The 67932-nt window shown below is 48.6% G+C and overlaps 19 protein-coding genes across 19 annotated transcripts in view; 12 read left to right on the top strand and 7 right to left on the bottom strand.

Moving 5' to 3' along the window:
* The window catches only part of FTJAE_7707 (CMGC CK2 kinase), a gene marked incomplete at both ends in the record, with an annotated part of 1681 nt that extends 998 nt beyond the window's left edge, over positions 1–683 (top strand). The window contains 3 exons of the mRNA XM_037354451.1: positions 1–48; positions 102–521; positions 570–683. The exon at positions 1–48 is cut by the window's left edge and continues 147 nt beyond it. Of these exons, the coding sequence (XP_037205206.1) occupies positions 1–48; positions 102–521; positions 570–683 (582 nt within the window). The remainder of the gene's footprint in view (positions 49–101; positions 522–569) is intronic.
* Positions 684–1313: 630 nt separating this feature from the next.
* Positions 1314–4274, bottom strand: FTJAE_7706 (uncharacterized protein; the record flags this gene model as incomplete). Its single annotated transcript, XM_037354450.1, has 1 exon — positions 1314–4274. One exon carries the CDS (start codon positions 4272–4274, stop codon positions 1314–1316), a length of 2961 nt encoding a protein of 986 aa, XP_037205205.1.
* A 682-nt stretch (positions 4275–4956) lies between these two features.
* Positions 4957–8073, top strand: FTJAE_7705 (beclin 1; the record flags this gene model as incomplete). The annotated part of the gene is made up of 6 exons (XM_037354449.1): positions 4957–5041; positions 5092–6256; positions 6299–6405; positions 6951–7280; positions 7334–7483; positions 7541–8073. 6 exons carry the CDS (start codon positions 4957–4959, stop codon positions 8071–8073), a joined length of 2370 nt encoding a protein of 789 aa, XP_037205204.1.
* Positions 8074–9164: 1091 nt separating this feature from the next.
* FTJAE_7704 (TOB3 (member of AAA-ATPase family)) lies at positions 9165–11684 on the top strand (the record flags this gene model as incomplete). Its single annotated transcript, XM_037354448.1, has 2 exons — positions 9165–9396; positions 9451–11684. The coding sequence occupies 2 exons, from the start codon at positions 9165–9167 to the stop codon at positions 11682–11684; spliced, it is 2466 nt and encodes an 821-aa protein (XP_037205203.1).
* A 381-nt stretch (positions 11685–12065) lies between these two features.
* On the bottom strand, positions 12066–14282 carry FTJAE_7703 (uncharacterized protein; the record flags this gene model as incomplete). The annotated part of the gene is made up of 4 exons (XM_037354447.1): positions 12066–12513; positions 12568–12888; positions 12941–13326; positions 13374–14282. 4 exons carry the CDS (start codon positions 14280–14282, stop codon positions 12066–12068), a joined length of 2064 nt encoding a protein of 687 aa, XP_037205202.1.
* Positions 14283–16961: 2679 nt separating this feature from the next.
* On the top strand, positions 16962–21814 carry FTJAE_7702 (ATP-dependent bile acid permease; the record flags this gene model as incomplete). Its single annotated transcript, XM_037354446.1, has 5 exons — positions 16962–17273; positions 17330–17986; positions 18034–19918; positions 19968–21205; positions 21257–21814. The coding sequence occupies 5 exons, from the start codon at positions 16962–16964 to the stop codon at positions 21812–21814; spliced, it is 4650 nt and encodes a 1549-aa protein (XP_037205201.1).
* A 401-nt stretch (positions 21815–22215) lies between these two features.
* FTJAE_7701 (Arylsulfatase) lies at positions 22216–23940 on the bottom strand (the record flags this gene model as incomplete). The annotated part of the gene is made up of 2 exons (XM_037354445.1): positions 22216–23521; positions 23576–23940. The coding sequence occupies 2 exons, from the start codon at positions 23938–23940 to the stop codon at positions 22216–22218; spliced, it is 1671 nt and encodes a 556-aa protein (XP_037205200.1).
* Positions 23941–24751: 811 nt separating this feature from the next.
* Positions 24752–26532, top strand: FTJAE_7700 (RGT2-Sensor of high external glucose concentration; the record flags this gene model as incomplete). Its single annotated transcript, XM_037354444.1, has 6 exons — positions 24752–25249; positions 25306–25440; positions 25485–25656; positions 25712–25913; positions 25969–26471; positions 26510–26532. The coding sequence occupies 6 exons, from the start codon at positions 24752–24754 to the stop codon at positions 26530–26532; spliced, it is 1533 nt and encodes a 510-aa protein (XP_037205199.1).
* Positions 26533–29071: 2539 nt separating this feature from the next.
* FTJAE_7699 (chromatin assembly factor 1 subunit B) lies at positions 29072–31375 on the top strand (the record flags this gene model as incomplete). The annotated part of the gene is made up of 4 exons (XM_037354441.1): positions 29072–29294; positions 29338–29583; positions 29640–30729; positions 30787–31375. The coding sequence occupies 4 exons, from the start codon at positions 29072–29074 to the stop codon at positions 31373–31375; spliced, it is 2148 nt and encodes a 715-aa protein (XP_037205198.1).
* Positions 31376–31748: 373 nt separating this feature from the next.
* Positions 31749–33021, bottom strand: FTJAE_7698 (abc1 containing protein; the record flags this gene model as incomplete). The annotated part of the gene is made up of 2 exons (XM_037354440.1): positions 31749–32537; positions 32587–33021. The coding sequence occupies 2 exons, from the start codon at positions 33019–33021 to the stop codon at positions 31749–31751; spliced, it is 1224 nt and encodes a 407-aa protein (XP_037205197.1).
* Positions 33022–34515: 1494 nt separating this feature from the next.
* Positions 34516–35928, top strand: FTJAE_7697 (peroxisomal membrane pex13; the record flags this gene model as incomplete). Its single annotated transcript, XM_037354439.1, has 3 exons — positions 34516–34567; positions 34681–35157; positions 35213–35928. The coding sequence occupies 3 exons, from the start codon at positions 34516–34518 to the stop codon at positions 35926–35928; spliced, it is 1245 nt and encodes a 414-aa protein (XP_037205196.1).
* Positions 35929–36740: 812 nt separating this feature from the next.
* Positions 36741–39167, bottom strand: FTJAE_7696 (tRNA-dihydrouridine synthase 3; the record flags this gene model as incomplete). The annotated part of the gene is made up of 3 exons (XM_037354438.1): positions 36741–36822; positions 36905–38806; positions 38857–39167. The coding sequence occupies 3 exons, from the start codon at positions 39165–39167 to the stop codon at positions 36741–36743; spliced, it is 2295 nt and encodes a 764-aa protein (XP_037205195.1).
* A 1043-nt stretch (positions 39168–40210) lies between these two features.
* Positions 40211–41728, top strand: FTJAE_7695 (KEL2-involved in cell fusion and morphogenesis; the record flags this gene model as incomplete). The annotated part of the gene is made up of 1 exon (XM_037354437.1): positions 40211–41728. The coding sequence occupies one exon, from the start codon at positions 40211–40213 to the stop codon at positions 41726–41728; it is 1518 nt and encodes a 505-aa protein (XP_037205194.1).
* Positions 41729–42310: 582 nt separating this feature from the next.
* On the bottom strand, positions 42311–43061 carry FTJAE_7694 (mitochondrial hypoxia responsive domain protein; the record flags this gene model as incomplete). Its single annotated transcript, XM_037354436.1, has 2 exons — positions 42311–42372; positions 42428–43061. The coding sequence occupies 2 exons, from the start codon at positions 43059–43061 to the stop codon at positions 42311–42313; spliced, it is 696 nt and encodes a 231-aa protein (XP_037205193.1).
* A 9416-nt stretch (positions 43062–52477) lies between these two features.
* On the top strand, positions 52478–55101 carry FTJAE_7693 (zinc finger SFP1; the record flags this gene model as incomplete). Its single annotated transcript, XM_037354435.1, has 5 exons — positions 52478–53262; positions 53619–54617; positions 54684–54864; positions 54926–54983; positions 55028–55101. The coding sequence occupies 5 exons, from the start codon at positions 52478–52480 to the stop codon at positions 55099–55101; spliced, it is 2097 nt and encodes a 698-aa protein (XP_037205192.1).
* Positions 55102–56612: 1511 nt separating this feature from the next.
* Positions 56613–58987, bottom strand: FTJAE_7692 (ral2; the record flags this gene model as incomplete). The annotated part of the gene is made up of 3 exons (XM_037354434.1): positions 56613–57534; positions 57588–58518; positions 58567–58987. The coding sequence occupies 3 exons, from the start codon at positions 58985–58987 to the stop codon at positions 56613–56615; spliced, it is 2274 nt and encodes a 757-aa protein (XP_037205191.1).
* Positions 58988–59849: 862 nt separating this feature from the next.
* On the top strand, positions 59850–61710 carry FTJAE_7691 (cell division cycle 20 cofactor-APC complex; the record flags this gene model as incomplete). The annotated part of the gene is made up of 2 exons (XM_037354433.1): positions 59850–61536; positions 61589–61710. The coding sequence occupies 2 exons, from the start codon at positions 59850–59852 to the stop codon at positions 61708–61710; spliced, it is 1809 nt and encodes a 602-aa protein (XP_037205190.1).
* A 2747-nt stretch (positions 61711–64457) lies between these two features.
* On the top strand, positions 64458–66284 carry FTJAE_7690 (class I alpha-mannosidase; the record flags this gene model as incomplete). The annotated part of the gene is made up of 1 exon (XM_037354432.1): positions 64458–66284. The coding sequence occupies one exon, from the start codon at positions 64458–64460 to the stop codon at positions 66282–66284; it is 1827 nt and encodes a 608-aa protein (XP_037205189.1).
* Positions 66285–67508: 1224 nt separating this feature from the next.
* FTJAE_7689 (transcription factor TFIIA-L) lies at positions 67509–67932 on the top strand (the record flags this gene model as incomplete). The annotated part of the gene is made up of 2 exons (XM_037354430.1): positions 67509–67628; positions 67778–67932. Coding segments are annotated over 2 exons (275 nt in total), but the record flags the coding sequence as incomplete, so codon positions are not given.

The raw sequence follows: 67932 nt of genomic DNA, 5'->3' as shown, positions 1-67932 counted from the left end.
CGAGATGTTAAGCCTCATAACGTTATGATCGATCATGAGAACCGGAAGGTTGGTCAATCTGGCATGACACGTCTGACGTAGAGCCCACTGACAGTTCATAGTTGCGTCTCATCGATTGGGGCCTGGCCGAATTTTATCACCCCGGTACCGAATACAACGTTCGTGTGGCCTCTCGCTATTTTAAGGGCCCAGAACTGCTGGTCGATTTCCAGGAGTACGATTACAGTCTCGATATGTGGAGCCTAGGAGCCATGTTTGCTTCTATGATCTTCCGAAAGGAGCCGTTCTTCCATGGGAACAGTAACTCGGACCAGCTTGTGAAAATTGCAAAGGTTCTTGGTACTGATGATCTTTTTGACTACATCGACAAGTACGAAATTGAACTGGATGCGCAATATGACGACATTCTTGGACGATTCCAGAAGAAGCCATGGCATAGCTTCGTCACCTCGGAAAATCAGCGATTTGTTTCTAATGAGGCCATCGATTTCCTTGACAAGCTACTGCGATACGACCACCAGGTTTGTTTATAGCTTCAACATCTCCTGTCTGATCTAACATTTGCGTAGGAGCGTTTGACCGCCAAGGAGGCGCAAGCGCACCCCTACTTCAACCCCGTCCGTGATCCCGAGGTTTTCAAGCAACACCTTGCAGCTGCTAATGGCGCTGCCAACAAGTCTTGAGAGTGCTTGGAGTCGTAGCTCTCCAACACTCATCACCTCTGGCGATCCATCTCGTGGCAACCCTTAACCCATGATACCCTGACTGGCGGTTACTGCTTTCCTTTGTCGGTTTTCCGTCCCTGATAGGATACACCCATACTGGGAAGAGAATATCTCAGCCGGATCCGCCTTGATCCTTTCCGCCGTGAAAGCGCGCCGACTCAATGGCTCTGTGAGATGGACTCAATGAGAATGGAGCTGTATGAGAATATTCAACAGCCTTGGCATGACGTATGATTAAAACGGTTCGGTGTAGTGAGGAGAAGCTTGCGTGACATGCCGCGACATCTCGGACGTCGTTACAGGGGCGATGTGGAATGAGGCAATATGGTTTCGGCGTTCCAGGTTCTGGGGGTTATAGCACGTTGAGATCGAGGGCTAATCTAACCACCAACACTCCTAACCCTTTTTTATGTTTTTTATTAACTTTGTAGTTGGAGGTTTTCATGCTTTTGGGTCAGCTTTTTCTCGAGTAGCGTAAGCCTCAAATAAAACCACAGCGCTATGTTTGCTTGTTGTATATTGATCTCACAAGGGTTTATTATCTAGTCTTCTCTACCAAAAGTAATTTGTTAAAATCAGGACGACCATTCATATACAAGAGAAGCAAAAGTCTCGGCCACACTGATAACCATCTAGACCACAGGTTCGTAACGTGCCCCTAGGTGTCTTAATAGTGCTGATGGGACTGGACATCTCATTGAAACGCTTTCTACTGGGTGTCCTTTGGGCTTCTCTGGTTAGGGCACTTGCCCGCAAAATCCTCTTTGTTGAAGGACGGACGCTTGCTGTCTTTGATGTTGATTTGACTCTGCGCGCTAACTCATCCTGAGACTCACCGGTGTCTGATTCCGAATCCGACACAAATGAGAGGAGGGATCGGCGTGATGAGGGTGCACGAGTAGTACGAATGGAAGCATGTCGAGGGGTGTGTGGTTTGTGAGAGCTTGAAGGGGGTTCTGTAAGGGGAGCCCTTGTATCCGTCGGCTTCCGCGGTGTCGATGCCCCTTGAACCATGGTATCTTGAAGCAATTCGGGCAGAGATTTGTCATAATGTGCAGCTTCGTCTTGAGGAGGTGCATAATCAGAGGAATTGTCGTCAAGACGAGACCCACTATCCTCAGAGTGATCGCTGTAGTTAGGAGCTTCTTCACCATGAACGCGCGAGGAAGGACAAGCGGTAGATGACTGCTCGTTTCCGACGGTTATAACGGTTTCCAGTGTTTCCATAAGCCCGTCCGGAATTGTGTTTGGTTCCTGCAACAGCCCGGATGGCGTCAAGCGTACTAGCTGTTCCTCCTGGTCATCTGAAACATCCTCCTTGAGTTCTGTTGACTCGTTTGTGCTGTTGTCGGAATTTCGGAGCTTTTCCCATGTCCGCCGAAGCTTGATGGCATCATCTGAAGTTCTAGCTTGTGGTTTATAAGACACTGGGCTCTTGGGTTTTGTCTTGAGAAGCCACCTGAGTTCGCTCGTTAGATGATGTTGACGTGCTACTGGACGTTCTTCAGTCGCCTCATCGTCATGATCTGATTCTTGTGAGGCTTCTCCATCGCGATCCGGACAATCATGGCCCCTCGTAGCATATGTCGAGTGATCTTTGGACCCAGCTTCAATACCAAGATTCGCAGGATTCGATTTCTTTAGCGCTCCAGCATCATGCGGTATGGCGCCCCTTGTTGTGACTTTTGTACTGGATACAGTATCCTTTTGAACCTTGCGTGTTGAGCCTTTGGGTCTTCCCCGCTTGCGCTTAATAGGCTCTATTGTCTGGCCCTGCATACCGCCAGCTGTAGGCTCAACTATGGGCGCTGCTCGTTGGTTGGGTTTTGGTGAACTACTCGCAACATAGACAATGGGCTCAGCGCTTCGAATTCGATCATCTGTTGACATGACTGGCATTACAGGTTTTCGGATTTCTACCTGGCGTTTTGGTGCTCGGACCCTTGAAAGAACAAGAGGAGCTTCGTCGTCTGAAAGCTCCATGCCAGAAACGGTATGTACATCAGAAGCATAGAGTCTGTCGTTCCCCACCTTGCGCTCCGGTGGCTCAGGAGCACTGCTGTTGAAGGGAGTCGCGGTATCCTTTGAATCTGGTACAACCTGCCTTTGGGAGGTCCTCCCCCTTTCGGGTGCTATGGTTCCCAGCGCATTGCCTTGAAGCTCCTCCGAGGACGAGGCACACTCATCGCCGACATGATCGACACTCTTGAAGTCTTTGCGAACGACTGGATCAGCCTTGTATAGCTCCACCCTCAACCTCTGGCCTGATTTCTGCCATTCTTTGGCATCGTCCCATGAGACCTTGCCCATATACTCAGTTCGCTTCCTCGCTCGGCCAGACCGTCTCCGACCAGAATCGTCTTCCTCGTCGTTCTGTTGGGCCAGTCTCACTGCATTTCCATTGGTTTCTTCCAGTGCCCCTTGTGAATGTCGATGAACCTCGCCTTTCGCAGGTGATTCTTTGGTTGGAAGGACAAGACTTGCCTCAGGGGTCGACGCTACCTCAGTAGTCTGAGAAAACATCAAATCATCATCTTCGTCGGTATCATTTATAGTTCTGTCAGGGGCCGGACCTTCCTGATTTTCGCGTGACTGTTCCTCAGACATGCATTTATGATGGCCATCTGTAACTGCCTCCTCTTCCGTACGAGAGCTGCTAGGGTGTCTGCTCATTGCCTGCTTGGAGGATGCTCTCATAGAGCCAGCCCGCTTCGTCTTCTTGGCCCTGTTACGACTCCAAATCGACGTCTGTCCGTTATGGGTAGGGAAGTCGTATCTTCCTCCGGTGAACCAAGGCCCTGGCATACTCGGCGGCATGTTAAAATATGGAGGAATATCTTCCCGACCCCAGGCTTGCATGGGAAAACCGTGCATTCCTCCCCAGTGCCCTCCTCCCCAGGACCCAAATCCTGGAGTTGGCCCGAACTCAACTGACGAGCCTAGTCCATAGGATGGAGGACCAAAGTGAGGTTCACTGGCATGGAATATGGCGTTATTAATTTGGGAGTGATCCATGGTCGTACCCATATCAGCTTGTAGTGCTTCTCGGGACACTTCGCTGTGAGCCCATTGACTCGTTGGCGCGCCTTGTCCTGCAAATGTTGGCTCCTGGTTGTTCTGATCGTCGCTCTGAGAATGTTGCACTCCTGTGACTGGTTCTTCGCCATCGAAATATCCATCCGTAAGATCCTCGAGCAGAACTCCTTCATCTTCGTCGATATTACTATCGCCCTCCATCCACAGTCCCTCAACATCTCCCTCATCACGCATATTACGCAAATGACCGTTATTAACCACAATTTCTCCAGTGTTCATGTCGATTTCGTCGCCAATACCCTCAAAGTCCCGGCTGTATTTTTCGATAATATGAGCCATTGTGGCTTGCAGTTTATGGTCAGCATTCGCCCGCTTGAGAGCAAGCTGAATATCAGGATCTCGGCGCATCCTGATCTCTTGAGGATGTGAGGCAAGTTCGTCATCGTCACTTTCATCTTGAACCTCTTTTTGAGCTGAGGAGCCCCGTCGCCTTTTCTTTGTTGGTGTTTCCATTGTCCCTATGGTCGTAACAAGCCCTGAGGAATCTCTGTCAAAATTAAATCATGCATGATTTTGTGACATATTCTTTATGAGGATGCATGGTAGCCTTCCATTTGATGGCTCCTGCATTCTTTGATGACGATTCGTTGGAGGAGCAACTGAAGGGTCTAGACGCGTTGTGACGCGCCATCAGGAGCCGTGCATCGCGTAAAGTACTTGGACCCATGTGGATCTTATCGATCAACTTAGCGGGGTTCACTACTAACCTAGGACAGACGGTACCTACAGCTTAATGCAAACCATCCATCTACTATCATGTGGATGCTATCGACCTTTGATAGCTTCATGTAACCTTATGAAAGAACCTGAGAGTCAGGCTTAATTGTGATAGCTCTTTCTACTTCCTTTTGTTTACTCTGTACTTGTTGTGTAAGCAATTATATACTCCGTAGCTTAACTATCGTAAGTTTCACCTGTCATTTAGTACCCTGTGATCAACTGCACATTGGCTCGTGGCTCCCAATGCTAAACATAACCCGACGTCACCGCTAAGACATCCACCACACCTTACTCTGGCCATTTCTTTATTTTCCCTACCTTTCCCACCAACGGCTCGACACTCTTTCTTAAAAGCTCTGTGCAGCGCATTCGTTCAGCAACCGGTCTTGAACAATGTCTGCTCGTTAACCCAAGTATGAACTGCCAGAAATGCCGCCAGCCTCTTAGGCTGGACGGATCCCTCGAGGACCTCAACCCAGCCGCCTACGATGTGCTTGTTTGTATGTGGCCTGATCCTTTTTCTGCGCATGTATCTGACCTTGCTCGCCAGCATCGACATCTCCCCAGACCCTTAAGAAATCATCTGTGACGAGCCCACCAATTACGCAACCACAAGAGCAAGCACGCAAGTCTCTATACGAAACGGTCTCAAGAAATACCGGGCCACCGACGTTCAAGCGCAACCACGGAGGGCATCCCCGCGATTCCTCTATGTCTTTTGTTTTATTGTCAGAGTCCCAGATGACTCACCCGAGTCAGCCTACAGAGTCTCCCGCTATGCCAATACCATTGCGCCGTGCCAGCTCTGCCAGAAGTAATGGCGATAATGTCGACGCGCCCGTTGGAAACGAGATGGAAAGGGTCAACCGACTTTTCGAAATTCTATCTGCGCGATCTGATATCGACCACCCTATCTGCGTTGAATGTACGGAAATGCTTGTTGAGGGCCTGCAGAAGAAGCTAGAGGTTGCTTCACGCGAAAGAGACGCCTATGTTAAACATCTGAAGGAGGCCAAAGCAAACAAACCAAGCGAAGAAGACATAAAAGCTCAAGGGGAAGCGCTGAGAAAAGCTGAGCAGGACAGAGCAACAGCTATGGAAGAGCTGAAGAAGCTGGAGGCGGAAAAGACTTCCTTGGACGGGGAGCTTGTAGCTCTTGAGGAGGAGTCGCGACAACTTGACAAAGAGGAGGAGAAGTTCTGGAGGGAACGAAACGAGTTTGCCACCAAGATGGGTGAATTCCAGGCGGAAAAGGACAGCATCAACGCCAAGTACAGCAACGATTCCCAGCTCCTAGAAAAGCTGCAGCGATCTAACGTATATAATGACACCTTTTGTATCAGCCACGATGGGAGCTTCGCGACAATCAACGGTCTTCGGCTTGGACGTCTCTCTAACAAACCGGTAGATTGGCCAGAAATCAACGCCGCATGGGGACACGCACTGCTACTCTTGGTTACCGTTGCGGACAAACTTTCCTACAGATTCGATGGATATGACCCGCAGCCTATGGGAAGTACGTCAAGAATCATCCGATACGAAGTACCGAGCCCTTCTTCCAGCCGAATAGGTAGTCGAGCTGTCAACGCACCCCCAAAGAAGCATGTACTCGAGTTGTACAGCTCTGGCGATATGCCTCTAGGATTAACCTTCATGCACCGACGCTTTGATAACGCCATGGTTGGGTTCCTGGAGCTTGTGCGACAGCTGGGCGCGTATGTACATAGGCAAACAGATGCAACTGGTACACCTCTTAGCTTGCCATATAAGATTGACGGCGACAAGATTGGTGATGTCAGCATCAAACTCGGCATTGCCCAAGACGATGGATGGACGAAAGCGTGCAAGCTGACATTGACGTGTTGTAAGTTTCTGCTCGCGCACGCCAGCAACGTCACCTCCAACGCAAGAAATGGCGGGAACTGAATAAGTCCGCTGCTGGTGAATCAAGGAACTTGGGTTCTCTGAGCTGGGCTCCTTGTGTCTCCCTGATGTACTCAAAGTAGTGGAATTTTGGACAAGCTGGACGGCGTTATAGGATGGAAATTGAGCATAGAGGCTACGCCTATTCGGTCGCATAGAATCATTTGGCATTATGAATAGCAATAAGCTGAAAATGGGGTTCCTGCCTCATTTCTATGAAGAAAAAAACGCAAAAATTCAAATTGTTTGTTTCGACCCGTATCAAACGAGAGTGGTTGGTGCTTCCTTGGTAAGGTAGTCACCCGTTGTGAGCACGTCTACCTACTAACCTACTTACTTTCTACATAGAGGTTCAATTTTCACTCTATGCATAAGTAAGTTAGGTACTTATCAAGGCCTACCTATGGCTTCCCATTGTGCTTGTTCAATACATACTTGGGAAGAGGCCAAGCTAAATCAGGAGCTCGGGCAGTTACTTATTCTTAGTGATTCACGCTCTCGCTACTCTTCTCCTTTTAAACCCTTACATTCACAACAATTCCCAACTTCTTCAACCTGAAGCATCCTCTATAAAGTACTCAAAATGGGCAGTTGCGCTCATTGTGGCAAGGCTTCAACCGTGTGGTGCTCTCATTGCGTCGGAGCTCCAGAATACCACGACGGAGATGCTGTCACTACCTTCTGGTGCAGCCCCGAATGCCAGGCAGCTCACAAGCCAACTCATCAAGAGTATTGCTACAACCTACAACGACGCAAAACTCTTTTACGCACGACCAAGCTACTCAAAGCAGCACTTTTGGCGTACAAGGAGGTTGTGTACGACATTCATGTGACAAGGATCGAACATGACGAAGACAACGGAACTCTAGTCCTCACACACACCCCGAATCGAATTGAGCGCCATCCTTTCCCGAGCCACCTTACGGGTATTGAAGAGCACAAACAAGCTGCTCTTCTAGTAAACCAGTGTACTATGTCGATTTCTCTCCTTGGTCCGATGGCCAGGGGTCTCTTGGCCGGTAGGTTAAGCCGTTTATTGCGATCCAGGGGTCATCCTGCTAATAGTTATCGATTAGGAATTGTCTCCCGAATGGATGTCGCCGTTGTTGAGATTCAGAATCCTCCCCTCACTATCAAATTTCACCCCCCTGATGGCATCATGACAGACCGGAAGTTCCACACCATTATTGAAGCGACATTGGACTCATCAGGAGAACAATGGCTGATCGATGTCACAGGCTGTCAGTATGGCTTCCGGGAGATTCTGCTTCCACTTGAGAAGTACATTGCACAGAACAACTGCTCCTCATATGAGCTGTTGCAGCCTTATGGTCACACTGAAACCACCGACCAAGACGAACTTCCCCACTCACCTTTGATCATACTCACAAGAGGGCCCAATGAACAACAGTTGGCAGACATTGAAATTGAGAAAGGTTATCGTCGACACTTCGGCGCCCTAGTTCGCGCAATAATCAATCAAGGTTTGACTCAGGGGTCTGACGCTCAATTTGCAGTCACTCTCGATGGATTGGTCCACCGAGTGATCACATACATGTCAAGTTATCGACCTTCGATGGGGGCATACCAGGAGAGCATTATGCACTGAGAGCTCTCTGCTGGCTTGCTTGGGTCCAGATGGGTCTGCGGGACCACATAGATAGTTCCGATGGTTGGCTGCATATAGTAAGGTAGCCCAAGGCTCACTTTGGGGCATTTTGGAAGGCGGTGCAACCTGGTGGATGGTAGCCTACTTCTGCACGTAACCAAGAATTGAAAGTTGACTCCTTACTCAATCAAGCGAAATGATTTATTTATTTCAATAAAAGTTTTTCAGTATGAGACGAGACAGTAACCTCAAGCCAAAGTGAAAAATGCCTAATATCGTCGATAAAGTCCACTGGCCCCTGGCGTGAATGACCTGTTTGGTGTAGTAATGATCTGGGAGCTTATGTACACTCACCTCACTAGGTATCCGTACCTCACAATAGGTTCACACTATAAAACCCCACACATCAAACGGCAGATCCACTTTTGACATCCAGCACTGCCGCGTAGGGCTGTGTTGCAGCTGGGATTCCCAAAATCTCCAAGTGCTACACCCAGGGAGTAAGAAAGCAGACAGCGATAGCGATGCTAGGGGAGGAAAGAAAACACAGGACCGTAATCCTAAGTAGCAAAAAGACTTAGGTAATATAGTCTAAGCTTAAGGTAGATTTTAATAAGTTTATTTTAGCGCCCTATACTAAGGTTTGCTGTTTTCTTGCCCCCCGAGGCGATGCTAAAATAACCTCTTCAAAGACCACACTAAGCTTAGGCAACTTGAAAGCTTGCCTAGACCTTTCTATCATCCGGTATTGAGGTCCTACGGTTTCCTGCCTCCCTATAGGCTATTCCAGAACTGTGTTACACTTGCTCAAGGCAAACAGCCCGGGGCTTGGAACTAGGCGTTGCTGCCTTGACTGGTACCATAGCTAATGACAGCGGAACTCCTTGATTGGATAGAATGTTTCTCAATTTCGTGGTAGGTCAGTCTCAGCTTACACAGCTTTGTCAATTGCTCTATAAAGCAGCAGGATGCTGACGGTTTCTTCCCTGGTCGACTCACTCTCTTATCTTCGGACTCTCTTGGCATAACTGCTTCTTGATTCCTGTGACTTTCGTATCTCTCTATAAGCTTGTTTGTTCTTCGGAATCGTCATGGATACTCCTGAGCCTCATGAACTCAACGTCGTTGAGGGCGATGACACCAGCTCCATCGTGAGCTTCGAGGACATCCACCCTAGGTCCAGGCCGAGATATAGACATAGTCCGCCCATGGTCTCTATGCCCAGGGTGTGCCCAAAAACAGAAATACTCAAGATCGATGGCAAAGTGCCAGACGTCCTTCATGTGGTCAAGTATCTTGGTTGGCAAAATAATGTCATAGAATGTCAGTTTTCAGCCATGTATTCTCAATGTTGATATTGAGCTAACCGTATGACAGGCCGTCAGAGCGACGCTGCTTTCAAGCATGTTCCCCCGTATGGATTCAATGGCGATATCAACCTCGTAGTTGATGACGAGGCAACTGGAGATGAGAAGCCCGTTATCGAGATCATCACGAAGGTCTTACCCCGGAGCCGTTCCCCCATCCCTATCCACCGTCGGTCTCGAGGGCCTCGAGACCAGGAAGACAGGCCGATTACTGAAGCATTCGAGAACATTGATTATCGCTACGACAATCTCTACCCCGATGAAGGTCAAGATCCCGAAGTTCCTGGTCCAGAAATTTCCCGTCCCTTCATGATCATTCATTCAGATCACCTTATCAATGCCCTCAAGGCCGTAGTAGCCTACTATCCTTACGTCAGCTTTGACGGCAAGCCTGTCAAGATCAATGCCCCTTACCGGGTCCTCTACCATCATAGACAGGAGCTCGCCCGTTACAAGGATAACCAACCATTGGCCCACGACACTGACTACGCCGCGACTACATCAAAGCATATCGACGTTCTCCTCAAGTTCCTTGACGATAACCTCGGCGATGAGATCCGTCGTGAGGAGCGTCGTCATCAACTTGCTACCCCAAGGGCTACCTTTGATCTTTTTTGGCTTCTGCTCAAGCCAGGTGAAGTCTTCTACGCAAAACGCTATGATATCTGGGCCCCATATGTTATCAGTAGCGTCACCATTGGACAGGGAAACAACTCCTGTGATGTGTATAACATTAATTGCTGGATGCTAGAGTCAAACGGCACAAAAGTCAATCGCTTCATGTTCAGCTACAACCTCTCTCCCTGGCTTGGTGAGCAAGCCATCGGGAGCCTTTCCATCATCCCTGCAGCTTTTTGGCCGGAAGACCTCGAAGCCCAAGGTGGAATGGCAATGAAGGAAAAGAACATTGCTCTAGGCAAGCTCTATTGGGAGCTCTTGAAGCGGCCAACTTATATGGATTACGAGGGACTTCTTGTGAATTCTGGGCCCAGCAACAGACAATGCCGTGGGCCAACCGGCTTCATGTGCGGCCGTGTCATATGTGATGCCCCCGGGTTTGATACATTTTATAATCAAGGACCCGATAACATGCGTGGAGGTCGCTACCATCGCATCCCGGTTTACAATGAAACCGCGCCTCCCTCCAAGGACCATCTTCCCAAGGATCTCCCGCGATGTGGCTGCGATGCCTGTATGGCAAACCGCCCAAGCTATAGTACCGAAAGCCCGTATCATGGATTCGAAGACCTTGATCCTACCCAAGACTCTCCCCCAGATAGTGACCTCTTCTATCTTGTGTGCAGCAAGACTATGCCAGGATTCCTCCTTGGCGACCGACGATGGGGTCACTTGAACATCGCCAACCTGAAGCAGCTGAAGACGGACAAGGAAGCTTTCAAGTATCTTGTTCTTGATGATGAGGTCAAGATGACTGTTAAGGCCTTGATTGGAAAGTTTGCTGCTGACTTGGGAGACGGGAAGCTATCCCCCTGGGGCAATGACTTTGTGAAGAACAAAGGAGAAGGCCGAATCTTCTTGCTCCATGGTGCACCTGGCGTTGGAAAGACGTGCACCGCTGAATGCGTCGCCGAGCTCACCAATCGGCCTCTTATTTCACTTACCAGTGGCGATCTCAGCGTCGACTCGTTCAATGTTGAGGCCAACTTGAGCTACTTCCTTGAGCTTGGTCAACGCTATGGTGCTCTTGTCCTACTTGACGAAGCGGATATATACCTCGAGCGCCGCCGCTCTAAGGATATTACCCGGAACGGCCTTGTATCTGTGTTTCTTCGGGCCCTCGAGTACTACCGCGGAGTTCTCTTCCTGACGACCAATCGTGTTCAGTCATTCGATACTGCATTCCTCAGCCGTATTCATGTCGCATTGCATTACAAGAGTCTCACTTACGAGGACTGTGAGCGCATCTGGACACATAACTTTGATCGCTTGAGTCGGGATTCAAACGGTTTGATCCATGTTTCTGGTGCGGCTCGCGACTTTGTGTGGAACAGTCATGATGTTCGTAGTCTGAAGTGGAATGGGCGAGAGATCCGCAATGCCATGCAAACAGCCCTCGCTCTGGCCGAGAATGAAGCTCAAGAGGAGAATTTGGAGCGGGTTACAATCAGTGAGAAGCATCTCAGGGCAGTTGTGAAGATGAGTCGTGGATTCCGCGACTACATCAAAACTGCAGTCCCCCTTGAGGGATTCGAGAACACTCTCAACGATTCTGACGAGGAGTGAGACGAGGAGACTCAAACTCTCTCTTTAATGTGTGCGGTTGTGATTTTATTGCTTTCGTTGGACGATACATGCAGTCAGGCAATATGTTTCGCAGGATCAGCGTCCATTCAGAAATCTCTTTATTAGTACTTTAGTCAGTAACGATTTATGACCCCAGATTGAATAAACGAACTTCATGATTAAAAGAAAGCTTTACGACGATAGAAAGATGTAACAGGAGAAATAAAAATAAGTGCGATTAGCCCTACAGGGTCTTCCGTCACCTCTACCAGAGTCTACTAAACCTAGTGATTTATTAAACAAAAACTGAAGTTTACAACAAGCTATGATCATTAGTAGAGTTTTCAATTGTTAGTTATGCAATAAGCTATGTATTATTGTTCATACTTGTTGATACATGTGTCTCAAAATCTCAGCCATCTGTTCAACGTCAACAGCATCCACTGCCCAACGCTCCAGTGTGTGTATTGCAAGTTCAATAAGCATCTGCCACTGATCAGGAGGATGAATTCGGTGCGGATTAGAGGCAGCAGCAAGAACAATACATGCGCTTAGGAAGATCTTACGAGATATCAGCCATGTACCGCCATGACGCCCTTGGAAAGAGAGACGATGGATCATTTTGGCGCAGATATCGAGTTCTTTGAGCGCAAGGGTGTGTACTTGAGGAAAGACAGGATCATCCTGAGAACAGTGCAGCAGGTAATAAAATATAGGGCGAAGCGTATACTCTTGCCAGAGGGATGCCCTGCCTTGAAGAGCAGATGCAAATTCCTCTTCTGGAAGTTTGTCTTTTTCAAACTGAACTGCAGCAGGAAGATGGTAATGCCTAAAGCTCGGTGCGTCAGCTTTGTATGTCACGCCAAGTCAAGTAGAAACTTACCATTGCGATATCTGTTGCTCAGATTCATGATACTGACGAATCAAGTATGCTGGGTGCTTCATCCAATACTCTTCCCCATTTCTGTACAAAAGGTTCAAGGTCTCGTCGACCGTACGCCGGATAGATATTTCGGACAGGTAGTAGTACCACCCTCGCTCGTCGACAGAGCGTTGCGCTTCATACTGATCGATATGCGAGCCTTCGCTTCTTGGAGTCTGCACAGTTCCAGCTAATAGGCCTTGCGGGGGTGTCGGAAGCGGCTCTGGGTATGAGAAACTCTCGAGGGCACTTGGTCGCAATCCTAGTTCAAAGACAAGCTCACTGCGAACTAATCAACACTCAACTATCGAATCTATTGGTGGTAATTACTGACCTTTCTGCTCGAAAACAGGTCCAGAAGAGTCTCTGCTCTAGATGATAGTCTGCTGGGTTGTTTTGCCGAAAAGGTACCCGGGGTCTTTCACCACGCTGGCGCAGATGAATCTCCAGACGGGAACAGGCTTGTTGAACGTAGTACCACGCCCTCAACGGGCGAAAGGCAAATTTCTCGAAGATGGTCGCCAAGACAAAACACTGAATATCTTCAATAGTATTCCCAAGAAGACCCATCCTCTTTTGCGCCGCTGCATAGTATGGTTCAGCCCTGGGGCCCTGGTCGGGGTCGTCTCTTTGCTGAAGCTGCTCCCGAGTTGGCAGGACAAGATACTCATTTGGCTTTATCCAAAAGCCAGTATATTCAGCCAGAGCACATGACAAGAGCTAAAATTGTTGGATTGGTAAAATATGAAGGGAAGTGGCGGGCTTACAACGAGGCAGGATGAAGTGTCCCATTTCAGACCATTCTCTTCTGTCGTACGAGCATGCCTCATGAGTTGCTGTCCGTCCAGAACCGGATTTCGGGGATGTACATGTGCAAGAAACTTTCGGCACAGGGTGACAAATGAGGATTCATCAATGCCCTTCCCGGTACTATTTGGTTTCTGTACACTGCTTTCTTTGTATCCCGGACTTAGTGGGAAGGAGTCAATGTGACGGGCATCACTCAGGATAATGTTGCTGAGGGCCGGCCATTGGAGCAGGGATTCACAACGTAGAGCAGCAAAGGGAAGTCGTTCAGATTCGTGCGGTTGCACTTGTGATCGCTTTTGTGTTTCGTATCGTTCACCAGCAGAGAACCTTGTCCATGGGCTGCCAGCTGCAGGTGTTTGGGGGGCTTCGGTATTAATGAGTATAGGCTCAACATCTGAGAAAGGTCGAGGTGAATCGTTGGTTTTCTGGAGTATCTCTTTGATTTCATCCAGGCGGTCCAGTATCTGACGATTGGAAACTGCATCTTCCACCCCCTCATTTCCCATCTCGCTGTCTGCGTCTAAATAGATGCACTTGGCTCTATGTCGCACACAAAAGCCACAAGTTGGACGAACATTATCGCACTTTGTCTTACGGACACGGCAGAATTGACAAGCCGTCACAGCGCGTTTCCTGCGAGTGAAGTCGGTGGTGGCCAGTCGCCGCTGTCGTTTACCCGATCCCTGGGATTGAGCATCATCGTGATCTTGACCGTCTTGGGAGGTGGGCTCTTCTGGCGAGTTGCAGGAGAAGCCTGGCGATGTTGCAGATGTGGTCGGTAACACGGTTGTTGTACTTTCTCTTCTGATGGGCGCACGAAGGTCGAATGAGTATGACATTGGGATCCGAGAGTTTGTGCCGGTCATGGTGGACGTCCATTCAATTACTGGCTCTTGACATCCATTCATTCACTCATTCATTGACGGCGGAGGCGGGGAAGAACGGACGGAAGCCCGATGTTGGAGAAGCCGAAGCGGGCAAAGGTCGACCAGAAGCTGGGTCTTCCGGCACCAATTTTTTTGTTTCGAAACCCATTTTTGGGGAATCATGGAAGACCATCATTGCCCACGGTACAGGGTGGAAGGTTGAAGGCGTCATCGCCTTTTGCCATTGCGGCATCGTCCCATGTTATGGATGTGATAAAGAGTGGAGTTTTGGTGTACTACGAGGTTGAGCTTTTGAGTATATCGATCTCGATCTTATCAAGAATACATGAGCTTGAAATATGTGGCATGTGTTCAAAGTGAGAGAAAATTTTAGGTTGCTGCATGGTGGCAATGCAAATATACCTACCTACTAAGCAAGAGGAGCCAACATCGTCAGTGTGTATATCCGTAGACCTGCCCGTGGTGTTTCCTACAAGTCAACATATCCGTATTGTCTCACACCGGGTTGGATGAACTTATGAAAATTGGCCAAAAATGAACGTTAGAAATGCGATTTAGATACAACGGCTGTGAAATCAGAATAAAGTGTGTATTCTTCTGGTAGATAATAGATGAAGTCTTTCACGGTCCCCCTCACATACAGTGACATAACCCACTGTCGATTGGAAAAGGACTGTTAGGTACACCATACCTTAGTAGTCAAGCCGTTGCAGAGTACCTAACCTTATATAAACGGTTCGTGCGAAGTTTGGTGGTCGCCTGGCTGATCCCTACAGTTCGTAGCCAAGCAGTATGTACTAATCGGAAGTTATCTCAAACTGCTGCAATTGTCAAGGGCATAATCCTGGCATAGCGATGGATAATGCCGTATTTTCGGGATATTTGATCCCGACGTCTCACTCCAATGTTTTGTCAAATGCCCGATGGTACCAGACTCCAGATGTTTTCTTACTATGTTGACTTGGTAGATATGTCTTAGATCTCGTTCGAAGGGGTGCTTTCTGCATCCTGCGCCAACCGATAATGCATGTCTCAGGAGACCATCCAAGTTTGGTTTGATGAGTCACGTCGCCGAGAACTACTCTGAATGGGTGTTGATATGGTTCAACAAGGATCACAGCAGATGCTGTCAAGTTGTTGATCATGAATTTCGGCAATGGTCAGTCTCCTACTCCGTATGCAGCATCTAAACAGTCTCAAGAAAGTCTATCCATTGCAGCTGTTGGTATCTGATCTTGCCCGCTCTGAGATCGCATATACTGACTGGCTTTCTTGATAGATTAAAACAAAAAGGGTTTCTACAATATCCGATCCAGTTTAATTCAATTGCATCTCTATTTGTCTGAGGCAGTCCGATGGGATGGATAAGACGGGATAGTATTGCCCGCTCATTGAAGGTCCTTCCATAAACGGTTCGCCGGGCCCACCTTCCAGATGCCCACTGAATTTAGCGATCTCCGCACGGGCCAAACGTCCCGGGAACGGCATTCCCAGCCCGCCGGGTGGACTTTCTGACTCCTCCGTATTACCACGCTCAGGGCAAATTCTTTAGTTAATCGCCAATGGAACTACGATGCGAAAACAGACTACTTTCAACAGAAATTTCAAGGCAGCTGCGTATAGGAAATCATACTGCCTGGAACTGAAATCCAGAGCCCAAGGCATCAATTCTACTGCCTACCTGCGGACACAACTCACCAGATCCTAGTCATCAAATCTATCGTTCAAGAAGGTTGCTGATTGTGCTGGACCTTGTTAGTCTCCGCCAACCACACGAATGGTTTGTGGTGTTGATTGGCGGGCTCGAAAAGACCCTGCATTGTCACCTCTAGTGGCTGACGAGCGGTGACAGAAGGATGCCGGCCTCATTTTGCTTAACGCAAGAGACACAAAAGAGGAGGCCTGTCAAAAGATCTTGCGCGAGAGCCCTGTAACCCCGGTGCCGGTTGATATGAAGTATTCTGTACTAGGAAGTACACTTGATAGCCGGATCCCGTTGATACCACACTATGGCATTCACGTTCTGCACATCATACCTTGCATTAGAAACGAACTATACTCTTTATGGATCGTTGATGCCTCGCCGTGAAGAGTCATGGGCAACCTGATATCAAAGGAACTTTTTCAAATCTGCTAGGTTCCCAACAACGGACCTTTGTAGGATATCTCGCAATCAGATCCTTGCCCCCCTCTACCAACCCCCCGAGACTATTTTCTCTCAACCCTGTTCGAGCGGTTTCTTGAAGCACTAAGACTATACTCGATCCAAAAACCGCACTTCTTGATTATCTAACCGAATCTTTCTGACGTTGACTCAATCCACTCACCACGGAGTTGAAGGGTCCCCGTCTTTCTTTTTTTACAAATCCTTGAAGCGGCATCAGCCAGCTTACATGCGTAAGGCGTGACTGATTTCGAATCTGTTTAAAAACCTGTGCTGGATCCTTGTCTATCTCTCCCTCCTTTTCTCTCGTTATTTTGGAGCACGTCAAATGTATAGACTGTTTCTAGCCTGGCCCTTTTTAAGATTTTATAACTCGACTGAGTATAACCACCAGAAACAACGATAACAGAGGGTGGCGACAAAGATTATATTCTGGCGTTCTTCGCCATTGTTTTTCACGACTCTTCTTCAGCAAATCTACTCAGGGCTCAATCATGAGTGTGCCCAAAATCGATGTGATTTTGACTGGCACAGGCCTTGTTGTTGTAGCATTAGCCACTACGCCTGCTCTAGCCACCGCCGTCACCCAACTACGGAAGCGTGCTGCACGGGACAACTTCTATGAGGATGCCGATGGCAAGAGTACACCTGAAAGCTTGGCCGCTTTTTCGAACCGTCTTCCCAAAGTTTTCATCCTTGCCCTGTCCGCCGTTGGTCTTGGAACATCAATTGCAATTTCAGTACTTCATTCGCTCTCGCAGTCAGATTCGCTCTTGCTCAGGAATTGGCTCATTGCTGGGGCATGGGTGAGTATTTGGAATGGAATGGCAATCTGCAATGGTCACTGACGTTCTCTAAATAGGCTCTTATTCTTCTCCATGCCATCTCCTTGAGTGCCCATCATGCGCCTGTAAAGGTCCACGATCTTGGCCTGTGGCTTTTTGGGTCTTCTCTCATTGTTGCCACCATTACTGTGCCCCAATTGATTAAGGAGGCTCAGTTTTTCACTCGAAACAACACAGTGGCTCTTGTTCTTCGTGCTGTGAATGTTGGTGCAGTCGTCCTTCTCTGCCTCTCTAGTGTGCTACTCCCACGCCGACCTGATGTATTCTTCAAAGGCAAAAAGGTCGATGAGCAATGGACTGTTTCTGCCTTCAGCCGCTACACGTGGTCCTGGGTTGACCCCCTCCTTTCTTTTGCGGTCAAAAAGAACGATCTGGATGCCAGCGACGTTCCTCATGTAGACCGGGCGCTGAGAGCTGCTGATTTGAAAGAGGACTGGCTCGCATCGAAACCTCAAGGCAGTCTCTTCCGCTCCCTGTTTTGGGCATACAAAGGCTCCTTTATGGTACAGCTCTCCCTTACTGTGTTCCGAAACATCCTGGCCTTGTTACCTTTCTGGACCATGTTGCGTGTGATCAACATTCTCGAACAGCGCGATGTAGGACTGTCCGGAGCATCCAACTTGGAGCTCTGGATTTTGATTTTTGCGATGGCTGGCTTTAATCTCTTAGATGCCGTAAGTACTTCATATAAACTTCTTTTCCTTATACTGATGCATCAAAGTGGGTTGAAGGATGGGTATTCTGGTACTCCTTTGCGAGCATTGCTCTCCCTATCCGTTCGCAACTGTCGACACTGATCTTCGAAAAGTCGCTTCGACGCAAGAACGTCAAGTCCGCGGATAAGTCGAAAGAGTCAGATGAGCCACAGGGCCACGCGGAAGACAAGAAAAATGAAGAAGATGCGGATGACGGCTCAAGTGTGTTGAAGTCTAGACAGGCAATCGTCAACCTTGTTGGTGTCGATGCGTTGCGAATCTCGAACTTCACGGGTTTCCAGTTCCTGATATACAACAGTGTCTTCAAGCTGGTATTTTTCTCCTTTTTTTTGGTTCGCCTGATTGGATGGATCCCTTTCACAGCTGGTTTGGTAGCCTGGGGTCTTACTCTTCCCGCCAATACCTACTTCTCTCGAGAATTGCTGTCCAGATCGGACAAGTTGATGAAGCTCCGTGATGAGAAGTTAGCTGTGGTCAACGAAGCTCTTCTTGGAATGAGACAGATCAAGTTCGCCGCCCTGGAGAGTCGCTGGGAAAAGCGCATCTTGGCTATGCGAGAGAGAGAATTGAAGACATTATGGGGACTTTTTGTTGTTGATACCGGTCTCTTTGGATGCTGGGTTGTCAGCCCCATTTTGCTTGCTGCGACATCGCTTGCTGTCTATGCTGTTATGAACGGTCAACTTTTGCCCTCTGTTGCCTTCGTTAGCATTGGAATTTTCAAGGCTTTGGAAGTCTCGCTCGGTGTGTTACCGGAACTCATCACGATGGGAGTTGATACGTTTGTCTCCTTGAAGCGAATTCAAACATATCTCAATGGTCCCGAGATGAAGAACACACTTTCCGAAGGCACAGATGTGGCGTTCGAAGACGCATCCATTGCTTGGCCCGAAGATGACGAGACACCTGACGAGGATAGGTTCATCCTGAGGAGTCTGAACATAAGATTCCCTGCTGGCGAACTTTCAGTTATTTCTGGAAAGACCGGTACAGGAAAGAGTTTGCTTCTTTCTGCCATTCTTGGTGAAACTGATGTATTGGAGGGTTCTGTTTATGTGCCTAGCACTGTTGCCCCGGAAGACCGTCGCGATGCCCAAGCCAACCTCGGCAACTGGATTATTCCCGGATCTATTGCTTATGTTGGTCAAACTCCTTGGCTCGAGAGCGCATCTCTACGTGATAACATCTTATTTGGACTCCCTTTTATCGAGGAACGCTACAACCAGGTCGTTGATGTGTGCGCTCTTAAGAAGGATCTGCAGATTTTGACAGATGGCGACAAGACAGAGCTCGGTGCAAACGGCATCAATTTGTCTGGCGGTCAGAAATGGCGTGTCACGTTGGCGCGGGCTATTTATTCACGAGCCGATATCTTGGTGATGGACGACGTCTTTAGTGCTGTCGATGCACATGTCGGCCGCCATATCTTTGAAAAGTGTGTCACAGGCGATATTTGCAAGGGACGTACTCGAATCCTAGTCACTCACCACGTTGCTTTAGTGCAGTCGAAGGCCAAGTATATAGTAGAGCTTGGTGAAGGTGTTGCTCTGCATGCTGGTTTGGTTTCTGACTTTATCAAGGATGGGACCCTGGAGGAGATTCGCCAGCACGAAGAGACTGCGCAGCAAGCTTCTGAAGATGAGACTATTGATTCCTCAACGGCTGTCAACTCCGAGGAAGCTTCCATCACAGACCCAGCCGAGAATAATGAGAATAATGCGCTGCAGAAAGTGCCGTCCAAGAACGCTAAGCAGTTCATACAGGAAGAAGTTCGGGAAAGGGGTGTCGTTAAGAAGCATGTCTATCTGACCTATCTGCAAGATAGTGGCGGCGTTGTCCTTTGGAGCATTTGTGCACTTGTTTTTCTTGGTTATGAAGTTGGCATTCTTGGTGAGCATTATAAATCTATGGTCAAGTTTACTGCTAACATTGACATCAGGTCGAGCATGGTGGCTCCGAATTTGGACTGGTGATGTCGACGAAAGTATTTCAGTTGGCAGCATCCAGCAGCAGCATGGCCACGCCTCAGTATTCTCTCTTCAACATTTCCCGTACTCCTCCGCGCCTGAGTTTAGGGCTAGTGGGACTCACTATGATTTGAAGTACTACTTATGGATCTACATTGCCATCTCCAGTGCTACCGCAATTGTTGGTACATTCAGGTTCTTCTGGGCTTATTTCCTTGCTATCAAAGCAAGCCGATCACTCTTTGAAAAGATGCTGTTTACTGTCCTACATACTCCTCTGAGATGGCTCGACACTGTTCCCGTCGGCAGAATTCTAAATCGATTCTCGTCTGACTTCAATATCATCGATAACCGTATCACTATGGACTGGACTCAGTTCATCTCCAACTTGCTGTCCCTGGTCGGTGTCTGCGTGGCCGCCTTCTTCGCGTCCGGTATCGTGATCCCCTTGGCTATAGTTCTACTGGGGCTTGGTATTCTACTGGGTAATAGGTATCTTTATGGCGCACGACCACTGAAACGACTCGAGAGTAACTGCAAGTCCCCAGTCTTCGAGCTCTTCAACGCAGCCCTCGCGGGTGTGTCGACAATCCGAGGCTACAAGAAGACACAGGTCTATATAAACAGGATGTATGAGAAGCTTGATTCGTGGAGCATCATCACCTCTTATATGTGGCTTGTGAACCGCTGGATGGGTCTACGGATGGGTCTTATTGGTACATTATTCTCGACTATTGTCGGGATAATTGTTATTGTGAGCCCTAATATGGACGCTGCCTTGGCTGGCTTCACCTTGTCTTTTGCCATGGATTTTGCCGAGAGTATCCTCTGGACCATTCGAAATTATGCTGGTATGGAGCTGAATATGAACTCAACCGAGCGAGTTGTCGAATATACCGAACTTGAGACCGAGTCGCTTGAGGGAGAGAAGCCTTCTGCCGCGTGGCCTACTTCCGGAACTATGGAGATCAAGGATCTCGAGGTTTCATACGCTCCTGACCTTCCACCAGTACTCAGGGGAATCTCCTTTGACGTCAAGAATAACGAAAGAGTCGGCGTTGTGGGGCGTACAGGTGCTGGAAAGTCGTCTCTGACTCTGGCCTTATTCCGATTTTTGGAAGCTCGTTCTGGTAGCGTCACTATTGACGGCCTGGATATTTCCAAAATTGACCTGCATAGCTTGCGATCTCGCCTAGCTATCATTCCTCAGGTATGTGTATTCGCTTTTGGTTTTACTACATGCAGATTGACATCTTCTCAGGATCCTGTCCTTTTTTCGGGAACAATCAGATCCAACCTTGACCCATTTGAGGACAATACAGATGATGAACTTCGCGAGTCACTGGGCCGCGTTCATCTTGTCGACTCACAGCCAGTCACACCCACTAACGAGCCCGCCTCTGCGGCAACCTCGACACTTGCTGCCAAGAATACAAACATATTCCGAGATCTATCAAGCCCAATCTCTGAGTCTGGCGGCAACCTATCTCAGGGTCAACGACAACTTCTCTGTCTGGCTCGTGCCATTGTGGCACGGCCTAAGATCATGGTACTAGACGAGGCCACTTCCGCCGTCGACATGGCTACCGACGCTCTTATCCAGCGCAGCATTCGAGAGGAGTTTACCGACAGCACACTCATCGTCATTGCACATCGTCTGAGTACCATCGCTGACTTTGATCGCATCCTAGTCCTTTCAGACGGTCAGGTTGCAGAGTTTGGGACTCCCAAGGAGCTTTGGCAACAAGAGGGTGTGTTTCGTGACATGTGTGAGAGTAGTGGAGAGAAGGAAAAGCTGAAACAAACGATATTTGGCTAGATGATGAAGAAATTTTAGGAACTCGATTATAAACAATAAAAGTACTGAATTTCGCATAGCCTTAGTATGCCTTTAGATTGGTTATCCTTTGCCCCTTGGTTTAAGAACAAGTGTTTTCTTGCTCCCCGAGGCAAAGGTATCAATAGAGAAACTTCCCGATATTTGAATCGCGAATTTTGAGTCAAGTCATTAGCAAGGAAGATTATTTACGCCGAGAAACAGTTTTTTCACTTTAGAGTATATAGCTCAGCGTCACAAGTTTACCTCGGAACATTCGTCACAAAAGGACATAGGGATCAACAAAAGAACATGGAAGCATACGCCTAAGTCGAAAACAAATGACTGCGAAATTTGATTTTAGTACTAATCCTCGAAACAAGCAGCTGATATTTGTTCAAGTCCTAGATCTTGGTGACACCGAACTCATGCCCTGGGTCAAACATTCCTGTTTCTGAATAGTAGATCTCCCATAAATTAACCAGGCGGTCCATAATAACTGGGTTGCTGTCAGCGAGATCGTGCAACTCGCCTGGATCGCTCTTCAAGTTGTACAGCTCCCATTTGTCTTTTCCCCTTGGTGCGGTCATGTATAAAGCCTTCCAGTGACCCTCCCTGATGGCTCGGAGACCGAACAGCTCCCAACCAGTGATCTCCTTTTCCTCATCATGAAAAGCTGGAGATTGGTCTTCAAGATGTAACACCCATGAGGATCCCCTCACGGGGAATACTTCTCTGCCTCGGAATTTGCTTCCTGGTAAGGGGATGCCCGCCAAGTCAAGGACTGTCGGTAGAATATCCATGACCGTACAGAATGAGTCGGTGTGCGATCCGCCAGCCTTGGAGAAAGGAGGATATCGAACAAGGCATGGACATCTAATGCCGCCTTCAGTGATCCAAGTTTTGAAACCTCTAGAGGGCGCCATTGACGCACATGCCCACTCAGGACCATACCAGATATATGAGTCTGCCATTCCCATGTTATCAATCGAGTTATTGTAGTATTTGTTGATGATTCTTGGGACACTTCCAACACTGCCCATCATGGGAACAGCTTCGAGCATAGCCCCTTCGGCTCCGTTGTCCGACATGAAGAGGACAAAGGTGTTGTCTAACTCATCAATAGAGTCGAGATAGTCTACCACGCGGCCGACATTGACGTCTATGAGATCTACCATGGCGGCATAGACTTCCATTTTCCTCGCCGACTCAGCCTTCTCCATGGGTGACATCTTATCCCAAAGTTCGACTGTCACGGGCGCTGGTTCTGTGTCTTCAGAGATGAGTCCCAGTTTGACGAGATTCGCCAACCTTCGTTTGCGCAAGGCTGCTGGTCCATCGTCGTAGATGCCTTTATATCTCTCGATTGTCTCGCGCGGCGCCTGCAGAGGCCAATGAGGTGCGGTGAAAGGTAGATACGCAAAGAACGGCTGCTCAGTGTCTTTGCGATCTTTCAGGTAATCAACCAACTTTTCGGAAAAGGTAGTAGTCGAGTAAAAGTCGTCGGGGATATCTTTTGGGTTTTTCCGATCTAAGAATCTGTCGTCTTGCATCCAGAACTTGCTGGCGTTCATGGGTGTGAAGAACCCGTGCGCTGGGTCGTCGAGTTGTGGTTCATAGTTGTAGTGATTACAGCAGCCTGATAAGAAGACATAACTGTTGTCAAACCCTCTCGCGTGAGGCGATGTCTCGTTCGTCGTTCCGAGGTGCCTGGCGACAACATTTAGTCATGGTTTTGAGGCTGTCGAGTCGCTCTCAACCTACCATTTTCCAGACATGATTGTATGATAACCAGCATCTTGGAGAATCTCACTAAGCGCAGCAACGCGAAAGTTGAGGTATCCCTCATAGCCAGGCCTGTTTTTGTACTTATCCATAAACCTCGCCATGTGCTCAGTCATCTGGCCCAGGCCTGCAATGTGGTTGTCCGTTCCGGAGAACAGCATGCTCCTAGTTGGAGAGCATGCTGAAGCCGTATGGAAATTGGTCAGTCGCACACCAGTCTGCGAGAGGCGGTCAAGATTTGGAGTCGCTATCTCAGAGCCAAAGCATCCAAGGTCACTGTAGCCCAGGTCATCGGCGACGATGACGAGAAAGTTGGGTCGCTTGTGGGTTGGAACGGAACACATATTGAGATAGATTATGAGGTTGACAAGACAGCCGCGGTAGGGCAACAGAGAGGGTTTTTGGGTAATTATCTACATTTGGTTCCTCAATCCGGGGTTATCTACTTTATTACCTGTTTATGGAGAGTTCATCGGAGTGTGGAGTTGACAGGATTAGCTAGCTATACACACTTGATAATGGAGGGTGCTTGAGGTCCACTTAAGGCCGCCTATCCGCGTCTTCTCCGTCCATATATCCCAGTACGAGGAGGTATCCAGCAGCTTTATAAATACTTAAATAGGAATATGCCACAACTAGCATAGGCTGGACATACAGTATCAGCCACTGGCCCAAATGAGAGGAGTCCCAGAGGCCCTCAACACCGAGCGGCCCCACTCCGAACGTCTTCCGTCTCCGTCTTTACCCGCCATCTCCGTCCCGGCATAGACGGAACCGCCTCTCCGCGTCGCCAAAACAACTTATCGAACTCCCCGAAATGCGGGGAACCTCTAGCACGCCATTGACTTTACCAGAGATGGGCGACTATCGAGTTCCGGGTTCAGTTAACCGAAGCTGAGACCACAGCCATGCCTCCGTAAAACACTTACACTCGTCAATGATGCCCGTCCAACATCAAGGATACTGTACAAAGCCATGTTCCATCGCGTCCTAGATCATCTCGCGTGATCGAAACCAGTTCTGACGACAAGAAGCTTCAGTCTATGGCCACAATCGGCCGTCATGTATAAATAAGAGCATGTATAGTCTTTGGAAACCAAGAGTTGCATCGAGGCCAACAACTTGATGATCCGAGACTCTGAGCAACAAGCAAACATGGCCCCTCCTAAACGCACTCGCGGGCTCCTTGCCTGCTTCAATGGCCGCCTCATCTATGCTTGTGGTATAATTGCCTTGTCGCAACTCAACTTCGGCATGGACCAGGCTGCCTTCAGCAACACTCAGGCAATGCCTTTCTTCAAGAGACAGTTCGGAACCTTTGATCAAGCCACTGGTACATACGTTCTCGAGACGGTCTTCCTCTCCCTCTTGAATAGCATCCAATTTATTGGCTTTGTGTTTGGTCTCGTTCTTGGTAACCTCTTCAGCCGTCGCTTTGGCCGCCGTCTGGCAATGTTTCTCATGTGTTTCTGGGCTTTGATATCCGGAGTCATCTTGATTACGTCCAAGACCCCAACTCAGGCAATCACTGGTCGTACTATCACATATGTTTACATCGGAATAGAGCTCGCCTTAGTCCCTGTTTTACAGTCAGAGCTTGTTCCCGCAGAGGCTCGTGGCTTTGTCGTTGGTACTTATCAGTCTGGTCTTTTGGTTCGTCTAAGACCCTTTTCCTTCCTGGTGTTCCATTTCTCTAATGCCTCAACTAGTTTGGTAGCCTTGTCATGTCTATTATCTGCCGAGGTACCAGCGACATCAAGGGACATGCTTCCTGGAGGATTCCCTATGGCCTTTTCTTCGTGATTCCTTCTATCCTCGCAGTGGCTGTGTGGTGGATCCCCGAGGTATGAGAACTCTGATGGCTACCGGATTTCTCTAATTCTTCCAGTCTCCCCGTTGGCTATTGACCCGAGATCGCCAGGAGGATGCTCTCAAGTCCCTCCGACTGCTTCGACAAGGGGCATATACCGACGACGAGATCGAGCATGAATTTCGAGAGATGCAGAATGCTCTCAATAACACTGTTAAAAAGGGTAGATTTATAGATATGTGGCGAGGGAGTAAGCTAACTCCAACTACCAATTTCAGGGATATGACATTTACTGACGACCTCAGCGAATCTCAAGCGAACTTTGATCACAATCGGCGTCAACATTTTTCTTCAACTCACGGGTCAGAACTTTGCTTCCAAATATGGCACAATATTTATCCAAAGTTTGAATTCGGTGAACCCTTTTGTTATGTCATGCATCAACTCTGCGCTTAATATTGTTGCCGTCTTCTTGACACAGTTCTTGTCTGATAAGACAGGACGAGTGTTAGTATTGCCCGAGTATTCACATGTAACAACACCAGCTGACGTGATTCGACAGTCCCTTGATGATAGCCGGAGCAGTCCTTCAGACAGCCAGTCTTATGACCATGGGTGGGCTCGGAACTGTGAAGAATCCCTCGCAGAGCATTCGGTCTGCTATCGTTGCGACCGTCACCCTCTTCGGCATCGGATTTTCCCTAGGATGGGCACCTCTCTCACACGTTGTAGCAGCAGAGATCCCCACGACCGGTCTACGCGATCTCACATATGCTGTGGGAGCGGTCTTCAACATTGTCATTCAATGGGCTGTTGCTTTTAGTATTCCCTACCTCATTGACCAATCGCATGCTGGCCTTGGGTCTAAAGTCGGCTTCATATTCGGAGTGACTTCGTTCATGGCGACATTATTCTCGTGGTTCTGTATTCCTGAATGTGGAGGTAAGACTTTGGAAGAAATCGATGAGCTGTTCACTCGAGGAGTTCCTATTCGCAAGTTTCGCACATTCAAAGTTTCACTGGATGCAGAAGCCTCGGATGGTGGTGATGACCTCGCGAAACCCGGTAAGGGCAATGTGTCACAGACAACACATACTCTCTAGGCTTCAGCGTCGATGAAGGCTAGATAAAGTCACAGATATTCTTAACAATGGGCAAAGTCAGGAGGGGTATGGCGGGTGGATGCACCCCGGGCAACTTTCTATGAGAGCCAAATTCACAAGTCAACTCAAATCAATAATTTTATTTTTCTTGACTATAAGCAGCACAAGGGGGAAATCATTACCTCCATAACATGAAGCAGTCATCCTCGTTTTTGGCCAATCTCATGCGCTGTGAAAAGGCTAACTACCTTGCCTGTCTTAGTGAATATAGGATGGAATACTGCTGGTGACTCCATCTGGCTACTAAGGTGGCTGGTTGGCTTAGGCAGATGCCGATATTACACTCATCAAGCAGGCCGCTGATGTGTTTCTAGATACCGCCACGCTGCATACCTATTCAGGGAGGTGATGGTGAGCTTGTTGACCAATGTTTCATGTCTTGAACTTAATCCTGAAGACAAAGATAACATTAACGGCACAGACGGGTAGCGAAATTATAGGTCCATTCCCTGACCGTATTGGCGATAGCTACCATGAATGCAGCCCAGTCAGATCGTATAACAATAATCTGGAACACAAGAAACCTAGTATATCTACTCCATATCGATGGCTGTCATGGATATCCATGCCACCCTTCTGTAGCCGGAATCCTGAGAGCTGAAAAGAGCCCATCTGGTCTCCATAGTGATTGAGATCAGGCCACTGGTAGCCATGCAGATGATCAAAACGAGCAATGTGATTGGCTAGTTGAGCCTGAAAGTCTTGTTCGCCGTGAGGCATTCCCCCACTTGCTAAGGTTAGGCTCATTGTGATAACTCACTACATACCACTGGTAGTCAACTCGTAACAAGTCGTTTGTTTACATGGGTACATAGTTGAGGATATGTATGCCTTTCGAAGAGGGGCAGCAGCTTAAAGCCATACTACCTAGGTATGTATATCAATTTCACGAGTACTGAGGTACAAGGAAAAGGAACTGTGATTGAGCCTTTGTTTCACATGAGTCACTAACATTGGCGGCTGGTTTCCGGATGTTTCCACATGCATTGCTATGCAGTGTAGTATATCCATCTAATGCCAACGTGAACTTTAATACATTTTTTTTTTAAAGTTTACATATCAGCCTTAAAAGGTATCCAAGCATCTCTAAAGTCTAGCATAATTTAAATATTACTTACCTCCCAGGTGGCAAAGCTTTATTAAGTCAATATCGTGAACTTTGATACATGCCCAGTAACAGACCCAAGGGGGCATTTGGTTTTTCCTTCTGATCCTTTTGACGACCGTTCGTTTTGGGTACCTATTCTGAACTCATCCCCTTTCTTCTTCAGGGCTGATGAGCTTTGGCCCCCATTTCGTTTGGTGCTACTTGGCCCGTCTCAGTTGTCATCAACACCTGATAGACCGTCCATAGAACCCCAGTAGAGCCCCTAGTACACGATGCAGCCGCTCTGACAACCACTTCAACTACGCTGGCGACAGGCCTGAAGAATACTCGGTAATAGGCACCCTATTACTCGGCAGAGTCGACTAATTCCTTCCATTGGTTTATTAGCGCTTGGCTTCGGCGCAACTGTCTTGGACCACCACTGATAATCCACTGCTACAGCACAGCTTAGAACAAGATCTTGCCCTGACAGAGAGGTGCGTTGTCCCCTCTTGACATGCATCAATCCATGAATTGGATGCTGTTCCTCATTGGATCCTGATGATCCATTTGATCCATTTGATCCATTCCCCATGTGTGCGATCGCCCGCGCGTCCGCCGCAACTCATTAACCTGTACTAGGTAGGTAAAACTATCCAATGCGTCAAGCTACAGTACAGCGCCTTGCATATTTTAGTTAGTCGGCTGAGTTTGGTGACACGCCTGAAGGTGCGCCAAAACGCCCTGTGCCTCGTGCCTTGTTCCTCGTGGTCGTGAGTGTCAGAAAGTCACAGTCGCGGTGACATTGGCAGTGACAGTAACAGCAAAGTGATGCGAGCCCTGTTTCTGTTTCTTGGAGGTATCGCCGGAATAAACCTCGATCGTGCACACCGTTTGGCTCCTCTTTTCCAACCATTCACTTCTCCTTCGTTTCCTTTTTCTCTTTTTCCTGTTTCCCCCTTCTTCCAGTCCCTTTTTATTTCTTAGATCCAATCAATCAGCAACGCTAAACTTCGACCCCCGATCTCTGTTGTTCTCTCTAGCTCCTACTTATCTCTATCTTACTGTGCAACTTGCCTTGGCGTCTAGGTAATCAGAGGCTTTCAGAGGTCCACACCAGCTTCAGCCTGGAGCTCTAGACTACTCTCCACCATCAAACTCACCCGTTGTTACTCTGCTTTTGGCACTACCGTGCCAATTCCATCACTGCCGACAACCTCGAACAATTATCCGGAGTCCACCTTCGCCTTATTTTCTTCTTCTCACACCCACTCTAGGTTCGCGCCATCTCATCGTCTTCGACCGTTGATCTCGTTCGTATTCGAGCGTGGGAGCCACAGAGCTCTTCAGTCTCTTCTCCCTACCTCACCTATGCAGCTTCTACCCCCGTTTGATCACCCAAACATATCAACACGATGAAAGCTGCTCCTCTAATCATCAATTGGCATGACCAGAATGCCCCCGTTTACTCCGCCCACTTCGAGCCGTCTGGAAAGGGGCGTTTAGCAACGGCTGGTGGTGATAATCATATTAGAATATGGAGGGTTCTGGTTGATGGGGAAGACCGTAAGGTCGAGTACCTTTCAACCCTTTCAAAGCACAACCAAGCTGTTAATGTTGTTCGTTGGGCGCCCAAGGGTAAGGCTCTCCTATCCTCATTCACAATTTACTCTGCTCACAGCTTCATTTTCAGGCGAAATTCTAGCCTCTGCAGGCGATGATGGCAACGTGATCCTCTGGGTACCAAGCGAAACACCCCAAACAGCCTTCGGATCCGATGCCCCGGAAGACAAAGAGTCTTGGAGGGCAAAGCATATGTGTCGTTCTAGTGGCGCGGAGATCTATGACTTAGCCTGGTCTCCAGACGGAGTGTACTTCATCATCGGCAGTATGGATAACATAGCACGAATCTACAACGCCCAGACAGGTCAGCAGACGACTCTAAACGACCCGATCACCGTCAGATTCTAACACAGCAAACAGGAACACTCGTGCGCCAGATCGCCGAGCACAGTCATTATGTGCAGGGCGTCACATGGGATCCCCTCAACGAGTACATCGCGACGCAGTCCTCCGATCGATCAGTTCATATTTACTCCCTAAAAACCAAGGATGGGCAATACACCCTTAGCGTAGACGACAAGACTCCTCGACTTGCCAGCCATATCAAGGCCGATCTTCCTCCTCGACGAATTTCTTCGAGCAGTCCTGCTCCTCCCGACTTTGGCCATCGCTCTTCGCTTGCTGTCCTTGATTCTGCGCCTTCTATCGGATCACCTGTGCCTTCTGCACCCGGCACGCCTACTTCTTTCGCGCTTCCCATGAACCCGCCCAGCGTCGTTAGCCATAGCCGTCGATCTTCGTTCTCTTCTCGTCGATCTGTATCGCCAGCGCCGTCTATGCCTTTGCCGGCCGTCATGCCTATGGACCCCTCTCCGAAACCATCGTCAACGTTGAGCAGCGGGTTGGGAATGAAGAATGCGAACCTCTATGCCAATGAGACGCTCACTTCCTTTTTTCGACGACTCACATTTACACCAGATGGCAGCTTGCTATTAACCCCATCGGGACAGTACCAAAACCAACACCAAGCTGAAAGAGACGCGAAACCTATTTATGAAGTGATTAACACAGTCTACATATACACGCGTGGTGGTATCAACAAGCCCCCGATCGCCCATTTGCCGGGTCACAAGAAGCCCTCGGTCGTGGTAAAATGTTCTCCGATATTCTACACACTGCGGCAGTCTCCTCCTGTCACACGCAATATCACCATTGACACATCATCTTCAGAGGAGCCTATTCCAGCCCTTCCAGAACCTCTGTCGAAACCATCCCCAGCTCCTTCTGTCATGGATCCACCTCCTCCACCCTCTACCGCATCAGACACAAAGGCATCAAGCTCAGATACGGCTTTAGCTGCATCAGGCCCAAAGCCTGCCTTTTCCCTGCCTTACCGCATGGTCTACGCAGTGGCTACACAAGACTCGGTCCTACTTTACGATACTCAGCAAAAGACCCCTATCTGTGTTGTCAGCAATCTTCATTGCGCTACCTTCACTGACCTTGCATGGTATGCTGGAGTTTCTATCGCCCGTCAACTGTGTAGATTGACTAACAAAACTACTAGGTCAAGCGATGGTCTGACTTTAATGATCTCGTCTTCTGATGGTTTCTGCTCAACACTATCCTTTACAGCTGGAGAACTGGGTGAAGTCTATAAGGGTGAGGTCGGTCCGCCCAAGTCCCAAACAGGGACATCGTCTAATCAAAGCACTCCCATGCCTACCCCAACGACCGCGTTTGCTCCACCTTCACCCTTTCCTAACGGCTCGCATCACCACCATCGCAACTCCGCGAGCTCTTTTACTGCCCCTTCACCTCCGCAGTCAGCTTCAATTCTTTCTCAACGTCCATCTTCTCCTGCGAGATCGAATTCGACGTCTTCAATTGCGACTATCACTACACAGGCCAGCACTGTGCCTGCAGCCGGTGTTGTCACCAATCCACCTCTGATTTCTGGCAATGTTCCAGGCATTTCAGCAGCAAATTCTGGCAAAGTGACTGGTGTTCCGCTCACAACACCTCCCGAGACTCCTCGAAGTACTACAGGCAGTGTTGCGGGCACTAAGCGCGACGCCAGTGAAGGCGAAAAAGAAGACAGTAAGGAGCCAAAGAAGAGGCGAATTGCTCCCACTCTTGTGGAGCCCAAAATTTAGGCTCCAAGACGTGCTGGGAAGGGGTATAGTACTACTATTTCAAAAGTATGGTTTGTCTTTGTTTCTGCAGTGATAGTGTTGGGTGTGATTCGGTCTTCACAGATATGTGGATCCGCGATTTAGCAAGCATGGGATGGCGTTTGATGAGTCTGGTTGAGACGGATTGATTTACATGGGATTATGGCGAGGTAGTCGGCCTGGCCAGTCTACGGTATATAATATCCGCCAGGTATCAAGGTAGACGAGCTATACAACCATGCACTGGGATGGGAAAATGGGAATGTGGCACAAGCCTAGGTATTATGTAGTCTACACAATAAATTTTGATAGTCGATTCAGACACTGCGCGTGTCTTGTCTTCCCTGGGGGGCTGTCATTTCAGCACTGGCTTCCAGCCTTTACGCTGAATAAATTTATCCACGCCCTCGTCTTGGAGAATATCAGCTCCTAGCCGTCCTGTTAATACACTACGCTCATGATCTGGCCCCCGGACGTAGAATGGGTATGACAAGCGTCCGTTGTCGTTCTGTTTGCTCTTAGTCTCCGTACCGTCTCCGAGTTTCCAGACTGAACGGTTCTTGATTCTTTTTTCCACAAACCCACAAGCCGGGCGGTCAAGTGAAAGATACCATCGTCGTTGGTGTACACTACCGATGGTATTGGAAGCCCCCGTATACGCATTTGTTCTGCGGACCTCTTCGTCTTCAAGCTCACGTAGCTCACGCTCCATGGCGGAAAGGTCGTCTGCATTGGTTCCCGCATCAGTGTTTGTAGGGACATCCTCACTCGCATCACCCTCACAGTCCTCATCACTCGTCTCAGGTTGCGTCTCTGCCTGGGCATGAAGACGTCGTCGTTTCCGATTTGTTTTTTCTCTCCTTACTTTACCGGCAACATCTTCTGACCTGGTTAAACGAAGGTTTAGAACATATGGATCTGGTAAGCGCGATCCATGCAGTCGAATACGGATTTTACGATTCCGAAAAGCGGCGTGCAGAAGAGCTTGCTGTGTTGGCGCGGGCGATGGACCTGGTGAGGACGCTGGAGAGGTCGGATCAGTCGTTGGGGCATGCTTGCTTTGACGTGGGAGGATGCTATATGTTCCCGAGTCCCAAATAAGAAGTGATCCGGTTGAGGCTGAGGCAGTCTCAATGAGATGATTCTATGACAATATTAACTCCTTTGCTTCTGTAAAGAGAAAGACCTCGTACCCATAGGCAGTGAATTCGCGTCTCTGTCGCGTTGCGATTCAACCGTATACTCTGAGGGTCGCCCGGGAGTCCATACATGATCGCCCAGCTAACGCTACTGGTCTCATTGATCTGAAGACGGAGGTCATAGTGCGTGCCAGCAATTGGGTGGTCATGTTGATGAATGACGAAATGAGCGCCTGCAGAGCTTCCAAAGTTTTCGGTATAAAGTGAGCTATATGATGATGTGGATAGCGGCGATGGGCTTGATATATGTCTAGAGAGATGCGCTTTGAAATGCGAAAGATGGTCCTCTACAGTGGCTGATCCCGATTCTATGTCAGCAGTTGTTGGTAGCTGTGAAGGCGATGGTGTGTCGAGTGTCCATTCGAGATTTCTTCTTTTGATAAATGGATTAGAAATGAAGCCAGGGCTTGGTTGTCGCTTTTCAACCATGGTGTATGTTGTGTTGTTTGTTGTTGTACTCCGTGGTTGAGTTTCTTACAGTAAATCATGATTGGCTCTCGATAGCTCTTCTTCAGGTACCTAAGGTGGGTAGGTAGTTCAACAAGCTGGCTTGGGTAATTGCTTTCATTATTTTTCAGACTTTGGTGAAAAACCTAGGACAAGCTTCCTGTCTTCTCTGTTTATTTTTCGTAAACGTACATAATACGTTATAATCGTCTTGTCATACCATTAATGGTCCATGAGGAAGCCCAAATATGACGAGATACACTGTACCTGTGGTAGGATCAAAGTATTCGCACACAATAAGAGCAACTCGGTCTTCGAGGCCAGAAGCACTAGAACACCGAAAGGTACTACAAGCAAGCAAGCAAGACAGACAGTCACTTAATGTGAGTACTGTGTGTATATCTGTTCGCTCATCAGGGTTTGATTTGGTAGTTTTCATTCTGTCCGTATCATATGCCATAGGGTAGGCTGGCAGGGTGGCGGCTGAGATTGACGTAAGTTTAGGTAAATCACTACCTAAGGTAGCCCTTGGAAGCAAGTCGCCTACTCCGTATACCGTAGTCGATTGGTGTGGCGAAACCGGAAAGCATCAGCGTCACATGGAAACTTACCTTTTACCGGCAACAACGGCCAACGGAAAACGGTTTGATTATAGTGACATAGGCGATTAAAGGAACATTAATTAATGACTCGACTAGACTTCGCGAGCTGTTGCATCAGAAGGGACGCAAGTACTCGCAAACTCATCAATGAAATGCCCAAGTATGTATTAGTATCAGATCATCAAACATCATCAAAATCTCAAAAGTCAAAGGCCATCTTCACGAGTCGTATTGCCTTAAAAAGGTAAGAATGATGAGAGTCGGGCGGGGCCTAGTCTGCCGAGGTCTGGCTTCTGGTTCGGTCCCATTCGCCCCCGGATTTTTCTTCCCTTTTAAACTTGAATGCGCCTGCTCCCAAGTCTACGGCCGGTAGGTAGCCTAGGTTAAGTTGGGCCCCACTGATTTTTTATCTCTAATCAACTCCATCTTTCTCGGCTTTTCCTCTGCGACAATCTCGTCTCCCTCCTCCTTCTCATCACCTCCACGTCCACGCCCACGCCCATCACCATCGCAATTCTTGCGCGTCTCTAATTCTCGAGAGATAGCGACCCTCTCAGTCTTATCAGATCTCGGTCTCGGCGGCTCTTTTCCCCGTATCCCGAGGCAACTCCGTTGTCCCCGCGCGCCGCGGTTACGCTAACTGGGGCTGCTGCATATGATCACGGAGTCAGTCTCCGATTTTGCGTCCGGTACACTTTCCGAGGTCCACCACCAAACGTCACGAGGAGTGGCCAACGTCCAAGACCAGTCTGCTTAACTAGGAGGCTCAACAATTAGACTACTCAAATTCTGACACTGTGATACCGTTTGCCGGTACTCCATTGTCCGAACCCGGCTTGTGAACTGTTCCTCCTTGCGATAACAAGACAATATCATGGCCTCTCCACCCAAGCCCTGGGAGCAACCTGGCGCAGCTGCGACTGCTGGTAAGTCGCATCCATCAATTCTTCTCTCTTACCATTTCCCTTTCCATGTCTTTTGCCAGTCACCTTCTCCTGACTCCCCGCATCAAAGAGCCTTCCTACTCACTATACACTAGCAGCCTCACCTATCTCATCGTCAGTTGCGTCAGGAACTACAACATCGATCACCGATTCGTCTTCTGCCCCTCCGCTTCCTAGTCGACCTTCTTCTCTCACATCAACGGTCAATCAGAACGCTGCCAATTACAGCAGGATGAATTCCTCGCCGTATAGCTCAATGGGTGGCGCGTACTCGTCACCATATTCCAGCCCATACTCGCGATTTGGCATGGGTGGTATGGGCGGCATGAGTGGCTACGGTAGCATGTACGGTGGAGGGTACGGTGGCTATGGAGGAGGCATGTATGGTGGTATGGGCGGCGGTATGTACGGTGGTGGCATGGGAATGCCAGGCGACCAAAACAGCTTGACCAACACCTTCAACAACAGCACTCAGGCTACCTTCCAAATGCTCGAGGGTATTGTCACGGCTTTTGGAGGCTTCGCCCAGATGCTTGAGAGCACATACATGGCTACTCACTCCAGCTTCTTTGGTAAGTTCTTTGGTCTGTGATGGGTCAACCAGAGAGTCAACTAAACAGTTCTTAGCCATGGTCTCTGTCGCTGAACAATTTGGTAACCTGAGGGATACTCTGGGCTCCGTGCTGGGTATCTTCACATTGATGCGCTGGATTCGCACATTGATTGCTAAGCTTACTGGTCGACCGCCGCCCGCCGATGCGACTGCCCTCACACCAGCTGCATTTGCACGGTTCGAAGGTCGTAGCGTTGGACCAGATGGTAATCCACTTCCTGCGAAGGCTAGCAAGAAGCCTTTGCTCTTCTTTGTTCTGGCTGCCTTTGGCATTCCTTATCTGATGTCAAAGATGATAAGGACGCTTGCTGCCTCACAAGAGCAGGAGCAGAAGCGTCTTCAGGCCCAGGCCATGGAATCACAGCAGCCGGTCGACCCTGCTAAACTTGAGTTTTGCCGACTCACCTTCGATTTCCTCCCTCAGCCTAACACAGGCATGGAGCTCGAGGCGAGAAAGGGTGATCTTGTTGCCGTCCTAAGTAAAAACGATCCCTCTGGTAATCCCAGTGAGTGGTGGCAGTGCCGATCCCGCGACGGCCGCCAAGGCTATCTTCCATCTACCTACCTCGAAGTCATCAAGCGCCCGACACAGGAGCCCAAGAAGATCAAGGCCGCGCCTAGCGAGAGTAGCCGTACAAACTCCCTAACTAGCTCGATTGTCCGCCCCGAGGATGGGAAGAGCGAGTATGCTTCTGCTGATGGCATGCAGAGGAGCCACTTCTACTCATAGAATGCTATCAGCCACATTGAAAGCGTTCATAATCACATATAAAGACGACAGCTGTACGATTCTGTCTTGGATATTGCAAGGGTGCATTGATGATTGGATTACAAAAGTCATCACGGAGTTGTTGGATGGGTTTCACACACATATTGTATTAGTTCCTAGCGTTCGAATGGTTTCGTCATGTCTAGCGATACCTGGGGAAGCATAACTCCCATAAAGATACATCTATATATTTTCACTTGTTAAGTAGGTAATTACCCCACCGGCGTTCCCTGGGTATGAGATTGTTCGGGGTCAATGCTCATGCGTCGATTTCGGTCAAGCATACCTATGCAAATCCCAGAGCACTCAGCATAAATTCATGACCCGCGCAGGTAGACCTTCGAAATAATCGTGGCAGCAAGCTTGAAGACAAGCCAGGGTTAAACCCCGGAAGTTAAATATCTGGACGACTGGGAGACCATTGTTTGATTTCAACATAGTACTGTTCAATAACATCGTTATCTCGTAACAGCTTGCGCCGAGTCGAAATACATTCGCAATGGTTCTCTGTATATTTATCTGATCGATGCCAGATCAGACTTTTCGTTATGGCACAAGTTTCGGGTTCACATCCCCGTCCCCCCCCCCGTAAACAGGACCTCCTTGAACTCGTCATAAAGACATCAGTCATCCATGCTTTGTGGCTATCTTTGCCCAGATTCCTAGATAGCAAATATGCGCCCGAAAAATCGACCCTTTTCGCCTCAAAAAATTCTTCACAAGTCCCCTTCTGCGCCGCCCGCCTGTTTGATGCCTTGCTGTTGAATCATTGTTCAACCCTCGGCCTCGTACGCGTTGGACTTGTGCTTGGGCTGGAACTTAAACGTTGGGTGGACGGGACCAAGGAACATCTCGCTGTGAATAGCTGGTTAGCATACCGACCTAAGAAAGCAAACCCATTGTGTATTGTAACAGCGCCACAAAAGGATTAACATACCTGATTTTGATCCAGTCCCTGAAGTTGTTAGACGCCATAAGCGTTTCCATCTCATCTCTCCCCTCGTACTTGGGAGGTCGGTCATTAAGGCACGGTGGGAGATACTCTAACAAACCAATAGGGACATATCGGTGCGTAAAACTGAGCCACTCGAGAAGGAAACGGCGAGTGAATCCAATGCCGAGTTCATCGGAACCCCAGGCATCAAGGCCATAGCGCACAAACTTCTCGATGTAGCGGAGACGCTCGCTAGATGACTTGTCGAGGTATTGGCCCTTCTCAATCTCCTCAAAGAGCCAAGGCTTGATGAGAGCCCCACGGCCAATCATGACGGTATCGACACGAGCCTTCTCAATGTGCTCGTAGTACTCGATGTGCGAATAGCAGTCGCCGTTACCGAGGAAGTACATGCGGCCATCCTTGGCATTAGGGAGGCTGCTGGCATCGGGCTCAGCGATGGTGTCACTCAGGTTGTCCTTCTGCTTATTGTAAGTCTTGATGAGCGCGGCGCACTCGCTGATGTAGCCCCAGTCGGCCTTCTTAGTGTATCGCTGCTCACGGCTGCGTCCATGAAGAGTCAGGGCCGCACATCCAGGAGCCCCAAGTCGTTCTCGGTGCTCTCGTGCACCAAAAGCCAGTTTTCCAATAAGCTGAGTGGCTGTAGGACGGGAGTTTCGGATACCAGTGCGGATCTTGGCTGTGATAGGGACCTCCCCTGACACAGCGTTCATCCCCCGAATCATACGTTCCAATTTGCCTGAGTTTTCGAGAAGCGCCGATCCACCGCCAGACTTGAAGACCATATCAATCGGACACCCGCAGTTCAAATCGATGAGGCGAAGGTGAGGGCAATAACGATTCAGTACGTCAGCAGCCTTGGTAACAACCCAGTGGTTGTTTCCGGAGATCTGGGCACCGAACTTGATATCTTTAGAGCGGTCGTAGTCATCAAAGATGGGGACAGAGCCTGGGTTAAACTTGGGAGGTGAGAGCTCTGACTCATGAACCTTTAGAAGTGTCCAGTCAGCCTTCGTTCCCTGTATGAGGGGCATACTCAATGCCATCTCCGAGTATGTGAGCTGGGCTCCAAGCTCGACGCAGAGTCGACGGAAGGGCAAGTTCCCTTGGGTGGTGAGAGGTGCCAGGGTTGGGGTCTCTTGACCGAAATAGAGACGGCGCTTCTCAGAAGGCTTAAAGGGGGGGTCGACGAAGCGGGCACGTAGATCGTCGATGCCCTCGGTAGACTGATTCTTGCGACGATTCATAAACTCTTCGCTCAGCTTGGCTTCCTTACTAAGCCAAGTGATGTACTGGTCAGATCGTGTAAAGTCGGTCCGCTTGCGGTTGAGGTCAATCTTTTTATCCATACTGACGACGTTGAAAATAGAAGGTCGCTGCTCCTCGGATCCTTCATCTTTAGGCTCATCGTTCTCGCCGCCTTTTGCTGAAGTGCTCATGAGCACCAGCTCTTTTCGGCCGTCCTCGTGCTCGATTTCCTTCATGTGGCTCTTAACAAAACGGCACTTCCAGCCCGAAGGGCAGTGGCCATGAGCCTCGAACACGGGGCATTTGCCTTCGAAAGTCTCAACATCACCTCGGCGGCCTTCCTCAAGATACTTTCGAATATCATGGCAGAGTCTGCATCGGTCACCAAACTTGCATTCTCTGGGAGAAAACTCGGGATAGAAGGCTCGACTGTTGCAAAGACGAAAGGCATCGTCAAATTTGCCAAAATCGCGCTCTGTGTTCTGTCCCTTCTTCTTCTTCTCTTTCTTTCCCTTGCCTGGCTTTCGATCGCCATTCTCAGCATTTCCTTCGGTAGTGCCACGTGCCTCAGCATCGTCATCGTCGTTCACAGCATCGTCAGACGCATCTTTCTGAGTTGACATGTCTACAAGATACCTTTGATTTGTCAGTGTGTCTCTAGAACAGTTCTACTGTGGGCTTCTCACTCTTTCTTGATAGGGGCAACTCCCTTGTTGCGCCCATCAACGTACTCGATCTTGGGGTCCGGCTGTGGTCTCGAGACCTCATTCTCCTTGTCGCCATTTGTGGATTGCTCATTCTCCTTAGGAGCGGGTGCATCATGCAAATCCTCTCCTGGGACAGATTGAGACGGGTCCAAATCGTTAACCTTAAGTCTCTTCGAAGCCCGCTCTTCATCCTTTGTCGAGGTTATAGTATTGCTGGCATCAACTGCAAGTTCTGCATGCGCATTGCCTGGGGAAACGCCTTCCATATGAGCGTCGTGTTGCTCACTCATGGTCAAAGCGGCTGAGAATGGTCAGCCTCTGGGACAATGCATGTGCTGAAAGAAAATTATAAGCTCATAAATTCGTCATGAAGAATAAGTAAAGGAATTATGAGCGAAGTGAGTCTGTGTAAGAGAGAGGAAACGAGAGAAAGGTTGAAATGGAAGGTGAGAAAGAAGTGCAAATGTTCTTCTCGCTGCTACAGTGCGTGAGCAAAAAATGGCTTACCTCTTACACTGCTATACACAAATTAATGAGTGATTGTTTCTGACAGTGCTCGTTCAGTGCCAGCTGATGAAAATATCAGTCGTATCAAGATCTACTCTCAAGTGCATACGTCCCTAGGTAAAAAAAACCTCGATTGTTGGTGTAACTAAAAATGCACTAAATTCCCCTAGACCTACTCCGTATTTCTAGGTCTTATGTGCTATGAGGTCAGTGAGAAGCCGAATGTATCAGGTACGTTAGACGCCTGAGAGCCTCATCTCCGCACTTGGTGACATGGGCTAGGCCTCGCTAAAAGTGACCTCGGGGAGCAAGAAAACACCAGACCTTAATAGAGGGTGTCAAAATAAACTCAGCTAAGGATATCCTAAACTTATAATAAGTTACCTAAATATTTCTATCACTTAGAATCAAGATCCTGAGTTTTCTTTCCTCCCCTAGAAGTGCTACAGAATCAACGGCGACAAAGCTACTGTATCCACCTAAGGGGGGTACTCTTTCGACTCAAGACGGCAGGACCTAAGGTACCTAAGGTAGCTGGAGGTATGCTCAACTCAACCCCAGCTCCAACGTTGCACGATCCCTACCCTTCGACATCATTTACATACTATCACCATCACCGGCTCGCCTGCCCCTCCCTTCACTTTGCGCCCTTGGCAAATCGCCAATTGGCTTTGGCTTCAGCTGCCTGCTTTTAATTGCATATTGTTCGTTCCTTTTTGCCCGCTTCACTGCTCTCAGTCATTCCACCTTTTTCCCACCTCGACCGATTCAAGTCACAAGCTCAACGCCTTGTCTAGGAAGGCAATGAAGAAGAACCTACGCAGTCATGGCGGATACGAGGAGATCCCCCGATAAGTCGCACCTTAAGGCGAAGAGCGTTCAACAACAGCAACAACGATCACCTGCTCCGGCTCCCGCAGCCACACGGCCGACCTTTGTCGACGACGATTCCGACGATGATGACGAGTCTAGCGATCAAATGCCCCTACCCAGAAGCCATACACCAGGTCATCTTGCCAGCAAAAGCATACAAGCAAATCGTCGAAAGCCTTCCGATCTTTCTATCCGGCAGCGCTCTCAATCCGCATCACAGACCGCCCCGCAAGGAGCTACTACCTCGAGAGCAGTCCATAAACCGCCGCATTCGATCTCAACCAGCGCTGGCGATGCCTCAAGTGAGGGAGATCGACATAATCGGCGACCAACCGCTTCACGGTCGACATCCGCCATAACGAGCCGAACGACTGCACAAGCGACAGCCCGGTATGCATCGCATAGATCTCGGATATCACAAGACGAGTACACTGCGTTTCCGTCGCTTCCAGACCCCCGGACGGCTCCAAAGGTCGACGTGGCTCCAGCATCTGGCATGTACTGGTCCAAGGCACCTGTGTCGGGCGCTCCTCACACCTCGTTACGAGCACACACAACGACAATCATTGGCTCGAACGTTTATGTATTCGGCGGCTGTGACTCGAGGACATGCTTCAACGATCTCTACGTGCTCGATGCCGACTCTTTCCATTGGTCTATACCTTATGTCGTTGGTGATATACCTGTTCCTCTGAGAGCCATGACATGCACTGCCGTGGGCAAGAAACTCATCGTGTTTGGCGGAGGTGACGGTCCGGAGTATTATAACGATGTCTATGTCCTGGATACAACAAACTTCCGGTGGACAAAGCCCCGTATTATAGGAGATAAGATGCCATCGAAGCGGAGAGCGCATACTGCTTGTCTATACAAGAACGGTATATACGTATTCGGCGGCGGCGATGGGGTCCGAGCTCTGAACGATATCTGGCGGTTAGATGTTGCTGATGTCAACAAAATGTCATGGCGATTAGTGTCAAGTTCAGATAAGTCAAGTCCTGGGTCAAAAGACTATCGTCCCAAGGCAAGGGGCTACCACACTGCCAACATGGTGGGCAGCAAACTCATCATTTTTGGAGGCTCTGATGGCGGCGAATGTTTCGACGATGTATGGGTTTACGACGTTGACGCCCAGTTATGGAGAGCAGTCCCTATCCCCGTTGCTTTCCGTCGTTTATCACATACGGCCACAATAGTCGGCTCGTATTTATTTGTCATTGGAGGCCACGACGGAAGCGAATACTCGAATGATGTCCTGCTTTTGAACCTGGTTACAATGACATGGGATAGACGCCGGGTTTACGGCAAAGCACCTTCAGGTCGTGGCTATCACGGGACAGTGCTGTATGATAGTCGCCTTATTGTCATTGGAGGTTTCGATGGAAGCGAGGTGTATGGCGATGTTATGCTGTTAGAGCTAGCTGTGCATGCATATTATTCGCAAATCAGCCATTTTACCATCGAGGTTTAGACATATGAGCTAATGCAGCTCTTTTTTTTGGATATATTAGTGTGTTTGATCATCAATTTGTTGTTCTGGGATGGTAAATGAACCCTTCAACAGAGGGCTAGCAGGGAGTCGGTGGTGCAGATCTTTGTTAACTTATTAGTCTAGAAAAATGAGATGCTGGGTCATCTTAATATGTCCTCTGTATATACTCGAGATGATGATGCTTGCTTGATTCTTGCTGTCATGGCTACATATGATACATTGGATGCAATTCAAACCCCGACCAAACATGTTCCAGACCAATTTTAAGAGGTTGTAACTCCAAGGAACCATCCCACCCACTCTATGCGCATAGAAAAGACAAACCACAAGATAGCTTTGTCCAAATGACTGTCCCAGTTGATAATAGCCACTTCCTTTCCATCTCGACATCATTGGCTCATGAAACATCGGTTTGTTGGTGACAGATATACAATTTCTTTCCTCCAGCGTTTGGCGACTTGAGCTCGGCGTAGTATTAATGATGAATTTGAAGGTTATTTTGTATCGAGTAATCGTCTGTATGAGATCTTTTTGTCGTCATAAAAAGATAACATGGTGATTTTAAGCCTTGCTCTCAGCTTGCTTCTTGGCGGCCAATCGGCGCTCCTCAGCAGCGACCATATCTATTAACACTGTTAGTCACATAATGTTTCCTGCGCGATCTCAAATGCGACTTACCCTTCCAGAGGTCTTGGCCCTCATACTCCTCCTTATGAATCTTCTTCTCAATAAGTCGCTTGTGCTCGGGGTCCTCGGGATCGACGACCATGACGGTCTGCCAGCGACCCTCACCCTTCTTGGCATCGTTCATCTCAAAGACAGCTGAGATGATGAGAACCGCGAGGGTCAGGCCCTGAGCATACACACGGGCCTGTACGACCTTGTTGGCTGTGTTCATGGGTGAACGGCTCACAAGCGCGAAAGCGACACCCATGGATGCGAGCCATGAGACAAACACGATAGAGTAACGGTTCTCCTTACCGTACTCCATGAAGCGCTCCCAGGTCGTCTGGTTCTCGCGAACGATTTGCTGGGCGCGCTGGGTCTGGTCTTCGTAAAAGTTCATGGGATTCTGCTTCTTCTGGAAATCCATGGACCAGCGATCGGCGTTGATAATGGCGCCAAATGTGCCCGCGGATGTGACTAGGAACGTTCTGAAAGGGATTGTGAGGCCGCGGAAAGCAGGGTATCGCCTTGAAGCAAACATGACACCTCCAACACCAACAGCAAGACCAAGACCACCTCCAATGAGACCGCCCTTGACGACAGCTGAGTAGTGCGCCTCCTCCTCTTCCTTTGTAAGAATCTTCATGATTGCGATTTAGGGATGGACGGGGATTGAGAGGACAGACGATCGTGGGAGAAGCGGCAAATTTGTAGTAGGGACGGGATTTCTCTCTCAGGGCGCGATAGTTTACGGTGTTTTGTTTTCAGGGCGAAGGTGGTGGGTATGATAAGAAACCGAACGAGGTGGATTGCAGCGTGGTTTAAGCCCAGGGTGGGTCAACTGAGAGGTTGCTGAGTTTCAGTACTAAGTTAGGTACCTGAAAGATGTCGTAAACGTGAGGTGAGGTTGATGTACTAGTGTCGTGATAAAGTCGTGAGGTTTGCGATTTTGGGGCAATGGTGCTTTCTGTAATTGATGAGCATCCCAGATCCCCTCTTACTTATCCTCATGTATATAAATGGCAGACAAATTTTCATGGCCGAGTGTACCGTTTTTCTTGCATGACGGTAGATGATGTCAGTTTCTTCCGAACTCGTCCGGCGCAAACAGTCACCGAACTATGCCCGAGTCGCCGAATGGGCTTCAATTCAAATGAAACTGCCTGTAAGTAGAGAACTCCGAGGATATGCTACAATGAGAGGTGATTGTGGGACAATCTTTTTCAATGTTCGAGCGAACTGCGCATCTGATTGCTAATGTTACAGAGCTGAGTATCGGCTGCCCCGGAAGCAAACCCCCAATCTCTTGTTGTAATGCAAAACATGCCGTCATCGAAGTGTCTTTCCAACAGAGCCATGACAGATGGTAAACCGGACGGACGGCCGACCACTCGCTCTCCAGCTTCAGCGGTTTATGTCCCTATATCGCCCGCGAGAATTCTAGAATGGGCGTGGCAGCACATAGTATCTTAAATATAAAGTAAGGCTTGATTATGCCGCAGAACGCCGTAACAAGATTCGAGAGCAGCGGCAGTGATGGCGGCGTTCTGCGGTGAAAGCGGCATGGTATGTTCAACTGGGTAAACGTGATGCCGCACTCACTGACAATCCGATCTCATGGCGCTAAAGTTCCACCTGCACGTAGGTACCCGCCGCAGTTGGCATCTCGGCATCACCGTTGGAGTCCCTCTACCGGTAAGCAACGACTTTGGTTTTCGCTAACTCTCGGGTCGTCGGGCTATGCCAGGCTCTATGGGCCACCGGCGTTCATAATTCGGAATGTTTATGTGAGGTCGCCGTCTAGATCCTCATCTGGATTTATCTCGCCTCATGTATCGCTTCATGGCAGGGGTCAGGTCGGAGCGCCCCGAGAAACGAAACGCCTCATGGCCTGACATGGGGAATGTTCCGGGAATGATGCACCCTTGGTCAGGTATGATTATTGGCTGGTAACGGCTAACTTATGCTGCTTCGACTTGCCTACCCGGGACCAGTTTGTGATTCCACAGTCTCGAGGTAGAGTGCAAAGCTGATCTGTCGACTCTCGAACGATAGTCAGTCGAGCAAACGAGGTTATCTCGGTGAATACAGTGCACCCCATCTGGTTTATCCAAAACACCCAAGCATCTGTCGACTTTTTCGAATGAGGTGGTCTTTACATGCAGCATACTCGAACCTCTCAATATCATATAAGTCAAGAATGGGACTATTCACATGTTGCCCGCATCAATTGTCTCATTTCTAGTATATACACCTCGATAATCTGATTCATTTTTCTTGAATACATGATAAATATGTGGACCAGAAGTTCCGAGAACCAGCCATAGTCGAGCTTACTATCTTGTGCCTACGCAATGCTCTACACGTTTATCGACAAATTCTCAACAATCAACCATCATCGGATAGCATTGAAACACTCATAATAGCTCCATAATCTTATACAAGTGAGTAAACTTTGGTAGTATATTTATGGAAAGAGACAGAAGAAAAGGACAAATCTGGCCTTACTATGAACATGATGGCAACTCAAGCGGCTTAGGACTAACACATACTCGCACACTCAACACAATAAGTGCTTACCACCCACATTTGCACATCTGTCATAGGTAGACCGGACTCCATGTCACTCTCGTGTATTGTTGAATCATATCGGTTCAACATAGAATAGGCCTCGTGATCGGACCCGAACAAGAGGATTATACTTTATACTATTGCGTCAAGACCAGACTAGGTGTAACTCGACCACTACATAGTGAGTTCAATAAGGGCTATGCACCTGTTCAGCGCTAACGTGGCTAGAGATAAATACTTTCTGCAACCAGTGTATCCATGATGGCTTCGAATTTGATGATGACTTTGCTCAAACCCAAGACCTCTGGGGCTGAAGAGAGAGACCAGAACGATCCTCATACCCTTCAAAAGAGGCCAATATCACATTGTGCCTTCCATATGATGAGATGATACTCCAGAATCTTTGATCAATGTACCAAAGAAGGATATGACTGTAGCTTCAGACTAGGCTCCTTCGGCATACACCCTCTCTTGACCTCGGCAGCCTTTCTTCGGGTAAGATCTACGATGCTGGAGTTTGTGATCCGATCTTATCTGAAAGACTGAAGGAACACTAACACCTCCATCCAAAGACTCCCGCCTACTACCTCACCTCGCTTGGATGCATGGCATCACAACTAGCCGCCCCCAGTAGATCACACCAAGCCACGCTACTCGAGCTGACCAGGATGGACAGTTGCATTCTGCAGCAATAATGGCAATTCGACATATTGACTCGTGCGATTAATATGATCCCTCGTTAGTCAGGCCTGGGACCGACATATCCTGATGCACATGATCGCCTGCCGGTATCGTATCGACTTGCTTGAAAAGCTCATAGGTATGTTGATCTACGAATCTCCTTAGCTTGTAGATTCCCTTTGGGCACTATAATGACATCACAGTTCATGGTGCAATTTCAGGAGCCCGATTATTTCGGGAGGCTGTCATTACGATGTCAAGCTGTTATCGACTTGCACCCAGATAATCATATACGGAGCAGTAACCGGCGATGACGTCGGTTATACCTGGAAGTATTCACTCGCTCTCTGGTCAGCTAAGTATCTTTGCTATCTGCAATGGGTACGAAGTTGTAGAAAACCTCGTCACCTGCATCAACACTATTTATGAATACAACATTGCAGAATAAATAATTGCAAGATAGGGAATGCCGTATTCCGAACGACGAAGAAACAGTATATGCAAAACATAAGATGCCAAACAGCTCAATTGAGTCGTTGCTGTCCAATCCTGATTTTCTGCGGCATCTAGAAGTGAACTGGAGCTCGAATGCTGATCTGTGGAGATTGACTTCCATCGCTCAACTGCAAGAACGAACGCCTTAGCCGAAAGCCAAGTCTGCGGGTCGATGCTCAACAAGGAATCCCTTCCTCCATGACACTTGGTACCATCGAACCGCATTGCTCTTTCGCTGCATCCATGGGTTCCATCCGCAAGCGGTAGTAGTATTTGGACCACATGGTCAGTGTTTTCAATGTATTTTGCTAAAGTGCAACAGAAGAGTAGACATATTAAAGCTAAACCTTTCTAGTCAGCTAAAGCATTTAGGCATTTTTGCATGGAAGCCAAGTCCAAGACCTTTTTAGTCAGGACCCATTAGCCATATTTTATTAGCTCAATCCACATCAAAGGCAACGGCGCTGTGGTACCTCACATGTCGATGAATCAGAACGAAGATGATTACGATGCCACTGACAATTGAGACATCTGTGTGGAATGGAATTTAGGCGATTGACCCAATGGCAGTTCGAAAAGAGCTAGCCCCCTTCAACCTTCGGCTGGACGGGTCACTGGTCTCGGCGGAAGAGATGATAGATCGGTGTTGCGGGAGGGCTCACAGTTTCATTAACTTGTGAAATAAGTCGCGGCTGAAATCCCACGACGAGATCTCGGGGATATTCACAAGTGAACCTAATAGTCGCTTAGACATCCCGTTCTGCGCCTATGTGGGCTTGGGTTAAGCGGCTCTGCGAATGAATTGTCGTCCCTTTGGCGGTCGTAGGACGGAGTATTGATTGTATGTAGAGGAGCTGAGGAGCCGAAGATACCCTTTTTTAGTTCGTTAGAAAGAAAGCTAAGTATGGCGGTCTTGTAATTGTCTGACTCGAAGCTCGGTATACGCCGCTGATCTAGAACAAGTGAATCCGCTCAGGGTCGATTTCAGCAGTGATTGAATCAAGGTTGAGGCCTCTCAGACGTCGCTCCTTGAAAAGTGATTAAGATACAATATCTCTCGAACAACTGTGGAATCGGCGTCGTCAAAATACATCTTTGTGCCATTGTAAGACGGGCAAGAACCACCAGCCACCTACTTGGAAAGGCCCTGATTGTCTTTTGTTGTGCAGAATGCCAACTTGAGGGCGATCGGCCGGGACTAGGTTGACAGCATTGAAGGTTGACAGCGGCACCAGTTTCCCAGACCAGGCCATTGCTGGATTGATACCCGACACCACTTGGATTCTCACTGGATTAGATCAAGTGCGCATATAAGTCCTAACGTACTTCGTGTTATACTCCGTAAATGTTGTCTAAGTAATTCGTATGTAGAAATGGAGCAAGGCTGGAGCTCACAGATGAACGGAAAGACCCATGTTGAAGGTAACTTCTGTAAAGCGTCTAGAGCGTTAAGATGGAAATGGGTCGTCTGCATGTGATGATGGTCTTCCTGGGTTTATTCCTGAAATTGAGACAGGCAGCAGTGATGCCCGTGATTCGAATGTTCCATGAGGAAAGGCGCAACCGTCGTCGCCTCTATCTGCCGACCCTGGATCCTAGTTGTGAATACCGTTGTCACATTCGCATTGGAGCAGTTTAGGATCTATCACATCCCCACGTCAAGCCATTGCCGAGACGCAGATTCATGACAATGTAACGAGATCTCGTTTTCGACTCGCGCTTACCATCCAATTGGGACTACCTGGCATCGGGTCTGTTTGTCCCTGAAAGCATTGACATTGGCATTGGCATTGACCTGTCAGAAGTCACCTAGCACCACAGCGCATTGATGCCACGTTGTTGGCGTTTTGGTCCAAGCTTAGACAAGAGTCATAAGCTTTGACAGGACGCATAAAGACGTGCAGTGATTACTTGCGTAAACGGAAATTAGATCGTTGACGTTGCATCAGAGCGTTGCGCTACATCTACTACGTACATATAATTACATCGACATCTCGGCCGGGATATCAGAGTTTGGCCTAATGCACCCCTAGAGGAACAAGAAAACTTCTAATGCTGAACCGGGTGTCAAAATACATTGGTCTAAAGTCCTGGTATCATATACTAAGCTTGCCAGAGTCTTTTCATCACCTATCAAGGGTTCCAAATCTTCCTGGCCTCCCCCTGGCACCTCTCGCAGAACCCATGAATGCTCTGACGTAAAGACTCTGCACGGTCCAGGTCGACCCGAGTCGTGAAACCACGACCCAAAGCAGGAATGATATTCCCCTCCAAAAGCCAATTGCACCTATTGATCAGGTAAATACTTTACACTAGTCGAAAGGTGGTGATTTTTGGAGTTGTTAAATGGCCCAAGGGAAGCCATCAGATTATCAGCCAACAAGCGACTACCCAGATGTCATTAATGACTATCTCACTGCCTTGATCGAATAGTTCACCTCGGGGGCGGTTCCGCCGGCGGCATCTAGGCATAGATTGCAACCACCTTCCCAAGTACTCTAGCACGGCACCTTTATCTCGAGGAGGCTTACATCGTGCGTTTAGCGGCCGACTCTTTCAAGGCTGATCATCCGTGGATATACAACTCGATATTCAATGAGAGGGTTTCTCAATTATGGATACGCGAGTTGAATCCACCGACGCGATTTGTTTATGAGGTCCCGTTTCTATCCCTGACAGCAGTTCTTCTCCATTATCTTCTGATCACGATCTTCTTACCTGACTCAAGACAACAGTCCGTTAACCTAGGGCAATGCGACCTAGGAGCACAGGCAGGGAACTTTGCAATCACTTCTCAGCCAACGAAAAGGGAATGTTCGTATGTCGATATCGTTTTCCCTGTTAGCTTTGCAGCACTTGATGTAATGTACAAGCTATTTTGTTGGTCCTTGAGTTGTTAAGTTGACGGTTGATAGCTATGGTAACCTGTCACACCAAAAGTCTTAGATCCTAACTCTCAGACAAGATCAGGATCGTTTGTGGTCTCAATGCCCGTTTGCCATTGCTTCACAGACACGAAACCCTTCTTCTGGTAGACTTCTATCGCTCTCTGAGATTTCCTGTGAGAAAGACTGGGGGTTCGATATGGCTCAAACTAGGAGATGTTGGTCCGCTATTAATTCCATATCTGCATGTCTTACAGTTCAGCCTTGCAGTCTTAGAAGGGTGACACTAAAACGAGTCTAGACTAGATGTCACTAGCTATACGTTTGAAGACGCTAATCATTGAGCATGGAAATCGTTTTCCTGATGGCCCACGATGCGATCGGGTATCTTGCTTCCCAGCGCGACCTAGCAATCTCTCGACCTAGTAGAATAGCTAGCACGATATTCCGTAGTTTTGCTAGAGTTTGATACGACGCTGAAACTGCCTTATTCGCAAATGCGTACCGTAGTTTACTCTGTCTTGGCAAAATACGAGTGGATCCAACCAACTTAGTAGGCATCTCCACCAGGAAAGTCTGGCATTGATTGAGTGTCTAACTAATAAATGTAATGAACTTAACAGACCGAGGTCTTGGTCGGCATTTGAGACCAGTGATAATCCATGGAAGGGCACTAATGTGCCACGTTTTGTGGCTGGATGAGTGGAAACCGTTTCCCTCTTGTCTTCTGCATCTTTAATTAACGCCAGAATTGACTTGATCAGCCATATTCACCTCTCTGTGAGATATTGACACCAGAATGCACTTGGCATTGGGACTGGATTCTTGCTATTCTGGGCTAGGACATGCTTTTCTTGGAGATCTGAAGGAAGGCCTGCGGTGTATCGACACGGTTACCGCAGCTTCCACATGAATCTCATACGACTCGTAAGCTGGGATCTAGTCCTCGAACAGGTTCATACACATTAGCGCCTTGAGGCCCGAATATGTAGTGTTGAGCAGCGTTGCAACGGTAGGACCAGGTATAGCTGGGACTCGTGGGTCAAGGGACTAGTGGCCCATATGTACTGTACCATTTGTTGAGCCTCGGCTTGGCACCCAGAGTCTCCATAGCTTTATGGTATGTAGGCAGCATCCATGTATAACAAGACGTTGTCGTGTAACTCGGCCTCTTTGGGGTTGTGAAAGACGGCATAGATTATGCTTCTCAAGTGTCAAGCAATTCCGTAAATGATTCAAAACCAATACAGTAATATACAGAGAATTTCCATACTATCCATACATGTTGCCATTTTCGTTTGCAGGGCAGCTTTGATCCAGTAGATGCGCTCGCTACTCGCCTACTGTGCCGCACCTTTCCATCCCGGATAGACTCTTCCGGTGTAAGAGAAACACTACAAATATCATTCTATTCAGGTCGAGGTGAATTAGGTAATCATATTACTGGATAAGGGGTTGAGCAGACACCGCATTGAATATAGTGTTTGTCGTGTGCGTTGGCCTCAACTAACTGCCTACGTTGGAGCCCCCACACCAGCTGATGCTTTTTTGTTCATTCTCGGTAATTCCCCCTCGCCCTTTGTGAACCCCTGATCCTTGATTCTACTGATTGGCTGTCATGTTTCGTTTTGCGATTCAAATACCATGAACCTTGCATCATCATCACTTGCTCTTTTAACTTTACTCTAAGGGACTTATCAGGCTCCCGCCCTTGTCGCCGCGAGAACTTTATAAGCTCAAAAAAAGTAAAGATGATCGAGAACAGCATCAAGTACAGTGTCATCTATCAACCGTTCATCAGCTCAGACATGCGTAAGTTAAGTACATCGTCATATGGTATGAATCATCCCAGTAGGTAGTATCAACTACAAGTCTGGAACCTAAGCGTCTGCTGGAGAAACTTAACCAAGGACTTGGCTATATTCCCTTGATCATCTCTTATTTGTACTACCTTAGGAAAAAGGTTGCGGCAAGTCACTTTTACTAGAGGCGTAGTGGTTGTGTGGGCATCTGAGAGTTGCCCTGTTGTATCTTCGTCATATCTCTTTCGAAGCTTGAGTATGTAACGATATGATGGTATATTATAGAGCATCCGATCGAGGAGACGCCTAAGTTGTGGTAACTTATTAAGACTAACCACTGTTCACTTTCCATATCTGCAGGCATACCGCTGAGTTCATTTTCTGCTCAATTTCATTGACAGTCTGGGTTCATGTTGATATCCTTTTCACATCATCTACACATCACCCACCCGTCCATCTCAACCCTTCAAACTGATCATTTTGCAGTAGTGCTTTCGCTGGCACTGCCTATTATATCACCTTTTCGACACCCACCCGAAGTAACTGAATACAGTAATTACTTCACACAGCAATTGCTTGTACGTTATTAAGTTGTCATCGACTTATCCCTCCAACAACTCTTCATCGGATAGGTCGCAGCGACGCGGCCTGAGTCAACATTAAGGTTTCCCCAAGTAGAATTCGACACCATTTGAGAACCTCGTTCGCGGTACAGATACCACCACACTTGGCCCATCTGTCTACCCAAGAAGCCTCAAAAAAGAGTAATCATCGATGCGTGGCTGCGTGGGAGTACTCGCATAGGTCACCTGGGTTGACCGCTAAAAGTCTACCAAAGACTCATCCAGCGCCGGGGCGCGGACAGGCACTTCTATTTCACAACCTTTCAGGCGGAGAGACATCCCGAAACCCAAATTGCCTGCCCTTCGATCACTATAAACCTTCTCACCTATTTGGAGTACCAGAAGTACATACATATTCTGCCCCTCAAACAAGCTTGTTCGTCGATTTATCACAAATCCCACCAAAGAACCCAGAACAGCACGCGCTAAAACCCATACAGCGGTTAGTGAGTGACTGGGATCCCTGGACAGCATCACGCCAAGCCTAGTCTAACCCATCGCGTCTTGGACGAAACCGTCCCTCCGGGGGCAAGAAAACAGCGAACCTTAATATAGGGTGTCAAAATAAACTCAGCAAAGGTTATCCTAAGCTCAGGCTATATTACCCAAGTCTTTTTATCATTTAGGATCAAGATCCTGCTTTTTCTTTCCTCCTCTAGCCACAACACAGAAACACCTGGGAATAGCACCTTTCCTGACCTGACCTGGTGTGATTGGACATCGGTACCTGGATCTCTCCTGCCATCTCGTGGTTACCTCAGGTACTTTCTTGGTATTGGCAGGTGGATGACACCAACCAACACAGGGCGTACCTCCTGCTGTTGTCTTCACCCAGCTTACTTAGAAAGGTAGGGTCTTTTCAGGCTGCCTCGCTATCTATATCTCTCAACCTTCGGGTACTCCCAGTTTTTGTCAATACCCCCTCTACACTTCTCTCTACCTTCATCATCAGAAACATCACAGTACTCTGATACCATCAGATTTACCATTCATATTTCATTCGACATGGGGAAGTTGTTCGGCAGCTTGTTCCAGAAGCCAGGCGACACTGTGGGAACCGAGCCGCGTGCATCTACCTCCACCAAGAGTTCCAGGATGCGGGATCCTACGAGCGCCATTCGCTCATCAGGTCTCGCCCCCTCGTCCGCAGACTCCGCCGCCACCGCCAACGCCAACAGCAACGACCGCGCCTGTGACTCGAGCGCCCATGCCCACTTCGCCGCCGCCGTTGCTGATAACCCTGACTCTCCAGGGTCGCTCGTCAACTCGGGCTCGAGCTCGCTGACGCAGTCGCCGTCGCCCCAGCCCGAGACCCCTACCACGGGCCATTTTCTGCCTGGCGCTCACGCTAACTTTGCTTCTAAATCCGTTGTTCCAGCCGCTGCCTCGGTGCTGTCGAGTACTATTACTACCGCTAAAGCTGCTGCCCCCCAACTCTCCATCGGCGACTTTGATCCTTGTATTCCCACCAACACTTCCTTCGACCTCACCGAAGAGTTACAAATCGTTGATACCAACCTTCGCATCAACAACCGCGACATTGTCATTCAGCCATTCGACTCTACACCTCTTGAAGACACCAAAATCGCCATGACTACCGGGCCATCCCTCGACCCTTCTATGGGCCGCCGGGACTCATTTGTCAGCGCTGGCCCTAAGCCCATATCAATGAACAATCCCAACCGTGGTGATAATGCGAACCGCAATAGAAGAGAGTCTCTTGCTGGCAGCCTTATGGGAGGTGGCATGAGCTGGGGAGGCATGTCTTTTGGTAGTTTTGTTAGAGACGAGTAAGTCACCTCACTACATACTTTTATCCTCATCATCACCCTGCTCTTGAAACGTTGCCCTCGCTTTGGCATCCTGCCCGAGCGGTCACTTCTCTGTCACGATCAGGCTTATTTTACTTGCTTTGAGCTCAACCTTATTCCGCTTGACCAAAGCGAAATGGCTTGTTGCATGAAATCTCAGCTTGTCTGCGACTATCATCGCTTGCGAAGACGACTGATCATGTATTGTGGCAAGCCGTTTCTAAGCTTTGAGCCCCATTCTTGCCCTGCGACAGCCCACATGCGTCAGAAACTCGATCATGCCCGATTCTTCATCGCACTTGAGGTTACAATTTACTAACATCGTGGCTCTATAGTATTATGATGGCCGGCACGTCGCCTTTCGGAACCCACCAGTCTCCTTCCTTTCACTCATCTTCCTATCTCCCCAAGTTGGAGGCCAACTTCATGCGAGATTTCACCTGCTGTGGCAAGATCCTGCCTAATCTCCACGACTTGCTGCAACATTACGAGGAAGCCCATACGCAACCCAGCCCGAACACAGCCCGAAATAACGCCTTTTCTCAATTCTCTCAGTTGGGGCTGCCTAACGCCCCTCGGATGTCGATGTCCCGAGCTGGGTCGGCAGCACCAGGCGGCAGTTCCCTTGCAACGAACCAACTTGGACAGCATAACCGCGGCCAACAGACGCCCCATGATACGCATGGAGGTTCTGCAATTGCGTCAAACCTGAATGATGAGATGGATGCTGTCGCAGATATGGAAATGGACGATGCTGTCGGCACGATGGAGATGGACGATAGCCAGCGAATGTCCCAAACGAGACAACTTTTTGGTCAGCAACAGAGACCCGAGCTGAATATGAACACCTCTGGTCTTACACAGGGCCTACGGACCTCTCAGCCACCTACACCCGCTGCGGCTAGCTTTGGCTTACAGAACAACCCCACAGTCTCTTCCGTTAATACACCTACTCTTACGACCCAAGGACAGGTACCACATACCCAGCAAGTCGATATGGAGGAAGACCTACCAGGTATGCCTATGGGTGGTAACACGAACGATATTGGCGATATGAGCTTTGGCGGAAACCAGAATAATAGTGATTCGAACTTTTGCATAAACGATCCTGGCAAACACCTTTTCAGCTCCACTGGTGCTTTCCCTGCTGCCAACCGTTCCATCCAGGCACAATTGCAACAGCTAGGCATTAACCAAAGCCAGTTGAACGATCCACAGGCCAATAAGCTTCTCATGCAGCGTTTACAGAGCATGATGATGCCTGAAGAGCACAAGCCGTTCAAATGTCCAGTTATTGGCTGCGAGAAGGCGTACAAAAATCAGAACGGTCTGAAGTAAGTTCTGACTCATGGCGTTCGATTGTAACTCGAACCTGAATTCGCTTGCTAACTTGTTTTCAGATACCACAAAACTCACGGCCATCAAACCCAACAGCTTCACGAGAATGGAGACGGTACCTTTTCTATCGTCAACCCAGAGACAAGTGCCCCTTACCCCGGAACATTGGGAATGGAGAAGGAGAAGCCTTTTAGTTGTGAAACATGCGGCAAACGATATAAAAACTTAAATGGACTGAAATACGTAGGTCTCCTCACGATATCCTAGCTTTTAAAGTCCATTACATGCTAACATTTTCCGACAGCATAAGGCTCATTCCCTTCCCTGCAATCCTGACTTCAAGCTTCAGGCTCTTGCAGCAGGTATGAACTTGCCGGGAATAGGAGAAGATCAAATGATGCAATAGTACAGCACGATGACAAGACTTTGAATGAGACCGCCAAAGGAAGTGAAACTACTACATTTCCGAGTGACGCCTAGGATTCCAGATGAATCTAGTGCAATCTGGTACGAACTCTCGACTCTTTCCGGCACACCGTATTGAGCCTATATGCACTATCAGTATCTCTTTGTCGCCAATACCCCTCCTAGACACTGCATTCTGTCTTGTGCCCGAACTTTTCAACATCTTACTTCGGCGTTAACGATCCGTAATGAGACGGCGTCAACTCAACCACTGGGGAAAGGCACACCACTTTTCTAACTCTTCATCCAACCGCGTGCAAAAGTTCAGGGCTTGTCCCTAGTTTCTGCAACTGTTTCATCACTTAAGAAAGACATACCATGTATTGGAAAGTCTCGTGGTTGGGTACGCGTTAGCTGGATCTATTGATACTCGACGTCTAATTCGACTCAGACGCCTGTGCTGATATGCTGGCTGGCCTGGCACGTGGAAATGGGTAATTTTCTTCTTCTTTTCATTGCTTTCTGGTATTATTATTAAAAGTTGGTAAGGGGCCCTTAGATGTTAGGTTGGGGAAGATGGCATTTGCATAGTGCCCTGGAAATTTGGGCGGTCTTCCTTTTTGTTTTGTTTGAGACGGCGATGCATGAACACATTTGTTGTTGGCTACTACTGTTGTTCAGTTGACTATTGTTGGTAAAGCAATTACCATCATCTTGTGCTGAAATTATATTAAAAGCGAGGATGGTTGGAGTCGGTCGAACAATGAAAAGCGAGGTTATAGACTGGACAGCTTCGCGTGCCCTTGAAGTGAATAGTATTGTTTTTGAGATTCCAGCACCAAATTTAAGATGCGATCGAATACTAACTTAGTTGAAGAAATCAAGGACATGCTGATGCTGCTAGTAGATGGTTCTAATTACTCTTTGCTGCAATAGTGCCTTGACCAGACAAGTGATTCCTTTCTAGAGCATGAGCATCACGGCCTGGATTGAAACAAGAACTATCAACCGGTTGAAGTCGTCAGACGTACTTAGTGGACACCGAAAGGTTGCCGCGCTTGATCTCTGGAAGAGGTGAGGGCCGGGGAGACAAATCTATGAGTCGAGATCAGACGGGGTGAACAGGGCCAAAGGGTATCGTGTATTCGACATATCTATCTGAGTTTACAAGACCATAGGCTCATAACTTAGTAGTTCGCTGTGCAGATACAAAACGCCTCGCAATGCGTAACAGGCCAACTTGAACAAAGAATAGGAGGCAACAGTCGTCTACGTCCCAATGGACAGAAGCTCTATAATATAGGCACTGCACAATGCAGGTGCATAATATGCGGCCCTATACTTAGGGAACATTTCCCGAAGTGCCACTATGTTTCTTACCGGCCATCCTGCAGCCGAATGTGAAGCAGAAGGCCAGGTGGACTTGATGTAGGTAGTGAAAGCAGGACCAGAAAGAGGGCAGGTGCCTTCTGGCATCGAGCAAATCGGTGACTTTGCGAGTATGAAGTTGCCGAGATTCGCATTGTACAAAATCAGAATCCGTGGGCCAGCCACCAAGATAACAGCAATTGTACATGTTAACTACTTCATGTCATCTCCATGCCATCGTCGTCATCGGCTTCAGACTCGATCATGTGGGTTTGGTTACTGCTTATGCTCCCCTTACGAGCATCGTGTCCCATGTTATCGTTCATGCCACCCCATTCGAGTTCTTCTCCGCCGATGATACGTCCTTCCATGTCGATTTCTTGCGAAAGCTCGACGAGTGCAGTGCGCGGCAAACGGAGGAAGCCCTGGGTCCGGACGATACGTCCCCAGTGAGTCATACAGAATCCTGCGGCACGCTTGCGCAACCACTCTTCATTAGCGAGCCCTGCACAGTACCATATGATACAAGCATGGTCGACATCGAGTTCTTTGGCAAGTCTGTTGACACAGAGCAGGCGAAGATGAGGGATATTGTAGATGTTGGACATTACCAGAAGGCCAGCCACATCAGAGAGCGCCGTGGTTGCGTCACTATCGTTGTCTGAGGTACCACGGATGCTATCTGTGTATAGGTAGTAGAGGAAGGCCTTGACTACACTGTAAGGCTCGGGGATGTGCATCTTTTTGGTGTGAAACTCAGCCATCTGGGCGTTGTAAAGACGTGCAAAGTGTGGCCAACGCGCTTGGAGAATGAGCTTGTGAACATGAATAGGTTGTGATGTCGGCGCGTCTGCTGAGAGCCAGCTCTCATTCCGCGGTGTTGTCTCATCATTTCGAATCAGACCAGAGCTCAGAGCCTCATCGTCATCGTAATCACCAGCCAGCGCAGTAACGACAAAATCAGTTCCGCTGCCTGTCTCAGGTGGCTGGTTGAAGAGCTTTGCTAGATCTGAACCTAATCCTTTAGAAGGTTGATCCACGGCTCTTGTCATAGCAGATGGCCTTGACTCTACCCTTGGTTCTGGTGTCAAATTATCGCCTAGGAAGCCATACCGTCGCAGGTCGATTTCCATAATATCGCTGTCAAATCATGTCAGCCACAGGATCAAGTTTTGAAACAAAACCGACCTTACCTAAGATATTCTTCATAGCCATTGGGCCCTATGTCGCCCGGAGCAGGGTCAGTTGGACATCCTAGTAACCAAGATTTGGTGCCATCCTCATTCATACAGCAGTAATGCCACCTGTAACCCGCTTTGAAGATCTCCCGCCCTCCGGCAAGCTTCGTCCAGCGAAGCGTGCCAAGATCCAGGGCTGATAAAGAACATTCTCTCGACGTAAGAGTCGCCGCAGGTGTGACAAAATCGAGAAGGGTACCCGAAGAGTAGGCATGAAAGTGAAGACCAGAGCCCTGAGAGGGAATTGAGGGACCAGACATGAATTTGAGAGCAGATATAGACCCCGGGGCCACAGGCGCGTATGTCTTCATTTGAATTGAAGGTGGATTGACTTGAGCTGTGCGAGAGTTGGCGGCGTAGCCAGAAGCCCCTACGACAGGAGCCTGGGCCATGGTGTATGGAGGCCGGGGAGAGCTACTAGCTCGAGTAGACAGTGAACCTCGATCGAAGATACCTATTTGAGGTCGAGAATCAAATTGCGGGTTTCCTTTCAGATCTAACCACCACAGATCGCTGATCTTGTCCATGTCCTCGCTCAGACCTCCAAATACCCAGACTCGGTCGCCCCAGATATAAGCCGAGTGGTCGAAACGACCAACAAATCGCCAAGACTTGGACCAGGTAAAAGTCTTCAAATCGAGGTAACAAATGTCATCCAACACATAGTTGTTCTGGCCAGTTATGCCGCCAATGATGAAGAGCTTGTCCTCATGTAAGACAGCAGCATGTCTCGCTCTACCTTTCGGGATCGGGCCTGAGACTTGTGGCTGAGTCCAGTGGGCAGTCTTGAGGTCAAAGACAATAAGGTCCGAGAGGTATGTTCGATGTTCGTTCTCGCCGCCAAAGACTAAGAGTTTGTTTCCCTGATACAAGGTGGCAGTGTGTCCTGGACAATGTTAGCAGCTGTAGTGTGGTGGTTTCCTGCGTGGCTTACCCATCCGAACTCCTGGAATATCACCATAGTTGTCGACAAGACTCCATTGATGGCTGACGAGGTCCAGCCTCAGCACGTGATTATAAACCTCATCGGTATATTGGTCGAATCCTCCAAAAGCATATATTTGATTATTCCCACAATACGTCACTGAAGCATTTACTAGGCAAGCGGGTCTCTGGCCTAGCGTGCGGGTGACTTTGGGTCGGTATCCATCGGCGACGCTGCGACCCTTTGCAGGGGAATTTGGCATGATGTAGGTATTGTTAGACGACGAAGTGGCCGAAGGCGGCGTCGGCGCCGGTTGAACCGAATTCGAGGTCGACGAAGTCTGGCTGACAGCACCTAAGGCTTGTGTTATTCCGACGACAGGGGTAGGCCCGCCAAAGATAGATTGTCCGGGGGTTGAAGGTTGAGCCATGGCTTAAATTGTAAATTCGACGAGCGATCAGTGGCGTTGGCTGGACATTTCACAACGTTGTGCTGCCGCTGAAACTGGATGGTCGGAGAAAAAGAGGGACAAAGGCTGAGCACAAGAAACGACTACACACAATGAACAAAGTCACGTTCTCGTGGTTGAGCCGTCTGTCAGGTCGGTGAAGAAAGTGGATGTAAGAGTGGATGGTGTTAAATGCGGCCGGTGATGCAACAGACAAAGAGAAAAAGTCCCCCTGGCCTTTTGGAGCCGCGTCTACTAAGAGAAATTTGGTCATTCGCGCCAGGCAAGGATGAGGCTGATGAGGCGCTATGTTTGCGTAATCTAATTGGCTCGTCTACGTTGGCAGGGTCGCGGAACGGGAGCAACTCAGGTCCGACTACAGGTTTAATGGTTGCCGGGCCAGAAGCTCGGAGGGGCATAAGTAAATAAAAGGTAACTGTCATGAGCTCCAGCTTGTGAATGATTCTCCCTTCATGATCACCATCTACAACTCGCTCTCCTCCTCAATCACTTTAATTCTTCGCTATAGCCAAGTGCTCTTCTATCAACCTCTCTTCAAACGCTTCTTACAAGAAACATCAAAGCTTGATAGATCCTATCGCCAAGGCTATTTGATCGCCCCTCAACTTCGTTATATCTTTGTGAAGACAGCCTCGATTTTTATCGATCATTGATCTCAGAACAGGTATACTAATTACTAGGAGCCCTTCATCGGACGTCATTCGATAGCATCAAGGCTCGATATACTGTCCAGCTGTGGTCACTCGTCTAGAGCTCCACTTACACGCTCTTCGACTATCTCTACCTAGTTTGACACACAGGTCATCATATCACAAAATTCATAATGGCTTCTGTAGCATTGTCGACGCCTGTAAAGTCCCATAAGGGACTTTTCTCAGCGCGCACCGCTGGTGGGCGCATGCCTTTGACTCCCTCTCCCCGCCAACAGTCATCCACCACGAACGTCCCCGTCAACCTGAACTCTTCCCCATTTACCCCCGAAAGACAGTCTAGCAACGAGTTCAGACCATCCGGGCGCTCTACATATGGCGGTAACCTCATGTCTCACCTTGCTCGATCCACCACAAAGTCCTCTCACCGTGACTCCCCCAAGTCCAACATCGCCCGTGGAGTTCAGACTCCCCGGAAGGCTCTTGAGCTTGGCGTCTCTGATTTTACTCTCACTGGCACTGGCAACACCACCAAGACCCCTTCAAGCACAAAGTCCAAGAAGAGCCTCCGCTCCAAAACTGCTAAGACTACTCTGAACTATGGTGGCGACCGATTTATCCCCAACCGTGGCGCAAGTTCTGCAATTTCCAACGCTGGTTCTGGCAAGCTCGACCTCGCCGATAGGCAACGCCCAAAGAGCAGCAGCTCCGAGAGCTCTACTGTCCTATCTACTGCTGCTGACGAAGCCCTGGCTGCTCTCGAGAGCCTCAACATCAACGATGATGAGCCTGACAACTATTCTCGACCCTCCCCCAACACCGTGGCTTACCAAGATTCTCTTGCCAACGCCTGTGGTGTCAGCCTAAACACTCGCATCCTCGAGTTCAAGCCTGCTGCCCCGGAGTCTTCCAAGCCAATTGACCTGCGACAACAGTATAACCGCCCTCTCAAGTCTACTACTTCCAGCTCGGCCCAGCTCCGCCGCCGCATTGCTACTGCCCCTGAGCGTGTCCTTGATGCTCCTGGCCTGGTGGACGACTACTACCTCAACCTTCTCGATTGGAGCTCTGGTAACCAGGTTGCTATCGGTCTCGAGCGCAATGTCTACGTCTGGTCTGCCGATGAAGGTAGCGTTAGCTGTCTCCTTGAGACCACCCCTGACACATATGTCAGCAGCGTCAAGTGGTCTGGTGATGGAGCCTATGTCAGTGTTGGCATGGGAACTGGCGAGGTCCAGATCTGGGACGTTGCAGAGGGCCAGAAGATTCGAAGCATGTTCGGCCATGATACACGTGTTGGTGTCATGGGATGGAACAAGCACCTTCTCTCTACTGGTGCTCGTAGCGGCCTTGTCTACAACCACGACGTTCGCATTGCCGAGCACAAAGTTGCTGAGCTCGTCTCCCATACATCCGAGGTCTGCGGCCTTGAGTGGCGCTCTGATGGCGCACAGCTCGCTACTGGCGGCAACGACAACCTTGTCTCCATTTGGGATGCCCGATCTCTATCCGTTCCTAAGTTCACCAAGACCAACCACAAGGCTGCTGTCAAGGCCCTCTCTTGGTGCCCTTGGAACATGAACCTCCTCGCTACTGGTGGCGGCTCTTACGACCGTCACATTCACTTCTGGAATTCCACCTCGGGTGCTCGCGTCAACAGCATCGACACCGGCTCTCAAGTCACTTCTCTTCGCTGGAGTCCCCACCATCGCGAGATCGTCAGCTCAAGTGGTTTCCCTGACAACTCTCTCAGCATCTGGAGCTACCCCACCCTTGTCCGTACGGTTGAGATCCCCGCCCACGAGAGCCGAGTCCTCCACAGCTGCCTGAGCCCTGACGGCCAGATGCTTGCGACAGCTGGTAAGTCCACACACTCAAACCGTAACTAGCAGTATGCTAACAAACCCTCTAGCTGCTGACGAGAGTCTCAAGTTTTGGAAGATCTTTGAGAAGAAGGCTGGTGCCACCGCCGGCATTGGTGCCTCTGGCGCGTCGAGCAAGGCCTCCATGGCCAAGCAGATGACCATCCGATAAGTGCCAGTATCCACTGGATCACGGTAGGTATGACCTTTCACTAGTATCTGGGTCTCTGTATTTGAAGCACGGAGTTGGGGTGTCCCGCCTGCCCTTCTGCTCGTGGTATGAAAGTGCTTCTCCACGCAGAGACGAACGAAACGGAATGGTCATGAAATTACGATAGACGCATCATTGCATCATAACGGTCTTGGAAGTTCTGAGTATGAAGTCGCTTTGATGGTGGACTTCTTGTATTAATTATTAGGGGTGTTTGGGATCTGCTTTTATGCATAGTGATCGGATAGGAATTGGAATTAGAATGAAATCAAAATGAAAATTAGATGCCATGAGCATTATTTAAATCGTTGAACGTCAGATACTCTTCCGACTGTCATTGTACTACAAGACCAATTTGATCATGTGATAAGTAAGTACCTCGGCGCTCACTATAGCTGAATGTCTTACCATTAAATGCGCTCCAGCTTGTTACACTAACGTCCATGTTTATGTGAGTTCCATATATAAGAGACCTACTGGTAGCTTCAACCCTCGTCCCGTCAAGTCATTAGGTAAGGAACAAGTCATCACTGACCCAGTCAATCCTCCTCTCATACAGTTGTCTTAACCAGTACCAAGAGACCTCGTTGCTTTTCTTGTTATAGCACCTTTAAAGTCTCTCCTTCTTACTAGCTGGATAACATGTGCCGTCGAGATTCTTCCAAATTCTCACTAAGCACTGGCTGGCTGTAAAATGGTAGATTATGGCTACGGCAACTTTCCAAATATGTGGGATTAGGTGAGTGATTTCTTTCTTATGGCTCACGAGTATCATCTCGTAATCTCTATCGTACTGGTAATCATTGAGAACTATCGTAGCGGTGTGGTTTTTATTTCCAAGTCTGTATGTTTCCCAGCATCTTTCAGCTTTATCTCTATATTTCTATATAGTGAGACGCTTCATACACCACCTATGGCTTGGCCCAAGGGGCACTATAGTACGGATAGCTCATACGGGCAGGTCCATGCTGTAGCTTGTTCAAACAAGTATACCTTACCCAAAATAGTGAGATGGAGGATGTTAAACAAGGATCCGCCAGCAAGCGTGTCCCCCAAATAGGGTCCAAGCGGCGCGTCTGGGATCAAAAACACCTAGGCATTTACCAGTTTACCGCTATAGGCACTGTATTCTTTAGGACCTTTGACGAGGGCGTACTCGTAGTCACATCTGGCCGAACAGTTTTACCCACGTTGTCGCAAAATATCAAGTAAAGGTTGGCAGCTAAGAAGAGCCATACGCTCTGCTGATTGTAAAAACGCAGAAGCAGTAATCTATAGACGTTTTCTTATCTCAAATCAAGTAGTGAAAGAATCAAGTGCTAAGGAACATCTGCCTGAGTGTCAGACGAAAGAGGCATGGCAGCTTCGAACAACTTCTGGGTCATATTGGAGTGACTGCACGTAGAACGGACAGCTCTGTAGCTGGGTCTTCTGCTGAGCTGAGTCTTGCATTTGCTGGTAGCTCAAGATGGCATGATGGAATCGGCAACTTAATGCCATCAGACACTGTTATTCATTCTTGAGCTGATGTACTTCTTAGTCATGGCAGCTGACATGAATTACCTCCAGCTTCATAATGTCAAGTACTACAGGAGTTCCGTTCCACTGTGCAAGAGAATGATGGATAATATGTTTACGATGAAATACAACTAGCCCCTGAAGTTTCTTTGTCATCATATTATATGTTAATGATAAGTTTGAGGACTACTATGGTGCAGCTCATCTCGAAGTTTTAGGTCTAGAATGTGTATAATTGATGAAATGATTCAACAATTCATCTTTTGGCCCTTGAGGCCTGGCAGATAGATGGATGGCCAAGGGTTTACAAGTTCCTCCGCCAGGTCGGTCTTATACTACGGCTCACGTAGCGAGCCCCCCTGCTAAGCTCTCCTTTGTTCGCCCCGATAGATGTCCGTCATGCAGATGGAAGGGTCGTGTTACCCGAACAAGGGCTGTCAAGCTCCGTGAACACTGCCGAGGATTAGCACATGCCTCTGGTTCCATCGAAACAAAGGTCGTAAAAGGAAATAGTAACTACCAGATGAAGAAAGAATTTGGCATGTCTCACTCTGGAAGAATGTGAAGAGAAAAACGACAAAAGATCCTGCCAGAAACAGCAGAGTCACATTTTAACCACAGCAGAAGTAGAGCAACAGAACCCACTTTTCAGAAAAGTATTTTACAGTGTTGTAGCGGAGAGAATTTCAATAAGAGTATCATATAGTGTGCTGAACCAGTTTCATTCTGAGTTGATTTTGTGGATGATGTTTATCAGGCACTTAAACAATCGACACTGTATTAAGAAGAGGTTTCAGCGTGGGATGTACAGTGTTCAAATATACATTAACTGTGTGTTGGTCCTTCTGGTAGTGTCGCTCACATTTGGTCGAAATTCGCCGAGCTAAGGTACCTTAATAAAGCAAGGTACCCTCTACCTGAATCAAGGTATAAGATACATACCGCCATTGCTTGGCGGGGCAAATTGCATGGTACAAATGCCAAGCTGTTTTATTACCAACCTCAGCGCGTCAAATCAAAGATAAGGTAAGACAAAGAGCCTTGGATAAGATTAGTTTCCCTTAGGTATCTCTACCTCTCCCTTACCTCACCAAAGAAAGAGGAGAGAGACAACTCTCTTTGCAACATCTCGAAACCCTTTTTCTCTGTTCCTTTCGACACTCAACGCGGTTCGGGCCCATATTTCTACCATGCTCCTCCGCAGTCGAGGTCTCGTTTTAGTTTGCGGCCTATCGACAGTGATCCTCTTCTGCTATTGGGCTGGTAGGACCCCTGAATACGTTGGACCCCGATATGGACACGGCCCTTACAACCACAACCAGAAGCACGGCTGGCCCGTAAAGACTTCGCTGTGGAGGCAAGACCAGGATGACAACTATTACTGGAACACCGTTAAAGTCAACTATCCTCACTCCGCCTTCCAATCACTGCCCACTTCTCCTCCTGTCACCTATCCCAAGGTCCAAGCCACGTTCCCTGAATTCTCCATTAGTACTGCTGAACTGCGACGCGAGCGTCAGCAAGCTGTCAAGGCGACCTTCACAAGATGTTGGAATTCTTACAGAAAGCATGCCTGGATGGCAGACGAGCTCAGTCCCGTCTCGGCTGGACAGGCAAATCCATTCGGCGGCTGGGCCGCTACTCTCGTTGACTCCCTTGATACCCTTTGGATCATGGATATGCACCAAGAATTCTACGAAGCCGTGGATGCAGTCGACAAGATTGACTTCACAGCCACAGATCTCAAGGAAGTCAATATCTTTGAGACTACTATTCGTTATCTCGGTGGCTTTCTCGCCGCCTTTGAGCTTAGTGAGGATATGCGTTTGCTTCGTAAGGCAGTTCAGGTTGGTGAAATGATTTACAAGGCTTTTGACACACCCAATCACATGCCTGTCTTGCGTTGGAATTTTCACGCTGCCGGCGAGGGCAAAAATCAGATTGCCGGCGCCGGCGTCCTCGTTGCAGAGATTGGAAGCTTGTGTATTGAGCTTACACGCCTCTCGCAACTCACGGGAGATGCCAAGTGGTTTGACGCCTCACAGACTATCATGGATCTCCTGGCGGCACAGCAAGATTCGACCATGCTCCCTGGACAGTGGCCTCTGATCGTGGATGCAAAGAGCCAGATCTTCAACCAAGGATCGGTTTTCACCCTAGGTGCAATGGCCGACAGCGTTTACGAATACCTGCCCAAGATGGCTGCACTAACAGGTGGACAACTGCCTGTTTATCAAACCATGTATGAGAAGGCCGTGGATGCAGCATTAGAACACAATTTGTTTCGACCGATGACACCTGAGAACAAAGATATTCTCATATCTGGACAAGTGCATGCCAAAGACAAAGGTGGAAAGATACAGTTGGAACTTGAGAGCCAGGGGCAGCATCTAGTCTGTTTTCTTGGAGGCATGCTGGCATTGGGTGGACGACTCTTCAACCGCCAGCAGGACGTCGACACTGCAGTCAAACTTACCAATGGCTGCATCTACACCTATGAAGCATTTCCTCATGGCATCATGCCTGAGACCTTCTACATGGTTCCCTGTGACTCCAAGGAGCATTGCCCATGGGACGAAAAGCTGTGGAAAGAAGGTGTCCTTAAGCAGGCAAAGATCAAGGAAGGTGAGACAGCACAGGCGGATGCTATTATCAAAGACGAGCATCTGCCCGGCGGGTTTACTCATATTCCCGATCGCCGATATATCCTGCGCCCAGAAGCTATTGAGAGTGTTTTCATGATGTATCGGGTCACCGGCGAGAACGAGTATACCGAGCACGCCTGGACTATGTTCAAATCAATTGAAGAAGTGACTAAGACAGAGCTGGCCAATACAGCTGTGTGGGATATCACTGTTACAGAGGAGAAACCCCGCGCTGTGGACTCGATGGAGTCTTTCTGGATGGGTGAAACCCTCAAGTACTTTTATCTCATTTTCAGTGACCCAGAGCTGATCAGCCTGGACGAATATGTATTTAATACCGAGGCACACCCACTGAGACGACTGGTGGCATGATCGACGGCGATGTCAGATACATACACAACATATAAATGAGTATGAAAAACAGATGAATGATCTATCAAGGAAGGGAACGATAGGGAGTAGTTGTGTTTCCAAAGATGGAGAAAACAGTGAATACAAGGCCGGGTGAATGATGCATGTTACATGGCACTCCTGATATCTCGCTGAGGTTTGCGTTTGAAGCTAAAGATCACTGAGGATGTAGCTGGAGTGAAGGAGACGTAAAACAATTATCTACAAGTGAAAGAAGTCTTTTGCCAGCTTCAGTGTAGTAAAGCCTGAACTTAGAATTGATTTTTACATCCCAGTTGTTCCAATCCACTTCCTTTCCGAGGCCTACCTACGAATTTGATATCATCTGAGCTGTGACAATGATAGAGAGATGGGTCGCAATGAGGTAGGTTACCATGGAATGACTGCCGCTTATAAGGTTAAGCTTTAGGCTGCGAACACAGGTGATGAATGAGAACACGATCATTTCCTCCAGACAAAAGTTTTTACCCAGAAGCTCCCACAATCAACGATAAATCTGTGAGGTACCTATCTAGGTTACATTCATTCTCAATCAGCCCTGTGAGCGGAGCCTCTCAGTGGACTGGAAAGCCCAGTGGCCGCTGGGGTTAGAATTGGAGTGCTGAGTCAGCCTACGGTAGCTAGCAGTTGATGAAACAGAAATCTCCCAGAGGCTACCAACTCTCCCCACTGCACATCACATCACAAAGCCGCACAACACCCCGACCTGGCACAAGACCCTCTTCGGTGTTTTGCATCCGTGTGACGCAGTAAATTAATTGATACTGATTTGTCTCTTGCTTCTCCTGATCTTTCGTTGGAAGCATCTTTGCTTCGCATTGCAGTTGAAATCAATTCTTTCATCATTTAAGAGCCTCGCCTAGCTAGGCGCATCGCATCGCCGTGGCTAAGTGCCGAATTTACGTCTATCGACATCAAGCGCATTTCTCAACTACCTCAGCAACAACATTCGCACTACAATATCTCTTCCTCAGTAGGCCCCTTTCAGGTCTCTTCTGAAGAACAGGATTGCGCTGCTTATAGCGAGCTGTACCTTGCGTTCCCCAGAGCCAAGGTCATCCGTGTATAAAGAACTGCCATCGAGCACACCTGCTTGACGACGCCATCTCAGCGACTCAACAATTGAGGATCCACCTCTTCTCATATCCCAATCAAACCCACCGACCGGACTACGTTCATAAAATCATGTCGAACCCAGCCGTTGGAAACGTCTACCAAGCTATCATTGACGAGGTCGTCAATAGTTCGCGAGTTGATTTCGAGGAGAGCGGCGTTGAAGAATCAGTGCTAGAGGAGCTGCGACAGGTAAGAGATATACTTTTCGTCGAGTTTCATGTTTTGCTTGCAATTCTCGGTGATTCTCGGGAATCACCAAAGAATGGGTGAGAGAAGCCTCTGTCATCAACAAAGACGAGTGTCGATTTGTTTCAACTCCGCACACTATCATATTCCAGGAATATGGCGTGACCAAAGACAGCAGGTTCTGTCAAGTAGCAGCACTCTCTTTCGAGATGACCTCTAGAGCTGAAGATCGACTCCTGGTCGAAGCGGAGCGCATCGCTGGCAGCATTGCGAAGGGGGGGGCAGAGGGAGATGGCGGGTTACGGGG

This window comes from Fusarium tjaetaba (genome assembly GCF_013396195.1).
Source record: "Fusarium tjaetaba strain NRRL 66243 chromosome Unknown NRRL66243_c0000156, whole genome shotgun sequence".
NCBI classification, from domain to species: domain Eukaryota; kingdom Fungi; phylum Ascomycota; class Sordariomycetes; order Hypocreales; family Nectriaceae; genus Fusarium; species Fusarium tjaetaba.
Note: the sequence above shows the minus strand (reverse complement) of the source record. Positions and strands in the feature narration are given on the sequence as shown.